This window comes from Vigna umbellata, chromosome 2, assembly GCF_029865625.1.
Source record: "Vigna umbellata cultivar VRB3 chromosome 2, Vumbellata_1.0, whole genome shotgun sequence".
NCBI classification, from domain to species: domain Eukaryota; kingdom Viridiplantae; phylum Streptophyta; class Magnoliopsida; order Fabales; family Fabaceae; genus Vigna; species Vigna umbellata.
Window position 1 is genome coordinate 19,938,826 of NC_142166.1, and position 72,089 is coordinate 20,010,914.

General features: G+C 36.3%; 6 protein-coding genes across 7 annotated transcripts in view; 4 read left to right on the top strand and 2 right to left on the bottom strand.

The window, feature by feature from the left end:
• The window catches only part of LOC124847067 (oxysterol-binding protein-related protein 1A-like), a 6,921-nt gene extending 6,320 nt beyond the window's left edge, over positions 1 to 601 (top strand). For both annotated transcript variants that reach the window (XM_088107882.1, XM_047324464.2), the window contains exon 10: positions 74 to 601. In XM_088107882.1, the coding sequence (XP_087964008.1) occupies positions 74 to 250 (177 nt within the window). In that variant the 3' untranslated portion in view covers positions 251 to 601. The remainder of the gene's footprint in view (positions 1 to 73) is intronic.
• A 19,566-nt stretch (positions 602 to 20,167) lies between these two features.
• On the top strand, positions 20,168 to 22,015 carry LOC148203568 (uncharacterized). The gene has a single exon (XM_088107655.1). It carries the CDS (start codon positions 20,168 to 20,170, stop codon positions 22,013 to 22,015), a length of 1,848 nt encoding a protein of 615 aa, XP_087963781.1.
• A 10,573-nt stretch (positions 22,016 to 32,588) lies between these two features.
• On the top strand, positions 32,589 to 34,057 carry LOC148203569 (protein FAR-RED ELONGATED HYPOCOTYL 3-like). The gene is made up of 2 exons (XM_088107656.1): positions 32,589 to 33,880; positions 33,958 to 34,057. Exons 1-2 carry the CDS (start codon positions 32,589 to 32,591, stop codon positions 34,055 to 34,057), a joined length of 1,392 nt encoding a protein of 463 aa, XP_087963782.1.
• An 8,086-nt stretch (positions 34,058 to 42,143) lies between these two features.
• LOC148203570 (uncharacterized) lies at positions 42,144 to 42,899 on the top strand. Its single transcript, XM_088107657.1, has 3 exons — positions 42,144 to 42,593; positions 42,685 to 42,760; positions 42,877 to 42,899. The coding sequence occupies exons 1-3, from the start codon at positions 42,144 to 42,146 to the stop codon at positions 42,897 to 42,899; spliced, it is 549 nt and encodes a 182-aa protein (XP_087963783.1).
• A 1,467-nt stretch (positions 42,900 to 44,366) lies between these two features.
• On the bottom strand, positions 44,367 to 45,107 carry LOC148203571 (uncharacterized). Its single transcript, XM_088107658.1, has 2 exons — positions 44,706 to 45,107; positions 44,367 to 44,633 (listed from the first exon to the last, which is right to left on the bottom strand). Exons 1-2 carry the CDS (start codon positions 45,105 to 45,107, stop codon positions 44,367 to 44,369), a joined length of 669 nt encoding a protein of 222 aa, XP_087963784.1.
• Positions 45,108 to 55,528: 10,421 nt separating this feature from the next.
• LOC148203572 (uncharacterized) lies at positions 55,529 to 56,552 on the bottom strand. Its single transcript, XM_088107659.1, has 2 exons — positions 55,691 to 56,552; positions 55,529 to 55,626 (listed from the first exon to the last, which is right to left on the bottom strand). The coding sequence occupies exons 1-2, from the start codon at positions 56,550 to 56,552 to the stop codon at positions 55,529 to 55,531; spliced, it is 960 nt and encodes a 319-aa protein (XP_087963785.1).
• Positions 56,553 to 72,089: the final 15,537 nt, after the last annotated feature.

Below are 72,089 nucleotides of genomic sequence, written 5' to 3' on the forward strand. Positions count from 1 at the left end.
TTGAAATGCATGATGTTATGCTGGCTAATGTGCTCTCATTCATTAATAAATAAGAGACTCTCCATAATTGCAGGCACGAAAGATGCAAGAAAAGGGTTGGAAACCAAGGTGGTTTGCTAAGGAAAAAGGCAGCATCTCTTACCGTTATATTGGAGGGTACTGGGAGAGTAGGGAAAAGGGGAATTGGGAATCCTGTCCTGACATTTTTGGTCAATTCTCAACCGATACTGATGTTAACCCAACTCCATAAATTCTCATCCTTTTTTTACCTGAGATTTCTACCTGCTGCCCCTAACACCACACCCTTTTGATCAAAATATACATTTGTAACCATATTTATGATCACAACTTCTTTTAGCATTCAACAAATATGGTTGATTACTGCCTTCGTGTACAGAAACAGTGGTTCTCATTTCTTCTCAACAAGGCAACCTCCAATTTCCCTATTCCAACTTCTTTTCTTGCTGTCAGATGCTTGTTTCAAAGTTGGACTGAGAAGGGATGATGCGGAGCTTTGTATGAAAATCATAGTTGGTATCCTAATCATTTCAGTATCATAACATTCCACTCTGGAATAGAATGAAAACTCATTAAATGAACATGCACCTATTTTAATGCTTACTCTGATAATCCATTCAAACATGTTTAACTGTTTGCACACGTTTATTCCAATTTGGTGCAACTTAAATTTTGTAAGTAGTCCACCACAAGGGACAACAGAAAAATGCTGCGCGTGCATGAGAAAACATAACTGACTAGAATCTTGTATTTATTTATTGTTTTTATTCGATGAAAGATGGGGTTGTTGTGTGAAAGTTCTTGTTGAAAGTATTAAGAAACAAGGGAGAAATAGTGATCTTTTATGTATAGCAGCTGCCAAACGATCAAGCCGCTATGCCTGTGATCCTTGAGATTGTTGTAGATCAGACCATGTCAAAGAAACAAAATGAAATTTTCACAGTACTTTGTTCTGTCAGAACAAAAAACAAGTTAACGGTGGGGGCAAAAAAATTCTATCCACGTGATTTCTTGTTCAGTAGCGTGCTACCAAACCTAGTTCAATCTGTTCATCGTCCAAAATAAACATTTGCAAAGAAAAATATTTCTTCAAACATACGTATCTGACAAAAGACTTTGTGATATATACTATTATGGAAGTTAGGTTAAAAGAAGAGTTTTTCGTTTTTTTTTGTTTTTTTTAAAGCGAAAGTAAAATATATAAAATGATAGAACACTATGGATGCTTTATCCCTACAAAGTCAAAGTATGTAGAGATGGCTAAATCTCATACATAATATTTTTCTCTACCAAAACAGAACAATAGTTGTATAATATGGATATTATTACACCTTATGAATACACAAGTTTCCGGTCACAAGGCAAGTCACCTTATACTTGAGGTTACAATCCAAAAAGAAAAAATGTTTGTGTATGTTATATCTGGATTAAAATACCACTACAATCGTGGTCCTTGCATTAGCATTGACTGCATATCTTGTAATAAAAAAAGAGTGGAACACCTTGATTCCCTTAGCAAATCTTCCTTTATAGTAATCATTCCATATCATTTCACATACTTCTTCACAAGACCTTGTATATAACTTCTCCACACATACTAAAACACTTAAACACAATCCGTACCACATTTTGTAGTCTCTATACTTAGTCCTACCCATGCTCATTCTCTAAACAATCTTTGCACGAGTCCCTTGTTGTACAACCCTCAAGCATGTTACTAAGCTCATACACATTCAAAAAATGTGAAATTAGCCTTATTGTGCCCAACTACTTATCCTCCCTTAGAATTTACTCTATAACCTACTTTACACGCATACACAAGCTTCAAATTAAAATATCACAGTAGACATTAGAGACAAAAGAGATATTCACAAAATGTTGTTCACTTGAAACGGTGTCTAAAAGAAAGTACAACCTACTTCAAGCAAAGTATTGAAAAAACATGTGTACTCTAACAAGTTGAATTTAACCAATGATTATTGTACACGAAGAAAGAGAAGACACAAGAATTAAGGCCAAGAGCTTAGTCTAACATACACTTATCCAAAAGCCTTTAAATAGAATATCATTCAGATGAAGAATCAAGAGGATAACATACAACGAAAATATTCATCTTTTGAAAAACATTCAAAAGAAAAGCATAAAAAGAGATAATATATGAGTTGAAAAAAAGAACAAGAGAAAAGAAGAAAAGCAATACTCTTGAGCTTCAGTTTAATATTTGATTACTTGATTACTGATTGTAAGAAAGAGAAAAAAAGAAAAGAGAGAAACACTTGCGGTGTTTAGACTGCATTGTATTGTAATCACATCCTCTCTGCGAGAGTAATAGTCTGAACGACTTGTAAGCAATCGTTCATTGCAATTCTAAAGAGAATTGAAACACTTTTTGAACTTAGTTGAGTTAAGGAAATCTAAGCAAGGTTGCTTAGTACCAGGAGTGGTGTGCAAATATTCATCTAGTATACTCATCTAGTCTAGAGTAACAAGGGGTTATTCGCTGACTAAGAAGACCAAAAGTGGTGAGAATACTCATCCAATCTAGGGTAACAGAAAGTTATTCGCTAACTGAAGACCATGAGTTAGGCAAATACTCAATTGTAATATTTTTGAAGATTATAGTGGAACCCTCTACAGAGGAGATTAGACGTAGTTCAATTGGAGTGAACTAGTATAAAAATATTTATGCATTTATAATTTTTCTCTTGTCTAAAAGCTTCTCTTATAAAACTTGCAACTGCATATTTATTTCTACATATAAGAACATTTCGCACTAAACATTTATTATTCAACTAAGGAAGTTCTTACAAACAATGTAGTGTACATTCTGAATAACACGTTAAAAGAAACTATATTTTAAGATCATTTATTAAATTGGGCGTCTAAGCACTTATTTGATAAATCCAAAACTCGAAAAATGTGTGATACATTGTTGTTGACTGATAGGCTGTCGTTGAATCTATCAAATTAATACTACTTTTCAAGGCAACTTCAGTATTGCCAAGTAGTATTCAATAAAGTAGATAGGGTTAAAGTAACCCTGAGTCGTCTCCCAACGAACACAGAATTGCTTTCGAATATCTGATTCTTATGAATGCAATGCTTATGAATAAAAGTAATGGTTTAAGAATGTTTAAAGAACAAATAAGAAACTTAAAAACAGTTACGATGAAATAGGCTAATTCCACTGCTTTTCCAAGATAGATTCATCATCGGTTATTCACGGATAATTGTTCAATTGATTATTGTTTAAGTTTCAAATTAATTAAAGTACATTCTTAATTAATTTGAGGGCGATCATGCATTTAACCAAAGTAAATTCTCAATCAAATGCAAAACCTTTCTAGATTATTCACAATAAATTCAACCAAAGTACATTCTCAATCAAATTTTATTGTGTTTAATCATGTCTATTCTTAAATCTCCTAACCAAATTAAAAGCTAATCAATCAAAGTAAATTCTCAATTGATTATAGTTGAAATTATTACTAATCAACCAAAGTACATTCTCAATTGATAGTAAAAACCATTTAATCATATGAAAGTTCCTAAATTAAATCAAAGTAAATTCTCAATTAAACCTAGAAACCCAAGAACTCATATAATCAATATGCATATAGATTCAAACACATTATGATGCAAAAATCTTTGCTTTTAACAAGATAGAGAGATGAAAGACATAGAGAAAGAACAACTTAAATCAATAATCAAAAGAAACAATCGTATTACATCAATCTAACCTCAGAATCCATAATGGAATTACAGCAGAATAGCCCTAGATGCTTAGCTCTCCATGAATGGAGTTGAATACAAGATGAAAGAAAAGTGAGAGGAGTATGAGAGAATGAATTAAGTGAAGTCCCCTCTTTCTGCCTCCCTTGGGTCTCTTTATATAGGCTTGATTGGGCTTGGATTCTGAATAGTTTGTTGGAAGATATTTCTGTTGATATATTATATCTTTCAAATATTCATTAGATTAAATCAGTTTTAAAGAATATTTGATAGATATTAACTCAATTCTCTTATATCCTATATCTTCCAAATAACTAAAAGATTTAGATAATGATAAAATTATTTGAAAGATATTTTCTGTTGATATTCCCAAATTAAATTCAACAATTGAATTTTATCTTTTAGATTTTCTGACTTTCCAAAATTGCACAAATACCCTGAAATTTCCTCCATCTGCACTTTAACCCCTTCTGAATTTTCTAAATAAAATCTGATTTTGGGCCTTGAATTGCCATTTGGACCAATAAAAATTAGAACATTAGAACATCCAAGAATAATTTATGCACTAAAACTCACTTTTTACGTCTCTTTATTTCCCAAACCCAACAATTCCAATCATCACAAATTCACTTAAAATCAACCATTTAAGCACAATTATCCCATCAAAAATTTGAACTTTAAAGCATAAATGTGGGCATAAATATGCACTCATCATTGACGCAATAAAATTAATACTATTAAGCTATAACAACTTCAGTATTGCTAAGATAGTAGCCAACAAAACAGAAAGGGTAAATTCAACCCTAAGTCGTCTCCCAATGAACACGAAATTGATTTCTAACAAATTAGTTCTTATAAAAACTATTCAAAAGAGGCTAGTCAAATAAAATAATAGAAGTAATAATAGAAAATAAAAGATTAAAGATCCAAATAACAAAAGATAGAAAGAAATAAATTTATAAAAAGATTTAAAAGATAAAAAAGCAATGATAAAGAAAATAGGTTGATTTCACTGCTTTTTCAAAATAGGATTCATCATTGGTTATCTAAAGATTATTGTTTAATTAATTACTATCCTAGATTTTCAAATTAATCAATGTAAATTCTCAATTAATTTGTTGGCAGTCTCACTCTTAACCAAAGTACATTCTCAATTAAAAGTATGAACTTTGTAGATTAATCATAGTAAATTTAACCAAAGCACATTCTCAATTAAATATTATTATGCCTAATCATGTCTATTATTTTACCTTTTATATAAAGTAAAAAAATTAACTAAAGTACATTTTTGATTAATTCTTGTTAAAGTTTTTACCAATAATCAAAGTTCATTCTCAAATATTGACAAAAACTCATTCAATGATATGAAAGTTTCTAACTTTAAGTAAAGTAGATTCTCAATTAAAAACCCTTGGACTCATATGATTGGTATGTTATGTAGATTTAACATCATGCTGACTTGCTATAATGTAAAAATCATTACTTTTACTTGATTAAGCAGCAAAAGACATAGATAAAAGTAAATCATAACAAGAATCAAAAGAACAAACAAAATTTATTCATTTAACCTCATAATCCAGTTAAGAAATTACAACATAATCAACCTTAGAGGCTTTGCACTCCATGGAATACTCAAATAACATGAAAATATAAGAAGAGAGGGTAGAGAACATGAGAGAAGAGAGGGGGGGGGGGGGGGGGGGGCGAAATTTGAACCACCCGAAATGGTTCCTAAGCTCCCTTAATGTGTTTCCCTAAGTCTCTTTATATAGAAATGTTTCAGACTTTTCTGTTATTGTAATCTTCTTTATGATAATGTAATCTTCTCCAATTATCTTCTAAATATTCCAATATCTTCAAAATATATTTGAATTTTGTGGAGATCTAAAAATATTTAAGAAAATATTTGCTACATTTAAAAAGATTTGACAAATATTATCTTTTGATATGTATTGATATAGTTAAATAAGATAATTATTTCACTAGTACAAAAATCGCGTACAACGTCGAATATTTTGGGCTTTTGAAAGCGAATTCGTGAACGACGTTATATCAGGAGAGTTTAAATTTATGTCGAATTTAAAAAATTCGACGTTAATCAATTTTTTTGTTTTTTTTAATTAATTGTAATCCTTTATTACAACTCTACGAGACCTGAAAAGCTAAAAAACAACAAATTTCAGTTTTTAGTATTTTATAAAACATGAACTATGAACGTGTAGTGTAGTATCAATCGCAAAGAATAATAACTAACAACAAACAAGTTCAATCAAACAATAACAAACAAGTTCAACTAAACAACAACAACAAACATGTTCAACAAAAAAAAAACAAAAAAGTTCAAATAAACAACAACAACAAACATGTTCAACAAAAAAAAACAACAAACAAGTTCAACAAATAAGTTCTTCAAAATGAAAACGAAAACTAACCTTGAAAAGGTGGGTTCGTCGGAATAAAATTTCGTCACAGTGAGAGAGAAAGGAGAATGCGCCTATGAAGAACAAGAGCATGAAAATAATTGGTTAAAACAAACAAAAATTATACATAAAGTAATTAATTAACATGCATTTGTATCAAATGAAAGAAAGATTACATGTGATAGTCATCAAACTTTGTTCGAGAAAAGTTTGAGAAGAGAAGAGGGTATCGTGCGCTAAGATAAAGTGAATGAATTTTCAATCTCCCGCTCAAATTTTTATTGAATTCACTAACCTTTTGACGTCGAATTTAAAAGTCATTCGACGTTTTATATCCTTTTACGTCGAATTACAATTCTAAACAACGTTTAATAATTACATTTATTTACAAAAATGTCACTGTTCATCTTTAACGTTGGTTATTCAGTGGTTGGACGTTGAATGTGTGACGTTATACGCTGTTTTTGTACTAGTGTTTCACAATATCAAATAAAATATCTTAAGATATATTTTTCCAAATTATCTTTAATCATAAACATTTATTAATTATCAAAGCCCTCTTGGTAGAAAAATAGAGAAAACTCCAAGATCCAATTTTTGTTGCCTATTCCCTTCTCTTGGCTTAGCCAAATTTCTTCACTTTTTTTATGCTATGCTTGGATTGAATTCTTGTGGTCTTGATTATTTGCTATTCTTGGCTTTATCTTTAAGTTGTCATGAAACTTTAACCAATTTATTTACACACACCTCAATGAGATCAACATAGTTGCAACTGCACTAACACAGTCAAAATATCCAAAGAACATTTATGCAACTTAAAAGCTATTTTTAACATGCTTTTTTATCGCATGCTAAATAAATCAAATTATAACAAATGCTAATTAAAATATTTTATTAAAGTACGAAAACCAATTAAAAATCCAATATTAAAGGCTAAATGAGGGCATAAATATGCACTCATCAACGTACTATATTTGATGGATTGTGAAAATAATTTTTCCATTAACATTATTCAAACCCCCTCTTCTAGTGTTTTTCAAGTACTTCAAAACCAAAGCTAGTTCGAAGAACCTTAGAATGTTCTTCACCACTAGAATGTTTTGAACATTTGGCTCACACAAAATAGAGTATCGTTCATAAACTAGAGAATGATAGTTGTAATTGCACTAGCTCCCACTTTTACTCCCTTTAACATTTTCTTTCGTACTACTTGTCTAATCAAAGAAAGCAAATTATATGATCTGATTTCTTTGTTTAGAAATGCTTGCATGTCAAAATATCAAGGTAAAAGAGAGCATACAATATAAATTGATTTCTTTTTTTAGAAAAGCTTGCTTGTATTCTACAGCCCTCTTGATGGAATAGGGTCAACCCATGAAACTCTTACTAGAGGAATGATCAAGAGGATGCAAGAAGAACTAGAGGATGAAGAACCCACGGACAAAGAAGCCTTATACCTCAAGGTAAGTGGGCAACTAAAGGACCACTCAGCAAAAGTAGAAGGTTGGCTACTACAGGACACACACTAGTGCAGTAAGAGGAAATGGCACCGGTTATTATTGCTTATAGGCACCGGTTCACAACCGAGGCATATCTAGGCGAGGTAAAAAGGGGTAAGTTTTATGCCTCGGTTATGAACTGAGGCGTAAAGGGATAGGATTACGCCTCGAGTCATTGTAACTGATTCCATAAGGTTTTGTTTTTTTATTAATACCCTGCTACACTCTCCCACCGTTTCGAAACCAACCACACAAGGATAAACACAACCCTCATTATTTTTGTAACATGTTTCATCCGCAAAGAGACCAAAAACCCACGATTTCTTTTCCTTTGTCGAATGGAAATGGAAGTTCAATTCAGAACAGGGTCAAAGGTGGTTGATGAATCTGGCATGTGTTCCCCTCCTTTTTGGTCCACAAGTCCATCAAAGAGTCCCCGTCACTGAAAAATTGAACAACAAAAATGTCTTTGGATCAAGAACAAAACCAAGAACAAGATTGACAGTGGAGGGTTTTATTTGAAAATGGTGTTTCCAATGTCTCTGGATCCAAAAAGAAGACCAAGAACAAGATCCAAAAAAATTTCACTTACCAAGCCAAGGAGGACCACTGTTGCGATGACTAGGATCGTGGGAGCGATTGCGGCAACATAGACAACACGGCATGGCGGTGCAGCAAGAACCCAGGAAGACCATGCGACGATGGCGGCAATGCGGCGACAACATTGTCTTCAGCACGCGATGGCAAGGCAGCAACGGGGAGGCAGCGACGGTGACGTTGTGGAGCGGATCTGGAGCGAATCTGGAGCGGATCTGGAGCAGTGGATGAAGATAAAGATATAGAGGGGAAGAATGGCGGAGGCAGCAGCGACGGAGGCAGCGGCAAGGCAACAGTGGAGGCTACAACAGCGAGAGAGGGGAAGAATGGGAGAGCACAGAGGGGAAGAATGGGAGAGCACAAATGGGAAGAAGGGAGAGCACGAGAAAGAAGAAGTTGTTGGGCTGTGCAAATGAAAAAATCAGAGGGATGAAACGAGTGTATAGGGAACGGTCGTCTAACAACCTAAGGCAATACGAGTGTATAGGCAGCGGTCGTCTGGCAACCCGAGGCAATAGGGGCTTTTTAAAAAGTTGTCAGACAAAAAGTGTGCTTAGGGCAGAGCTATAGGTCTTGGGTCTTCTTCTAACCGAGGCAATATCATCATTCTGCCTCGGGTCAAGGTGTAACCGAGGTATATAGTCTTTTATGCTTCGAGTTTTGCGTAACCAAAGCGTATATGGCGCGTTAGATTGCACTTTTTTTACTAGTGATGAGGCTGCATAATTTGACTTGTGGACCAACCAACGGCCAACGGAGGCTGACGGGCACCTAGCACCAGCAGATGCTTCTAGATGATGCATGTTTTTCTTGTTTTGTATACATGGTTAGGTTGATGTAAAACACGTTGTACACGTGTCCTGTGATCCTTCTGATACGACTCATAATCAGCCATGGGTGAATCTCGTGCAATGGTGCTGAATCAACTATAAATTCAACACCTCACCCCTTGTAATTCTTCACTTTGGAGTTCTAGTAATGTTGTGTTATTGAGATCACTCCAGGCTTTGCTTGCTTCGAGGGTTACTTTCTCTGAGTCCTCTTCACCCTCTTTTAGCCTCTTTCCTTTGTTAGGTTGGCAGATCTATTGCTAAATTGAATGTTAGAGTTTGATTTCAAGTGCAAGATAAAGTAGCGTTAGAGTTTGATTTCAAATCTATTGCTAAATTGAATGTTAATCAGTTTTTATTTCTAAGTTCATTGCAAGTGCATTCTAGTTTACAGATTCAGTTGCATGTCAGTAGCAAATGCAGGCCATACAAGTAATGAAATGCTTAGGATAACTTGGTTGCAATTTGTGAACACAACAGTAGAACCTGTTTAAGCAATTTTCACCAAGCTATATTTCGTAGAAGTGTCTAATTGTTTGGGTCTTATTTTACTTAGCATTAGTTCATTGCTAAACTTCTTGCATTATCTTTGAGTCATTGCTAAAATTGTTCCTTTGTTTCCATATTGCAGAAATAATATGTTTAAGAAATTGTTACTACTTTAGAAAGTCATAATCAAAATCTAAAATTTGGTTTGGTTGTTATAAAAAGAGGCAAATCTACAAAATAGAAACTCAACATATGAAAATGAGAAAAAGCCAATGTAATGTTTCAATATGACTTCAAACAACAGTAACAAGTGTATTGTGACTTGCTTGGAAGGTTTCCACTAATTATAATGTGCATTAAACTGCATTGAAAAATTGACCATTGCACTAAAAATCTAAAAAGCTAAAATTTAGGTGAAAATAGTAATTACTAGTTTCTGATTATGCATTTATTTGTGTGATTTGTTTAATTCCTTTATTCATCTATTCTAGAGCCCTTCCTAAGTTCCATTTCACTGATTATGTTACTCAATTCCTTTTCTTTATTGCTTGTATCAATTTTTGTCCATCTCAAGTCTCAATTTACGCACCAAAATTGGCTATTTTCCAGTATTCTTTTTTTTTATTTTGTTTGGTGTTTATCATTTCTAGAAAGTGTGGTGTTGTGAAGTCTTTGTGGTGTAGACTTATCTTGAAGGCTTGTCCTAACTAAGGTAGTATCCTAGGAGGTGGAATATGAGGAAGACTTATGGGTTAAAGGTGTTGTCACTACAAGATTTAATTCGTTCTAGCAACATACAATTTGTCCAAGTTTGAGAGTTTCAACCATGGGAGTGGAATGCTTAAAACACCAAAGGCAAAGCATATTGTGAGACTTGTGTGACTGTCGTTGGCCTTCCATTCTTTGACCAAGAGAGAAAGTTTCCATCTTTGAAATTTGCTTCTGCTTACTTTTTGTTTTGTTTAATTTTGGTGTAACAAGGCCTTTTTCAAGTCAAGGGCTTGAAAGAATCCTTGGTGTTCTTCCTTCACTTAGACCATTTTTTTGTAACTTGCAAATTTAAAATTAGACCTTAGACGGTGAATGTGTCTTGAAACCAAAGTTTCAAGCCTCATCGTAGGAGATTCAATCGTGCTTGTGTCTTGTTTACGTGTTAGAGTGATCTAGGCTAAAATAGATTAAACTCTAAGTCGTATCACATTAGGGGTTCAAATTTGACTGTCTAGTTATTTTACTTTTGTTCTTTGATTGTGTTTATCTTCATTTGAGTCACACATTTTAGATTCAAAGGTGATTTTGATTTATAAGGGATAAAATCAGTTGCCTAAGATAACTTTGCTAGGCAAGACTTGATACTTAAGTAGCCTCTTGGCTCACCTCTCTTACTTGGGACTTGTCGTTTGGTGAAGTATTACAACCCTTTTGAGTTAAGAAAATTTGGGAAATCAAAAGATGTCTAGGCGTCATTCTCCAATGATAAGTGACTATGAGGAGCCTGTAACCCTCAAAGACATTTCAAAACAACTTAAGGAACTTAACCTTTGGAGAATGGAGGAAGAGTAAATGAGAAGGAAAGATAAGATTGATAAGGAGTTACAAATTGTTATCCTCCAAGATGACCTAAGATTGCTAAAATAAGAGAACTCCAAAAGAAAGAAAAATCAAGGGAGAGTAGGAGTGGGGAGTCACAATTTGATAAGGAGAGCGTGAGATTAGGAGATCACTATCATCAACCTTCTTCTTCTAGAAGGCAAAGAATAGAACCCCTTCTTCCTAGATAAAAAAAAATGAACTTGCCATAAGAGATAGAGTGGAACTTCTACCTTATCGAGATTTAAATAATTTGGTTCAAATGTGTATTGATGTAGAACAACAAAATTTGAGAAAATCTTCAATGAAATCTCAAGTTCCCTCCACTTATGACAAGAAAAGTTTAAAAAGAGAAGAGCCAGTTAAACCTTCAACCAACATTCCTGAGAAGGGTAAGCAAATAGCCTCAACACACACTTGCATTAGTGACATCAAGTGTTTTAAGTGTCTAAGAACATGACACATAGTTTCTCAATGCCCTACCAAGAGGAAAATTATCATGAGGGGAATTGATTTCTATAGTTGTAAAGAAGAGTCAAAGTATAGTGAGAGTGAAAATGAACATGTAAAAGAGTTAAGTGGAGAGGACGCTTATCATTGTGATGGGAACCTTCTCATGGTGAAAATGGTACTTAGCAACCAACCAAGTGCTGAACACATTTCCGAAAGAGAGAACATCTTTCATACAAGATGCGAAATTCAAGCAGAAGAGTGCATACAACATGAAGAAGGTGATGGTTGTTTCTTTTAGCAACACCATTTTGTTATGGTGTGGAAGGACAAGAACGTTAAGATATAATCCCCTCATTTTGAAGAAAACTATGAAAAGCATTAGACATATATTCTCTTATGGAGTTTGATCTTAAGATTTTATGTGAGTAGAGAATTGAGTCTTAAGAAATGAGATAAAATTGAAAAATAGAGAAAAATTGTGTCTTAGACCGAAGAAAATACACCCAAATAAATCTATTGTAGTCATCTATGAATGTAACAAAATACTTATAACTTGTATGAGAAAGAACATGATAAATCTGCCAAACATCACTATGAATAATGTAAAAATAATGATTTGTGATTAATGCATATTTATTCCCTCCTTTAGCCTTTAATATTGGATTCTTAATTGTGTTTTTTACTTTAATAGAATATTTAAATTAAGACTTGTTATAATTGGGTTTATTTAGCATGAGATACAAAAACATGTTATTTCGTCCTCCCTCTCTTTTATCATGTTCTGCATCGTCTCTTCTTCTATTTTCATGTTTTTTCAACATTACATGAAATGTTAAGCCTCTGGGTTGATTGTGTTGTAATTTCTTAACTGGATTCTAAGGTTAGATGAATAAATTTGTTTGTTTTTATTCTTGTTGTGATTTATTTTTATCTATGTCTTTTACTTCTTAATCAAGTAAAAGTAATGATTTTTACATTATAGTAATTTAGTGTGGTGTCAAATCTACATAACATATCAATCATATGAGTCCAAGGGTTTTTTATTTTAATTAAGAATTTACTTTGATTAAAGTTAGAAACTTTCATATGATTGAATGGGTTTTTGCCAATAATTGAGAATGTACATTGATTAGTGGTAAAAACTTTAACAAGAATTAATCATGAAAGTACTTTGGTTAATTAGCTTTTTATGTGGTATAAGAGGTAAAAGAATAAACATGATTAAACATAGTAATATTTGACTAAGAATGTACTTTGGTTACATTTATTATGATTAATCTACAAAGTTCTTGTTTTCAATTGAGAATATACTTTTGTTAAGAATGAGAACACCAATAAATTAATTGAGAATTTCATTGATTAATTTGAAAATCTAAGATAATAATTAATTCAACAATAATTTTTAGATAACCAATGATGAATCATATTTTGAAAAAGTAGTGAAATCAACCTATTTTCTTTATCATTGTGTTTTTATCTTTTTAAATCTCTTTATAAATTTCTTTCTTTCTATCTTTTTGTTACTTCGTTCTTTAATCTTCTCTTTATCTTTATCTTCTTTATTATTTTACTAACCCTTTTGTATAGTTTTTATAAGAATTAATTTGTTCAAAATCAATTTTGTGTTTGTTGCGAGACAACTTGGGGTAGAATTTACCCTTTCTATTTTGTTGGCTACTATCTTAGCAATACTGAAGTTGTTATAGTTTATTAGTATTAATTTGATTGTGTCAATGATATCATTATTAATTTTGCATGTGATACATTATGGGGAAATGGTAAAGGTTTTCTTTTACCAAGTTTACATGTAGTACAATCATGGATTTTTATTTACTAAGGAACCAATTTAAACTGGGTACTAGGTACATGAAAATTTGGATTTCCTAAAAGATTATTCCACATTTTATTCAACTACGTATCATTTATACCATAGTAAGAGAATTTGATTGAGGTTTTTTAAGCAACTCGCGCAATCGTTGACCTCTTGCTAATTGATTTTGAGTAGCTTTATCTAGATCAGAAGCGAATTGTGCAAAAGCTTCTAATTCTGCGAATTGTGCTAATTCCAATTTTAATTTACCAGCTACTTGTTTCATGGATAGAGAAAGAATATGACAATATGTGGAAAAAGATAAGCATAGCGGAAAGACATAGAAGAATTTTTCATATGATTAGATGTTATAAAATCAAGGTACCAAGGTTGAGAAGAAACGTGAGTGTTACTTGAAAGACTAAAGGCAAAAAAAGCAGGCATAACCATATGTTGTACCACTTTTGAAGTATGTTTGCATGAGGTGTAGGAATAGAAGATGGGCTAGGCAATGCAGTAGAACTCAAAGCACCAACAAAGGCATGATAAGCAGTTCCTTGCTACTTTTCAGGATGAATTGGACAAGTTGTAATGATATGCCCTTGCTATTTGCAATAGTTATAGAACTTTTGTGTGCAAGCCTTCACAATATGACTAAATCCTTTGCACCTGTAGCATTGGACATATCACATATCTCTAGTTTTATTCTTTCATTGTGCTACATAGGCCACATTAATAGGAGGAGTAGAACTGGTGTTATGTTCCATGGTTGTGTGAGTTGTTATACATTGTTCCTTGCAAAGAAGTTCACTCAAGAAAGCATCCAAAGTTGGCACTAGGTTGCAGTCCATCAAATTAGAATGAGTGGCTTCAAAATACGATTGCAACTTGTCATAACTGAAATCACAACGGGGTGGCAAACAAAAAAGGAACGATTTTAAAAAGAGGTTTTAAAGTCACCACCAGAGTTTATTCTAGAAAAACTATGGAAAACCATAAAATAAGACATGGTCTATGACAATTGAATTTTGGGTTTGGGAGTCGATTATGCATAAGGAAGGTTGTTAGCACAAAGATGAATCTTACAAGTTTTGATGATATCTCAAAGTCAAGTCTTAAGTTCTCTTATTGCAAGAAGATCTTCATGAAGACTTGTTTTTATGTTAAAACTTTTGTAATTTCATAGTCTTATGTATAGGAAGTTGATTCCATGTATTGTGTGTTTTTAGTTTGCTTTAAAATTCGTTTGAAATAAAAAAACCTCATTTTTACTTAGAATTATCGATTATCAATTAATGATAATCAATTATCAGTAATCGATTATGACCTGCCATACGATTATCACGAGTGTTAGAAATAATGAGGCTTGTTTCTCAACACTAAGAGGGGTGGTGAATTGGTGTTTTTATAAAAACTTGCACCTTTTAAATATTTTTCGCAAAGTATAATGTTCTTGAAATCTTTCTTGTGCAGTAAGCAAATATGTGTGTAATGAAATAGTAAATGCAAATGTAAAGAGATAAAGGAGAGAAAAACAAACACAATTTTTATCCTGGTTCGGCCTTAATGCCTACATCCAGTCACCCTTCCAATCAACCTTGACGCATTGTTTGAGATAAACTTTGCGTTAAGGTTGATTGGGAGGGTGCCTGGTGATAACAGTTGAAAATACCATTATCTCTTATTCAATTTTGATATTAAACCAACCCTTTTTGACTTAAAGGCTTGCTTGAACTCATGCTTTTAGTATAGTTTTATGAATAAGTGAGTAGAGGGTATTGTTTAACCCTCGGCAAGTGTAACCGAATCATATCAAGTAATAAAACTGGTAAGACCAAGTATCGTTCTCCCAAAGGACTCACGACCTAGACAATTGTGTGATTTATTGATTATCTAAGTCTTGTAAAAACAATTCCTTGAGATTTTTAATGCAAATTACTGAAATGTAAATATGAATGCATGTATTGATCAATGGAAAAGAAGAAGCAAAACACGTGAATTGAAATATATGATGAGTATGTTGTTGGGGTTTATCAATTTCATCCTATCCACTCTCATGTATTCAAGAATTCATCTTTCTTCATTAATGTTAATGCCACTCTCTAAATTACCTTAAACCTGATGTCTCGGCGAAGAAAGTCTAATCATAATCAATAGTTTACAATGTCTTGTCTCCTAGCAATTATTCATGCATTATAAAGCACAGAAGCTTAAAGGCAACCAACCATCATATTCCTATGTCTAGGTTTATACTACTATTGGGAGAGATTCTCCAGATCTAGATTTCTCCGTATGTGTCCATATCGACAAAATCAATTATCATGCTATGAATGAGTTAAACAATGCAAGCATTAAGCAAAGGAGAAAAACCCTAACAATTAATGAAAGAAAGCATATATATTAAAGAACAAATTCAATACACGAGAGTTTCAAAAGGATTACATTGATTCCCCAACAACAAAAGAAGTTTAGTTCACCATATTCATGGTGAAACTAGATGAAATGCAATGAAAGAGTGAAAGATAAAACCCTAGAAAGGTGAGAAAGGAGCTATAGCATCCAAAATCCTCCTCCAAGGGGTGAAAAAATGTGTGTTTGCTTCGTTGCAGCCAAAGATACTAACCCTAGGAAGACTAAAACCTTATATAGACTTCTAAATATTACAGAAAAGTAAGCCCAAGCCCATAAGAATGTTGCTCAGCGGTAAGTGCATGACTTTTATTCTACTCCTCAGCTGCAATTTTGCCCCTCAGCGATGACTGCGGGTCTTCAAAGTGCCGCTCAGCGGTAAATGGCGTTGAGCGGTACTTGCGACTTCTTCCTTTTATGCACTTTTTCTTCCTTTTCTGAATCCAAGTCCTAGCTCCTTTACTTCTTTCACTCAATTCATCTTAAAATCTACAAAAACAAAGAAATCAAGCATAAAACCTGTTCAACTCTCTTATTTCCAAAACTTCAACAAAAACATGATTTCAAGCTAGTTTCTAAGTCATAAAGGTTGTCTTTAAGGTCAAATTTGAGTATAAAAATAACAGTTTTTCAATTGTTATCAGGTATACTTGATGATTTTATCACTAAATTCCCTTGATTTTGTAGGTTATTGGAATGATTTAAAAGAGGAGTTAAAGTACCAAGGAGTTGGAATGTAGAAAAAGAGAAAAAGATGTAGTGCATAAAAGTCAAGCTGGGGCTGAGCGGCAAAAATCAGGGCTGAACGCCAGTTTCATGTATCACACAAAGCTTGAGCGCCCTTTTAGGGGCACTGAGCGCTAATTTTCTCGCAGTTTCGCTTGGGCACCCTAAGTAGGGGCGCTAAGCGTGAGCGACGTTGGCCCATGATCCAATTCAGCTGTATATAAGGACTTGGACGTTTTAGAGGGGGAATCTTTTGACAAAATTGACACAAATTCAGATTTTTTTCCAACTCTTTAAAGGCAGAAGTGGATGCGAAAGCTCTCCTCTTCGGTTTTTAGGGTTTCATCTAGTTTCTCCATGACAAGGGGGAACTAAATTCAATTTGTTGTTGAGGGATGATGTAACCTTGTGAACTCTCATGTATTTGAATTGGTTTTAATTAATATTTGCTTCTTTCACTAATTGTTAGTGTCAACACCCAATTTCGTCCGGGTAAGTAAATATTTAAAAATAATAAAAAAAATAAGATAATAATAATTAATGGTGGGTAAAAAGGGATAAAATAATGACTTTACTACAATATTTTTGAAATGTTAGTTTAATATGGTAAAAATTTGAATTAATATTATGCTAATAATTATAAACAATAAATTAAAATAGTATATTAACATAATTTGTTGCATCAGTTGCTGTTAAAGAGGAAATTATGATTTTCTGACAATAATGATAATCAATGTTTTGAATATTATTTATTTTGTTTTCTGGCAACCATGCAATTTCTTTCCCTGTTTTGTTTTACTGTCAATTAATTCACAATTAAGGCAAGATTTTCATAATATTACAATGTGTGTATATAAATACGCACTCTGCCATAGAGAAAGGGGAAAAAAAAAGAGAGAGAGAGACACTATGAAATAATGGAGATAGAAAAGGGACGAGAGAGTATAGAGAAAAGTAAATTATCACGCTAGAGGAACTCTGCCAACAGAAATTACCAAGGAAGAATTAGAGAGTATTGAAAGCTGAAAAGGTACGTCATCTTCACACCTCTTTTTTTTCTTTTTTGTTGCAATTTGAAGGTTTTTTCTAAAGGTTTTATTTTTTATACACAAATGACGTTCTTTTAAAAATCATGATTTTTGAAGTATAGATACGCGTCGACATATGGTCGGTTTCTTTCCTTTTTTCCCACCGTTCTTAAAAATAAAAAATACAAAATCTTTAAAATAAAAAAAATATCAATCTTGTTAAACCAAATCTTTTTTCGTGTTCACTTTTCAAAAATCCAAATCAATCTATAATATTTTTTTTTAACAAACTCACAAACCATTTTCTAGATAAAGAACTACGTGATCCCTGATTGTCCATTAAATGGATGTACGTAGGACCAAGATCAATTCTTGTCGGGTTCATAAAACAAAAAATATATTTTTGTCTCTCAATAGTTTATTTATATTATTTTTTTAGGGAAAATTAAACATTTAAAAAACCACTTCAATCTTTATACATTTAATTAAAGGTACTGCCTTTGGGCAGGCGCGATAGGGTGCTAACACCTTCCTTACGCGTAACCGATTCCCGAACCTGAAAATCTCTTTTCGCAGACCGTGTCTTATTTTTTGGTTTTCCATAGTTTTTCCATAATAAATTATGGTGGCGACTCCACAAATCTATTTCTCAAACCCGTTTGTTTTTCGGGTCGCCGTCCCGTCGCGATCCCGGTTGCGACAGATGGCGACTCCACTGGGGATGCTAGAGAATCAAGCCTTCTTAATTAAATATGCAAAATTGATGTGGTTTTTTATTTTACTTTATTTTATTTATTTTTCCCTTTATTTATTATATATGTTTGTCTTTATTTATTTTTGTAATTTATTTAACTCATTTTTTTTATTATTATTATTACTTTGCATATCATGAGTGAGACCTTATACCCGGGTCTGAGTGTAACATAGAATTAGAGGGGTTGTGTAGCGGTGTCACGTCTGGACTATTTCCAGTTTGGCTATCGTGAGAACCCCAGCCAGTGTCTGTTCTCTTTACATGCAATTTCACACCTAGTTGCATTTCAACTGTTGTGGAAAAGCTGTGAAAAGGACCATAGCTCTGGTGGCCTCAATTTTAGGTTTAGGAAGCTTTCCCTGTGAGATTGCATATGCAATGCTTAGACTTTAGGACGTCGGACCTGCCTTAAAAACATAAAACATGTTATCTTTTAATCATTATTTTGGCATAGAGATCTTCATGCATCATATGCATTAGCAACATTTTTATCATTTTCCTTCATTTTCTTTATACATAACAATAAATGTGTCTTGTTTTTATTTTAAAAGAAAAACAAGAACAAAAATATCATGCTTTAATGAATAAATTAATAAGGAAAAATAAACACTTTTTAGTCAAATGAATTAATAAAACTTTCATTTTTTTTTGAAGCATTTATTAACATGAAATCGTGAAAATAGTTTTCTTCTTCATCTTTTTCTATCATCCATTTTTATCCATAAAAAAAAATCAGTTTATAAGGGGCACTGTCTCAAAGTGATCGCAAGCAATCTTTTTAGCAAAAAATAAAAAAATAAAAAATGAAAAATGAAGAAAACAGGGGCAACTTATCTAAAGTTAAGATTTTCGAAAATAAGGCGATCATAATTTAATAGGAAGATATATTTCTTCATAAAAAAAATTATCATTTCTTTCTAACCTATGTTGAGTCTTAAAAATAAAAAATAAAAAAATGTTTTTGAACAAGTCAGGTTGACAGCATGTTATTTAAGAAAAAATTGTTTTTTTAAAAAAAATCAAAATTTCAAAACACAAGGGAAAAATGAAAATGAAAACTTAATTTTCATTTCATTGTAACAAGAACTTCTTTTTAAGCCCATTGGGCCCAATTGATAATTTTCTTCAAATTCAATTTCTTGAAAAAAAAACAAGCGAATGTGATAAGAGGAAAATAAAAAAATATTTCTCAAAAAGTTTTATCATTTTCATTTCGCAAAAAAAAAAAATAAACATAGAAAGGGAAATCATTACATTTTTTAGTAATTTATACGTTTTTATATAAACAGTAGCTTTTTCTATTGAGACATGTGTGTGTGCATTGCTTGAAAACACTCATTTTCCAGCCTTCCCCAAAAGAAAAGAGATTGACTCTAACAAACAATAACGCTACCATATACTAGAGCATATTTGTCTTGCCAAAGTTATTCTCGTTTGTGTTATTTGAGAACTCCCTAACTAGTCATGCAAAAGAAAATCAAACCATTTGGAGCAATCCTTTTTCAGTAAACCCTTTCCATACCCGTTCCCTATCATGAGCAAAACCCATGCCTAAAAACTGGGGCAGCTTTGACGTTCATGGGTACATATATATTACACACCAACGTGGCTATCCAGTGTCCTTTAAATCCTTACCACTTTCAACTTTTCTGTGATTTTCGTTTATTTTTAGCATGCATCATTTTTGCATTTTCGCATATTTCGTTTTCATCTAATCCAAGTTAATAAAAACAGTATAAAGTTTAAAACAAAAAAAAAACAACGGCGAAACTTCCACGACATCCTTATAAGACTCGAGCAAACTCCAAAGCTATGGAAGATTGGGAAGAGGAACGTGAAACTATAAAGGCCGATATTAGTCAGCTAAAGGATCAAGTCGGTCAAATTTTAGAAGCGTTGAAAGCCATGAAAACCGCAGGAGAGACTCCGTCTGCAAAGGCTGATGATAATGCTCACACTCCAGTACATGACGCTGTGGGCACACAATTCACATTTCCAATATATGGTTTACCACCAGGTTACACACCGCCAATTGGAGATTATTCAGAGGCAGAGCATACTTCTTTGGCTTTTCCCGTAACCAGCAATGTACTTCCCATTAGTACCCAGGGGCCTATCCATACAACTGAGGCAAATCTGAATGAAACGTCCAAGCTTCCCCACACAATTGTCGCACAAGATATTGCTTTGCAGGCGAACGTAGAAGGAGCGAAGGATAAACTCGAAGTTCTAGAAGGTAGATTGAGAGCCATAGAAGGGTTTGAAAGTTACGGGTTTGGTGACGTGGCAAAGTTGAGTTTGGCTCCAGGAGTGACCATTCCACACAAGTTTAAGGTGCCAGAATTTGAGAAATACAAGGGAAACACATGCCCTAAGAACCATTTGACCATGTATTGTCGAAAAATGGCTGCCTACGCATACGACGATAAACTACTTATTCATTTCTTTCAAGATAGTTTGGCTGAAGCACCGTTGAGTTGGTATACGCATCTGGAATCCTCTCATATTCATTCTTGGACAGATTTGGCAGATGCCTTTGTAAGACAATACAAATACAACATGCATGTCGCGCCAGACAGGTTACAATTGCACCATATGGCAAAGAAAGATGAGGAGTCTTTTAAAGAATACGCACAACGATGGAGAGAGCTGGCAACGCAGGTTGAACCACCTCTATATGACAAGGAGATGGTTGCAATGTTTGTAAGCACACTACAACCACCTTTTTATGAGCATATGATTGGCAACGTGTCTTCCAATTTCGCCGATATCATCATCATAGGCGAAAGAATCGAAATCGGACTGAAAAGTGGGAAAATTATATCTCAAGCCACCACTCCGAAAGAGAAAGAAGGGGGAGTGCATGCAACATCAGCAATACCCATGTGGGGAGGTCATGCACCCACACATAGCTATCAACCAAGCCCGAGTTATCCTCCTTATGTGAACAATACAGTGTCTGGTCCCCAAATGAGACCTCGACAACCAGGATATTATCAACCACAACAGGCTAATGCCAGGGGCACTGGAGCCGGTTTAGGTCCAGATCAGAATGTTGGTCAGAACACTCATCCTAGGAGAGAACCAGAGAAGAATTTCACTCCCATTCCTATGACATACACAGAATTGTTACCTCATCTCTTAAAGAAAGGCATGGCCAGTATTCGTCCCATGAAACCTTTACAACCTCCATACCCTCATAATTATGATCCAAATACAAGATGCAATTTTCATGGGGGAAGCATTGGCCATTCGACTGAAAGGTGCATGGGTCTTAAGTTCAAAGTACAATCGCTAATTGATGCAGGATGGTTGAAGTTCCAGGAAGACAAACCTAGAATTGAGGTCAACCCCCTTGCCGAGCATGGAAACGCCTCAACCAATGCCATCGAGGTTGGACGACACAAACTAGTAAGGAATGTAAGTGAAATTCAAAGCTCCAAAGAGATCATTCTTGATAAATTGGTAAAACTGGGTTTGCTCAGGAGCAAAGGTGACCTTGAGAAGGCATGTGGAGTACATCTAGGATCCGAGCATTCCATTAATGAGTGTACCAAGTTTAGACTCATTCTCCAAGATTTGATCGACAGAAATTTCCTACAAGTATACCACAAGGATAAAGAAGAAGATGTATTTGCAAACCAAAGACCTGAAGGATAAAGAATTTGCCTGTGATGCTTATTGAAATGTAATCATTTTTTAATTAACCTCACTGCTTTGCCCGGAGCCTTGGGGTTCCTATTTTAGGGTTGATTTTTTTTTTTTTTTTTTGCATTTGGTTTAACATTAAATCATGTTTGTTTCGTTTTTTATCATCATCTCGTGTCTTAAATATTTTTTAAATCGAATAACATGGATATGACAATAATGTTTTTCCTAATTTTAAGCACCCTATCAATAACATGGAAGATGATTATGACTGACCCGGAACCCTCTCCAGAGTTAATGATATTTGTGAAGCAAGATTCTAAAGAAATAAAACTCCATCAAGTAAAGGTTGAAGTCTTTAGTGTAAGAGAAGAAAGCGAGAGAAAAAAAGGTAAAAGTCGACACTAGCACGAAGAAAGAGTTCAACATGAGTGTCTTCAGAATCAAAGATGTAGTACAAAAAGCAGTTCGATGTGAGATTTCTAGCTGGGGCAAGATACTCCCAAAAGGTGGCAAGTATCGTGTTGAAGAAGGACTATAATGAGCAAATTCATGTCGACTATCATACTTTAAAGACAATTTCTCATTGCCGCAAACCTGAACAATCAAACTTCCCATCGTCGTCCAAAGATGAATGGGATAGTCAAGGCCGCTAATAAAAATATATCAAGAGGAATATACCTTCAGTTACCTCACATCGGTACGCATATCGACTGGGGCAATACCTTTTTCTTGGGCATATGGAATCGAAGCAGTACTACACTTTGAGGTAGAAATCTCATCCCTACAAGTGTTAGTGGAAACCAGTTAGAAGAAGCAGATGGAGTTCAAAATCGGTTTGATCAGCTCAATCTCATTGAAAAAAGATTGACCACAACATGCCATGGGAAACTATACCAGCAAAGGGAATTCCAAGAAGGTGAATTGGTCCTAAAAAAGATTTTGCCAATACTAAAGGATCATAGGGGCAAGTGGACTGCAAATTATGAAGGTCCGTATGTAGTAAAGAAGACTTTTGGTGGTGGTGCACTTATTCTCACCAGAAAGGATGGAGAGGGGTTACCTTTGCCAGTTAATTCTGGCGCAGTAAAAATTTTCTAATGATTCCATGATAGGGAATGCTTGTAAGGTGGAATTGACAATATTATATTATTCAATAAATTTTTTTTTTTCGTCTCTTTCATAAGGTCGTTCTTAACTTTCAAAATCCCTCCCGAAAATAATAAGCATCACAGGCACATTCACAGGGTGCGAGCTTGTCCTTAAGGGATGTCGTGGATTTAAAACAAAACAGGAAATATAATGCCATCTTTGGGCTCAGCTAATTTTTCACCCATACATGCATGCATTCATCATAGTGTAGGTATCATCATAGGAAAAGCATGGCACACCATTCATCGCCAACAAGAATTTGTAATTTCAATAGAATACAGTTCAAGGAAAATACATCAGTGACAAAATTCAGAATTTTCAAACAAAAAAAGAGACCAGTTTCTATCCTGGTACCTAAGCCCAGTTTCTATCCTGGCACCTAAGACCAGTTTCTATCCTGGCACCTAAGACCAGTTTCTATCCTGGTACCTAAGCCCAGTTTCTTTCCTGGCACCAAAGACCAGTTTCTATCCTGGCACCGAAGACCAGTTTCTATCCTGGCACCAAAGACCAGTTTCTATCCTGGTACCTAAGCCCAGTTTCTATCCTGGCACCAAAGACCAGTTTCTATCCTGGCACCGAAGACCAGTTTCTATCCTGGCACCAAAGACCAGTTTCTATCCTGGCACCTAAGACCAGTTTCTACCCTGGTACCTAAGACCAGTTTCTATCCTGGCACCAGGGACCAGTTTCTATCCTGGCACCAAAGACCAGTTTCTATCCTGGCACCTAAGACCAGTTTCTATCATGGTACCTAAGACCAGTTTCTATCCTGGCACCAAAGACCAGTTTCTATCCTGGCACCTAAGACCAGTTTCTATCCTGGCACCTAAGACCAGTTTCCATCCTGGTACCTAAGCCCAGTTTCTATCCTGGCACCAAAGCCCAGTTTCTATCCTGGCACCAAAGCCCAGTTTTCATCCTGGCACAAAAGGAGTTATACGAATTTTACGAGGTTTCTGCACTCACCATTTAATTTTACGAGGTTCCTGCCCTCATCATTCAAGTTATGCGAGGTTCCTGCCCTCACCATTTAATTTTACGAGGTTCCTGCCCTCACCATTTAATTTTACGAGGTTCCTGCCCTCATCATTCAAGTTATACGAGGTTCCTGCCCTCACCATTTAATTTTACGAGGTTCCTGCCCTCACCATTTAATTTTACGAGGTTCGTGCGCCTCACCATCAAATTTTACGAGGTTCTTGCCCTCACCATTTAATTTTACGAGGTTCGTGCGCCTCACCATCAAGTTTTACGAGGTTCCTGCCCTCACCACTTAATTTTACGAGGTTCCTACGCCTCACCATCAAGTTATACGAACAAAGTTCATAGGGTATGGCACACCCTCCACAAGTGTCACGGCTTTTTCAGCGAGCTCCACAAGGTCGCCACATGCTCTACCAGGTAAGCTTCGAGGTAACCTCTCTCCTTTTCTTTAGACCCGAACGAAATTAGCGTCTTTATCTTTATTTAGCTTTTACTGTGATAACACAAAAACTCTAAGGTTCATGTTATCCAGCAAAATCCAAATAAAGAGGGGCAGCTGTCAACACCCAATTTCGTCCGGGTAAGTAAATGTTTAAAAATAATAAAAAAAAATAAGATAATAATAATTAATGGTGGGTAAAAAGGGATAAAATAATGACTTTACTACAATATTTTTGAAATGTTAGTTTAATATGGTAAAAATTTGAATTAATATTATGCTAATAATTATAAACAATAAATTAAAATAGTATATTAACATAATTTGTTGCATCAGTTGCTGTTAAAGAGGAAATTATGATTTTCTGACAATAATGATAATCAATGTTTTGAATATTATTTATTTTGTTTTCTGGCAACCATGCAATTTCTTTCCCTGTTTTGTTTTACTGTCAATTAATTCACAATTAAGGCAAGATTTTCATAATATTACAATGTGTGTATATAAATACGCACTCTGCCATAGAGAAAGGGGAAAAAAAAAGAGAGAGAGACACTATGAAATAATGGAGATAGAAAAGGGACGAGAGAGTATAGAGAAAAGTAAATTATCACGCTAGAGGAACTCTGCCAACAGAAATTACCAAGGAAGAATTAGAGAGTATTGAAAGCTGAAAAGGTACGTCATCTTCACACCTCTTTTTTTTCTTTTTTGTTGCAATTTGAAGGTTTTTTCTAAAGGTTTTATTTTTTATACACAAATGACGTTCTTTTAAAAATCATGATTTTTGAAGTATAGATACGCGTCGACATATGGTCGGTTTCTTTCCTTTTTTCCCACCGTTCTTAAAAATAAAAAATACAAAATCTTTAAAATAAAAAAAATATCAATCTTGTTAAACCAAATCTTTTTTCGTGTTCACTTTTCAAAAATCCAAATCAATCTATAATATTTTTTTTTAACAAACTCACAAACCTTTTTCTAGATAAAGAACTACGTGATCCCTGATTGTCCATTAAATGGATGTACGTAGGACCAAGATCAATTCTTGTCGGGTTCATAAAACAAAAAATATATTTTTGTCTCTCAATAGTTTATTTATATTATTTTTTTAGGGAAAATTAAACATTTAAAAAACCACTTCAATCTTTATACATTTAATTAAAGGTACTGCCTTTGGGCAGGCGCGATAGGGTGCTAACACCTTCCTTACGCGTAACCGATTCCCGAACCTGAAAATCTCTTTTCGCAGACCGTGTCTTATTTTTTGGTTTTCCATAGTTTTTCCATAATAAATTATGGTGGCGACTCCACAAATCTATTTCTCAAACCCGTTTGTTTTTCGGGTCGCCGTCCCGTCGCGATCCCGGTTGCGACAGTTAGGGTTGTTCTTCTTTGCTCTATGCTTGTTATGTTTAACTCATTCATGACATGATTATTTGTTTTCGTGATATGGACACATGGGAAAACGTAAATCTGGAGAATTTCTCCCAAAAGTAGTATTGCCTAGACATTGGGATATGAGTTTTGGTTATCTTAAGCTTGTAATCGTAATGCAGAATTAATTATTAGGGAAACAAGACATTGTGAACTAGCAATTAAGGATAGGCTATCTTCGCCGAGACATCGGGTTTTAAGTAATTTAGAAAGTGATATTAACATTAATGAAGAAGATGAATTCATATATGCATGAGAGTAAACTAGGTGAAATCTAAACCCCAATAACATATCCATCTCATATTTTCAATATCACCCATTCATCTTTGAGTTTTTCTTCAATTGATCAAAAGTGCATTCATGTTTATTTTTATTGTATTTGCATTCAAAACCCTAAAATTGTTCTTCAAAGTCTTAATTAGTTAAGTAATTACATGAGTGTTTAGTGTCGTGAGTCTCTTGGGAAACGATGCTTGGTCTTACCAATTATCATTACTTGATATGATTCGGTACACTTGCCGAGGTCTTAACAACTAGATGTAGGCATTGAGGTCGAACCAGTATAAAATGAGTTTGATTTTCTCTCCTCTATCTCTTTACAGTTTCATTATCATTGCATATACAAGTACTATTTCATTGGACACATATTTGCGTACTGCACAAGAAAGATTCCAAGAACCTTTTAGTTTGCGAAAAAGATTTAAAAAATGCAAGTTTTTATAAAACACCAATTCAGCCCCTTCTTGGTATTGAGAAACAAAGTGCATCAATTCTAACATATGACCATTATAGTAATTATGACAAGCATGAAATCAATTTTCAAAGCTTAACAGACTTAATTGAATACACAACACATGTAATCGATTAAGCTTAACACTTAAACATATTTTGAAAACTTTTTCTTCCAAAAAACTCATCACAACACATTTGAAAAAGATATTTGCAAACACATGAGTTTCAATCGATTTAACAACTAATGTAATCGATTCAAACTAGTTGTTTTGCCACAATTCAAAACATAAGTTGTCTGATGACCTTAATTGATTACTACAACACTGTAATCGATTATGTCATGTATATATGCTTTTGTGCTTATGGTTTTCAATACACATTAACATATTGTGTGCATACACATATATACTCATATCATACACATAGTCGTATGCATAAATCACATGGTATGTCCAACATATGCATTTGTCATAGAATATACATTTATCACAGTAAGCATGTACAAATTCACATATGTATAACACAACACAGAAACATTTTTCTGTTGTGACATTTACAACATTCATGTGTTGTCTTATTAATGTGTTGTCATCATAAAAAACAACATAACAAGGATTGGGTTCAACTATCACATTGCTCTCGTTATCAACAACGAGCAATTATAAGAATTTTCAAGCAAGTTTTTTACAGTTGTGCATTCATTAAATGCATAATCGATTACCTCATTTAGATAATCGATTATCATACGTTAAATAACTAACAACAGGATTTCAGAGGTATCCATGAGTGAGATCTCTATAAATTAGATTGGGACTCTCATTCTAATATACGAAATATGTGAATTTCGAAAGGCTTATATGTTTTGTTGTATGCTGTGATAAGTGTGTTCTAGGGTTTGTGTAACCCTTGTGCTTGTGGATTAGAGAACTTGGTGTTGGCATATAGTGATAACTTTCACGGGAGTTGTGATTGAGTGTTGTTGTTCTTGCTTAGTTAAAGCCTGTCATCCTTTCTAAAGATTCAAAGGATGTGTTCATCCCTTATTGCTTTCAGGGGAAGTGAGTTTCATCTCTTGGGATAACAAGATAAGTGTTCTAACCTTAAACTTGTTTATTTTCTTTGTGATTGTAACACTATGTTGGTGTGTGATAGTGTATCATTAATTCTCATTTGAGATTAACAACTAGATGTAGGATCTCTATAATCTAAACTAGTATAAAAATCACATGTTGAATTTTCTCTCTTCCTTATTCTCTTATTTGTTTTAATTTATCGTTAAGGAACTTAATTTAAAAGAGAAACTATTTAAAGGCACGATTTGCGATAAGAAACCAATTCAGCCCCGCTCTTGGTTTGTTGTTCACGCTAACCATTATGTTACACCACTCTGACAAAGGTTGTTAAGACAAGATCATCTAAAGAGAATATATTATCTAGCATCTCAAAGTTTTTTAGTTTAACAAATAACATTTAACGAAATATTTATTAAATTTGAATAGCGTCTAGACGTGGTGCACATCAGAACACTCTTACTAAATGCTTATAAGATAGACCATGAAGTGTCAAGTATAAAAGAATTAAACAAACATTTGATAAAAGCGCGTCCAATGAAGGAAGTCATAAATGTTATATCTTATTAGTTGTGACTACTTGAAAACAATCATACTTGCATTAAACCCTTATTATACTAAACATGTTTCAATACTATATCAATGTATAGATCATTAAATGCATGTACATATTGTACCTTGTCTTCTCTGCTTTTTCCTTCTTTATCTGTGTAGATATTGACAACACCATGATAAACTTAAAAGCATTGATGAGGACCAGAAAGACATTGTGAGATAGAAAGGCATTCTTGAAATGTTTCCTAAAGCTTTATCCTACCTTTGTCGTACAAGCTCTAACTATGAAAGCAATGTTCTTACCAAGGCGTAGAAAAGTACATATATTTGTACGAGAAAGCCAACTACTTTCAACAAATTCAACTATCTCTAAGTAACGGTCATCTATAAAAGAAAGCTATAAAAGGAGGACTTGCATAAGAGAAAATAAGAAGTTTTGTTATCATTGTATCGTTATGCTGTTATTCTCGCAATAGGAAAAACGAAAGAACTTCACAAGTTCTCAAAATTCTATGTATTGTATTTATCCTCTCACTAAGAGTTATCAGAATTTGTACTTGTAAACGAACACTGATTGTGTTTAGATATTCTAAAGAGGACTAAAATACTTATATTGTTTAGCTCAGGAGAGTTAAACTTTTTAGAAGAGGAGTACAAAAACTTACTCACCTTTGAAGGAGGTAAGGAGATGTGGGACACTTTGATTGTGACATATGAAGGTTCAAATGAAGTAAAGCAAAACAAGCTAAGCCTGCTTTCAAATATCCAGAGCATGTTTAGCAAATTTTGAACGATCTTAAATGAGTTAAGATCATTAAGTAAGGTTTATTTGAATTTTGATCTTATTGATAAAATCTTACGAAGACTCCTAGGTAGTGGAGACCACTAGATCGCTCTAAGAATCTCAAAGAATCTTGATAGTTTAAGATTAAAGGAGCTTGATGGAATCCTAAAGGTACACGAACTTGAGCTTCAGCAGGATGAAGCGTTAAAGAAAGAGAGGAATATCGCTTTGAAAGCACAAAAACCCACCAAAAGAACACCTATAAAGACATTTAGCTCTGAAAAATCCTTAAAAGAGTCAGATGTTATCCTTAAGAATGATCAATCAATCAAGCAAAGATGTAATCAGAAATTCAAAGAACTACTCCTCACCAAGGAAAGTGTTTCACTCAAGCACTCAAAAGTGTATCACTCAAGCACTCAAAAGTGTATCACTCCACTAAAAGGTGTATAGTGAGGTGTCGGTGTCTTTTTCACTCTGCTATCACAATGTCACACAAATTAACTTTGCCTTTCATTTAACCACAATCAAACATACTCACAAGCAAGTTGTCATCACAAGGGCTTTTCATGGCTTGTAACTTGGCAGGGCTAAGAAGGAAATTGGTTTTTCTGGTCAGCAAAATCCTTGAGTTAAGAGAGACATTTATGATTTCATCATTCAAGTACAAACTCTCTTTCTTTTTCCCAGCTTTCCCTTGCATTGAGCTTTTCTTTTCTTTTCATCTTTCTTTTTCTTTTTCTTTTTATTTTGCTTTTGCTTTTCAAGTACTTACTGCTTAGCTCAATGCTTTTTCTTTTTAATTTTCCCAGTAACCCCAAACTTGAACCTTAATCAATACCTCATCAAGTGTTCTCAACTTAACTCAAGGTAAAGATTTCCACAAAGAGTTTTCAAAACATTCATAAGGCTCAAGGTTCAAAGGTTAAGACAAATTGTTTTCTTTTCAGTGGACAAAAATCATGTGAAGGCTAAAACCATAAGGGGTAACAAAAGGTGACCTTGATCATATGAAGCCTGCAAGCAAGTAGTTTAATCACAGAAAATTTGGGCAAAATCATTCATGCTTCCAAAGTAATATCAATTATTCACAAAAACTCTAAGGCCCAAAACTCACATAGGTAAACTCTCAAGTCCCAAAATTCAGAAAAAAAATCCTCCTCAGTATCTCAATCAAATTTTACCTCAAGCACCTGTTTGATACTTTTTGAGCCATCACCTATATATTATCACATCATGCATCATCTCAACATCAATCAACACACCAGAGCATCACAAAGCACTACTTATCACAAAACACAACAGTTGAACCTAAAGTAGTGTAATTTATCCAAGTAGAGTACAATAACAAAACAAACAATTAAAAAGAAAGGTTTAGAAAGCTGGGTTGCCTCCTAGTAAGCGCTTCTTTAACGTCACTAGCTTGACACCATAAAATCAATGTGGATCAACCAACTCCATAACAGTGGAAAGGCATTGCACCTCACAACCCAAATAATGCTTGAGACGTTGTCCATTGACCATCCAACTTCTTTGTGGGTCTGTAGAGGATGGATCTGTCAACTCAACTGCTCCATGTGGAAGGACATTCTTGACCATAAACGGACCAGACCACTTGGACTTCAACTTTCCAGGGAAAAGTTTTAGTCGGGAATTGAACAGCAACATGCTGTCCTGGATTGAAGATCTTTTTTATCAACTTCCTGTCATGATAAAATTTCACCTTCTCTTTGTAATTCTTATAAGAATCATAGGCATGTAATCGCATTTCCTCAAGTTCAATAATTTGCCTTCTTCTCTTTTCTATAGTGTCACCAGGATCATAATTCAAGAATTTTAAAGCCCACAGAGCTTGATGTTCCATCTCCACCGGAAGGTGACATGCCTTTCCATAGACCATTTGGAAGGGAGATAATCCAATAGTTGTCTTCAATGCAGTCTGATATGCCCAAAGAGCATCCTCTAGCTTTTAAGACTAATCCTTTCTTGATAAAGCAACTGTCTTTTCTAGAATCCTTTTTATTTCCCTATTAGATGGTGGAAAAGGTCCAACAATGTCACTAATATGTATTCATTATTGAAAGATGGTGGAAAAGGTCCAACAAAGTCTATGCCCCAACAATCAAAAACTTCAACCTCTAGGATGCCTTATAGTGGCATTTCATGACGTCTGGAGATAGTACCTGTCCTTTGACACTTGTCACAGTTCCTGTGACACCCCGGCACTGACGAGGGCGGGGAGTGATCGCCGGTGCAAGAGGCACGATGTGCATGGGGCACAAACAAGGAGCGACTCCTGGCAGGCTTCTAGTGGAAGGGACACATGGATGAATCGAGCATACACCGGAATGAGATGGATCTAGAGACTGTATAGGTATGGGACTATACAGTTGAAGGATTGCTTAAAGGGATTGATTTGGCTACTCATATCACCAAATGCATTTGCTTTTCGGTAGCCTAACCCATAAGAACTCCATGGTTAAGCGTGCTTAGCCTGGAGTAATTTAGGGATGGGTGACCTTCTAGGAAGTTTTCCTGGCAGGCTTCTAGTGGAAGGGACATGGTGATGTGTGGGGGCAGTTGATATTTTTTTAACAAATAGCATTCTCTGTTCACTGCTTTTGTTTTTTTTTTTTCACTCCTTTACTGTATTGAGTTGGTGGTTGTCATTCCCTGACTGTGCTGGGAGATCTGGTGGTGTTGTGGCATTGTTGGGCGAGAGGAAGAAGAGAGGTATGATATTCGCGGAATCCTAACCGCACTTCGAAGTGCGTTTCCTAGTGGTCGCACTTCGAAGTGCGTTTTATATGTTTATATCGCACTTTGAAGTGGGTTTCTTATATGTGCACGTTTTTCTTTCATTATGTTTTATGCTACGAATTTTATGAATTTTTATTTTAAATTTGTTGTTTATGGATTATGTTTAGTTAGTAGGCAGTGTATTATTAGTCTGGCAAAAACCTCTTTAATAATATTTAGGTTAGTTAATTTTTAATAATATTTTTTAGTTAATTTTTAATAATATTTAGGTTAGTTAATTTTTAATAATATTTAGGTTAATTAATTTTTAATAATATTTAGGTTAGTTAATTTTTAATAATATTTAGGTTAGTTAATTTTTATGTTTAAAAGATGAATATGGAAGTTAAGATCCCACCAGACTCAATATTATTCTCTTGCCTTATCCAGCAACTCAATATTATTCTCTTGCCTTATCCATCAACTTAATGTCCACTTACGAGAGAAAGATACTCTATCTAGTTCGGGGCTTAATTTGTAGTTCTAAAAATATAAGTTTTCATTAACATTAGGTTAAAGATCTTCTTTATAGTTTCATTTTAATTTTAAAAGTGCTTTTTAATTTTTTTTTGTTATTTAATAAATTTTTAAATTGTAATATTTATTGTAGGTCATATTTAATTATATCAGATGGATAAGTATCCATATTTGGATTCTGAAATAAATTCTGATTTTATATCGGAGTTTTCTTATTTTTTAAAAGAAGTGGGTGAGGGTGATTACGCAGATCAATTTTCCACTAATCAAATATTCCCAACACGCGTCGATTTAGTTGAATGGGTTCGAAAGATTGCATTTGATCTTGGATTTGTTGTCGTCATTATAAGATCTGACACAGCAACTTGTGAAACTGGTAGAAAGACATTTATTTTGTTAGGCTGTGAAAGAAGCGGGAAGTATAGGAAGTATAAGCCAGATGTTCAACCTAGTGTCTCTGGTACAAGAAAATGTGAGTGTCTGTTTAGGTTGAGGGGTAAACCTAAAGGACATGGTTGGGTGCTAAAGGTTATGTGCGGCTATCACAACCATGAATTAGCAGAGACTTTGGTCGGTCATCCTTTCGCGGGTAGGTTAAATGCTGCTGAACAATCAATTCTTGTGGACATGACTAATAGTCAAGTAAAGCCGTCAAATATTCTTTTGACTCTGAAAGAACATAATGAAGATAACGTGACCACGATAAAGCAAATATATAATGCGAGGTACAGGTACAAACGATCTTTGAGAGGGTCTAGAACTGAAATGCAGCAGTTGATGATGTTGTTAGATAGAGACAAATACATCCAGAGAAGTAGATGTTTGGACGATTCTGACGTGGTAAGTGACTTGTTTTGGACACATCCCGATTCAGCGCACTTAGTCAATTCTTTTAATATTGTTTTCTTAATGGATACGACGTACAAGACGAACAAATATCGACTTCCGTTGCTGGAGATTGTGGGAGTCACATCAACTGGTTTGACATTCACAGCCGCCTTTGCATTACTTTCAAGTGAACGCCAAAGTAATTTCACTTGGGCATTGGAAAGGTTCAAAGGATTATTATTGACATCAGAGGGCGGTCCACGCGTTATTATCACTGACAGAGACCTTGCTTTAATAAATGCAATTAATAATGTCTTTCCGGAGACTTATCAGATGCTATGTACATTCCACATTGTGAAAAATGTTAGAGCGAAATGCAAGATGTTAGTGGATAAGGTTGAGTCAGTGGATGTGTTGATGGAAGTGTGGCAGAATGTCATGGATTATGACGACCAGTCCATGTTTAGTGCTTATGGTCATCGTCTTCAGTGTGCCTCTTCTGCATGGCCTCTATTTTTTTATTATGTCAACCGCACTTGGATAATTCCGTACAAGACATACTTTGTCAAGGCGTGGACGAACAAACTTATGCATCTAGGCAACACTACAACAAACAGGTAATTTTTATTTTCATCGGCTTCTGTACTTATGTATTTCATATTTGTGTGTAATGTATTAATGTGATATGTGACAGGATTGAGTCTGCGCACTGGAACCTGAAGAGATTATTGGGATCTAGTATGGGAGACCTATGCTCGTGTTGGGATGCTATGCAGAACGTCATAGTCCTATAACATAACAAGATCAAGGCATCCTTTGAAAAAAGTCTGAACGTAATGAGTGATGCTTACAAAGGTTTAATATATAGAAGACTTGTTGGGCGTGTTTCACGATAGTTCTTGGACTTATTGCTGATGAAATTGAGCGAGTCAATAAAATAGGTATGGACAGTTGATAACAGTTGAAAAACTGTTATTTTCATGCTTAAAAGTGATACTAAAAGCAACCTTTAGACTTAGAAACTAGCTTGAAATCATGCATTTTGTTTATATTTTCAGAAATAAGAGAGCTGGACAGGTTTATGCTTGATTTGAGTGTTTTTGTGCAGGTTTTGAGGTGAATTTGGTGAAAGAAGTGAAGAATGAGAGAGAGGACATTAGAAAAGACAAGAAAGAGTGCAAAAAGAGAAGTCGAAGGCACCGCTCAGCGGCAAACTACCGCTGAGCGGCACTCAAGAGGTGGCGTTGGAACCGCTGAGGGGCAAATGGCCGCTGAGGGGAAGAAAGAAGACGCGTAACCACCGCTGAGCGGTAAATGGCGCTGAGCGGCACTTTTTGGGCTTGGGCTTTTGTAATCTTTTGTAACTCTAGATTAGTATATAAGGGCTTGCACGTCCTTTAGTTAGAGATCTTTGGCAGAAACGAGGCAAACACTCTCTCTTTCACCCCTTTGAAGGAGGATCTTGGATGCTCAGGCTACCTCTTCACCTTTATTGGGTTTATTCTTTCATACTTTCATTGTTATTCATCTAGGTTCACCATGAATATGGTGAACTAAACCTTGTATGTTTGTTGGGGAATCAAAGTAATCTCTTGAAGCTCTCATATATGGATTTGTTGAGTACATCTTTGAATTAAGACATATGCTTTCTTTCATCATTAGTTAGGGTTTTTCCTCTTTGCTCAATGCTTGCATTGTTTAACTCATTCTAATGCATGATTATTGGTTTTGTTGATACGGACACGTACGGGGAAATCTAGATCCGGGGAATTTCTCCCAATATTATACTGACAATATTATATTGGTTGCCTTTAAGCTCCTGCACTCATGAACTAATCATTAGGAATGCTAGGAATTGTATGAACTATTTGATTAGGGAGAAGCCATCTAGAATGGTACATTAGAGAGTGGCATTAACAATGATGATTTGAATGTTGAATTCCTAAAATATATGAGAGTGGATGAGATGAAATTGACCCCCAACAACATATTCATTCATATATTTCCTTGAAAGTGTTTATCTTTTGTCTTTGTCATTGATCAATTCATGCATACATATTTAATTTTCGTCTTTGCATATTAAACTTCAATTATTGTGTTCTTAAGTCTTAGCTAATCAACAAATCACATAACTAAACTAGGCCGTGAGTCCTTTGGGAGAACGATACTTGGTCTTACCAAGTTTATTACTTGAAACGATTCGGTCATACTTGCCGATTGTGAAACAAGTTTGTGACATCATATTTTGGTGCTTACAAATTTGTCCATCAAGTTTTTGGCGCCGTTGCCGGGGATTCGTGGTTTAACTGGTTAATTTGTGTGATTATTGATTACCTTTGACTTTAATTTTGAATTTCTGTTTTTATTTTTTTCTGTTTTTATTTTTTATCTTTTTAGATTTGATTTTATTCTTTTAGGTTAGATTTTATTTTTTTTAGATTAGCTTTTATTTTAATTTCGAATTTTTATTTTATTTTTCTGTTTTCTGTTTTTCTGTTTTCTGTTTTTTTATTTTTCGGTTTTTATTTGATTTTATTTTATCTTTTTAGATTAGATTTTATTTTATTTTATTAGATTTTATTTTTTTTTATCTTTTTAGGTTAGATTTTATTTTATCTTTTTTAGATTAGGTTAGATTTTATTTTATTTTATTTTATTTTATTCTATCTTATTCTATCTTATCTTCTGAATCTTTTATCTTTTGAATCTATATCTTCTTCTCTATCTTTTTGTGCTAACAAATATTTTCTAGAGTTTTGTGCCTAATGTCTGCAGAATGCAATTTGGTCAAGAGTTTAACTATAGGGGCACTCAATTCTACCAAAGTAATCTCAACCAATGGTGGGAACCTCACTCAAGCATGGATCAAAGCCAATTTTGGCAAGCTGCTGGACAATTTGAGAACCAACCACAACAACAATGGCAGCAACAACCCTTTCTATCAGGAAGTTTGGATAGGTTGGAGGACACCCTTCAACGATTTTTGAAAAATTCCGACTCTACTCAGAAAAGCATTGAAGAATCATGTAAAAGAATGGAGATGCAACTTCGTCACATTAGTCAGATATTAAATGATGATGTTAATACTGATGTTAACCTTAAGGAGGAAGGGCAAGTCATTATCACTGAAAGTGACAAGATTCTTGATGAGGAAAAATTAGAGGGAGATGAGGAAAGGGTAGAGAGAAAAGAGAAAGAAGAGTTGAGTGAGAAAGATAAAGATGAAGAAAAAGAAAAAGAATTGGTTGAGAGAAAAGAGAGAAAGAAAATTTGTGTGAAGATAAAGAAGTTGAGGAGAAAAAGAGAAGGGAAGAAAAAAATAAAAGAAGAGAAAAAGAGAAAATTTAGGGAGAGAAAAAGGAAGAAAAAGAAGATGAGAGGAAAGAAGAAGAAATCACATGAAAAATCACATCCTCATCTAAAGAAGAATCATAGGAAGGAAAAGAAATTTAAGTGCTTCATGGAAATCTTCAAGAAATTGGAGATTAAAGTTCCTATGATTGAGACACTGCAACAGGTTCCTGGTTTGATCAAATTTCTGAAGAAGTTCAGTAGGAAGAAGAAGAAAAAGAAGAAGGAACATGAGCTTTACTGGGTCAAGCTAATGACGTTAAAAGAGCGCTTGCTGGGAGGCAACCCAGTGGATTTAAAAACTTTTGATTTGGTTTTGTAACTTTTAAATTGTGGACATTATTCTGTAAATATTTTTGTTGGATCCAGCATCTACTGAAGGATGCTAGGTGGTTAAGCATCTACTGAAGGATGCTAGGTTTGTAACACCTACTGATGGGTGTTGGTGAGAAAATTTTGCACCTACTGATGGGTGCTGGTAAGTTGGAAACACCTACTGATGGGTGCTGGTGGAATTTGGGTCAGGCTCGTGACGTTAAACAAGCGCTACCTGGGAGGCAACCCAGTTGATTGATTGTTTTTGTTTGTTTATTTTAGTTAGGGTTTGCATAAGCATTTTTAACATTGAATTGCAGGGAACCTATGAGGGGTATGCTAGGAAGGCACGTAGGTCAAGAAAAGAAGGAGAAGGGCACATCAAGAAAGTGCCGCTGAGCGGCAATTACCGCTGAGCGGTACTATCGCAGATGGGCTTAAGTTCCCCTTAGCGGAACCCGAGCCCATTGGGGTATTTTTAAACCCTAAGCTGCGCGTTTTTACATTCTTTCAAGCTCTTCTCTGCACTAAGACTCCCACATATCTCCTCTTAGGTTTCCCACATCTTTTTACTCTTCCCTCTTTAGAAAATTTCTCTTCCACTCACTTTTATACTAGTGTGCCATCAAAGTTTGGGGTTGGAAGAGAGCATTCTAGTTTGGAAGCATTCTCATATCATCTAGCATCTCCACCCAAGTAAGTAAAATGCATTTTGTCCATTCTAGGGTTCTTGAATTTGAATGTGATTGTCAAAGCATGAATACTTAGGGGTTTTAGTTTCTATGCATGATTTGATGATATATTTGATGTTTGAACCGATTAAACTGCTTGATTTTGAACTGGAAAACTGAAAATTGCATTTGGGTGGAGTTAGGACTGTTTTAAAAAGAAGATTTGCAAAAATCTGCAGATCACCGCTGAGCGGCATTTACCGCTGAGCGGCACTTTGCCAGATTTGTTTTTTCTGGTTTATTGCGTGTTTGAATGTGGCACTGGTGGCGCTGAGGGGAAATTCTGGCCCTCAGCGGTGGTTTAGCTTCGAAAGGAGTTGTGTTCTGAGTTTACTAATGATGAACATCATGTTCTGTGGTTTTGGATTTGTGTTTGAATGCAGGAATGGCATCCTCTTCAGGAAAGAGATTGAAAACCATGGCAACCAAGAGAAAGGAAAAGGAACCAGAGCAGCCCCATAATGGCAGGTTCCTCTCTAGGAAACATGAGAAGCACTTTAGGGTGGTTCAGGACAGGAGACTTCTAATGGAGAGAAAGGTTGGAATGATACCTAACTTTGCTCCTCAATTTGGAGAGCAAGTGTTAGGGAATGATTGGGGGAAGCTAGCCACCTATCCAGCACCTGCCAACATAGCTGTGGTCAAGGAATTCTACACCAATGCAAAGAAGATTGGTGATCATCCAGCTGAGAATTATTTGGGCTATGTTAGAGGCCATGCTATCAGGTATGATCCTGACTCCATAAATAACTTTCTGGATACTGTGTGGGCTGGTGAGCAATGCCAGTTTGCTCTTAGCATGGAGGAAGGTGCTGATTATGAGGATGTGGAGAGAGTATTGTGTATACCTGGAGGACACTTCCAAAGGAATAGATCTGGCTCAGTGGTTAACATTAGGAGGACAGATTTGACTCCTCTTGCAAAGTATTGGATGGCGTTTTCTCATGCCAACATTCAGCCATGTTCACATGTGTCAGATATTACTCTCAGCAGGGCACTATTCATCTACTGTGTTATCAGAAACTTGAATGTTAATATTGGGCAGGTGATAGCTGATGAGATTAGTGTGTGTGCTAACACCTCAAACAACAAAGCACCACTGGGACATCCTTCTTTGATCACTCACCTTTGCAAGCTAGCTGGGGTGGACACTTCTGTTCCACCATTTGAGAGGCCAAGAAAAGCTATAGATGAGGCCTATTACAGACAGTACTGTGGAGGTGAGGAGGCAGCCCAGCCAGTGCCACCACGCCAGGCTCGTAGAGAGAGAAGGCCAGCACAGGGCAGGACTTCTGCTGATACTCATGAGGCAGAACCATTCCAGATGAGGGACATGTATATGTCTCTTATAGGTGCTCAGTTGCAGTCCATCCACAGAGGGCAGGTGGCCACGGCTGAGATGATAGTGGGGATGTATGATACCCCTCCAGCACACAGGTGGACTATGGATGAATTCCATAATGTGGTAGCTTGGCCAGAAGAACCAGTATATGGAGGAGCTGGAGCAGCTGAAGCTTCAGCCAGAGATATGGAGGAAGATGAAGCAGAGGAGGAGGATGCATTTGATGAAGATGATGATGAAGAGGAAGAGGAAGATACAGAGAGCTTGGACTGATGAGGAGCTGAGATAGCATTTACTGATGAATGCTATCATATGATTATGCTTTTATGGTTTAAGTTTTCTGAACTTATTTGTTTTTGTTTTTAGATTAGGGTTTGATGTACTCTATTGAACACCTGGTTTGTTATGATGGTTTGCTATTAACTGTGATTGTGTGATAAGTAATGCTTGATGATGCTTATTGATTGATTGATGTTGAGATGATGTGCACATTAAAATGCTTATACAGGTGATTCACAAGCTTTGTGAACAAATGCATAATATCATGATTGTGATTGTGAAATTAAGCAGGATGTGCATGTCAAATGTGAATGAGCTTATATGTGAGGTTTTGAGCTCCAGAGTTATTATTGTTGAATGCTATTACTTTGAAAGCATGAATGACTTTGCCCAGGTTTTCTATGATTGAATCAATTTCTTGTTTTGCATCATATGATCAAAGGCCGTGTTTTTGAAACCCTTTTTATTGGCCAAATTCATAAAGTTAGCCTTCTAAAAGAGAACACGTTGTGTTCTATCCTTTGAACCCTTAGCCTTAAATATACACTGAACACCCTTGATTGAAAATCTTTACCTTGAGTTAAGTAGAAGATCTTGTGTGGTATTGTTAAATGTTCAAGTTTGGGGTTATTGGGGAAACATGAAAAAGGAAAAAGCATTGAGCTAACAGCTAAAAAGTAAGAATATGCAAAGAAAAGAAAAGAAAAAGAAGCAAAGCTCAATGCAAATGCAAAAGCAAAGGCAAAAGAAAGTTGGGAATGAATAAGAAGATTGTGTTGTTATGATTCTCTTAACTCAAGGATTTTGTGATCCAGAAAAACCAATTTTCTTGTTAGCCCAGCCACATTATAAGCCATTGAAAAGTCCTTGTGATGATGCATGCTTGTGAATGTTTTTGATTGTGGTAAAATGAAAGGCAAAGTTGATTCATGTGACATTGTGATAGTGGAGTGAATGAGTGAAACACTTTACCTCTTATACACTTGTGTGTTGAGTGAAAAACTTTACCTAGTGAGGAAAGATTCCATAAGCACATGAACATCCATGCTTAATTGATTGATCATTCATGAAAAATAGCATTTGTTGGAACTTAAATGACTTTGTGAACACTAAAGCATGTGCACATCTTGAATTAACTCTTGGTCATAAGTTTGAGTGAAGTTATTACTTATCTTGAAAAGAGGATTTTGAATGAGTGAACCATCATATGAATTGGTTGGAGATGGAGTTACATTTTGTTTGCTTGAGGACAAGCAAAGTTCTAAGTTTGGGGTTGTGATAACAGTTGAAAAACTGTTATTTTCATGCTTAAAAGTGATACTAAAAGCAACCTTTAGACTTAGAAACTAGCTTGAAATCATGCATTTTGTTTATATTTTCAGAAATAAGAGAGCTGGACAGGTTTATGCTTGATTTGAGTGTTTTTGTGCAGGTTTTGAGGTGAATTTGGTGAAAGAAGTGAAGAATGAAAGAGAGGACATTAGAAAAGACAAGAAAGAGTGCAAAAAGAGAAGTCGAAGGCACCGCTCAGCGGCAAACTACCGCTGAGCGGCACTCAAGAGGTGGCGTTGGAACCGCTGAGGGGCAAATGGCCGCTGAGGGGAAGAAAGAAGACGCGTAACCACCGCTGAGCGGTAAATGGCGCTGAGCGGCACTTTTTGGGCTTGGGCTTTTGTAATCTTTTGTAACTCTAGATTAGTATATAAGGGCTTGCACGTCCTTTAGTTAGAGATCTTTGGCAGAAACGAGGCAAACACTCTCTCTTTCACCCCTTTGAAGGAGGATCTTGGATGCTCAGGCTACCTCTTCACCTTTATTGGGTTTATTCTTTCATACTTTCATTGTTATTCATCTAGGTTCACCATGAATATGGTGAACTAAACCTTGTATGTTTGTTGGGGAATCAAAGTAATCTCTTGAAGCTCTCATATATGGATTTGTTGAGTACATCTTTGAATTAAGACATATGCTTTCTTTCATCATTAGTTAGGGTTTTTCCTCTTTGCTCAATGCTTGCATTGTTTAACTCATTCTAATGCATGATTATTGGTTTTGTTGATACGGACACGTACGGGGAAATCTAGATCCGGGGAATTTCTCCCAATATTATACTGACAATATTATATTGGTTGCCTTTAAGCTCCTGCACTCATGAACTAATCATTAGGAATGCTAGGAATTGTATGAACTATTTGATTAGGGAGAAGCCATCTAGAATGGTACATTAGAGAGTGGCATTAACAATGATGATTTGAATGTTGAATTCCTAAAATATATGAGAGTGGATGAGATGAAATTGACCCCCAACAACATATTCATTCATATATTTCCTTGAAAGTGTTTATCTTTTGTCTTTGTCATTGATCAATTCATGCATACATATTTAATTTTCGTCTTTGCATATTAAACTTCAATTATTGTGTTCTTAAGTCTTAGCTAATCAACAAATCACATAACTAAACTAGGCCGTGAGTCCTTTGGGAGAACGATACTTGGTCTTACCAAGTTTATTACTTGAAACGATTCGGTCATACTTGCCGATTGTGAAACAAGTTTGTGACATCATATTTTGGTGCTTACAAATTTGTCCATCAACAGTGGTTGTTGTGGATGCATTTTGAGCTCAACATACGGCCTACCATGTGCTTGTGTATTAGCATGATATCAACCTGGAATAATTCCACTTGGTGAAATTCATGTTATGTGGACCCGTTTAAGCATTTCAAGTATTGTTTCTTATGAATCGCTTCCAGAGTTTAGATTGATCGTGAAGTTGAATTGGTACAAGAAAGATTCAACAAGGTTGACATCGGTGAAAAGGTCAACATAAAGCAGAAGATGATCGAAATTGTTTGCCCAAAGATGACATCTATGGTTGCTCCTTCGCATAAAGTGAAAATAAAGGGTGCACAGAAGTCTAAAGTTGCACGGCATGAGAGGTCTACGAAACATGACCCATCATATTTTGAGCACGTTGACACTTTACATTCGATGACAGAGTCTTCATCACGAAAAACAAAAGTGAAATCGAAGGCCAAAGAAGAAACGCGAAGGACAATACCTATGTTAAATCAATTTCATCCGATTTGTCATCCATACATTGTAGATGTTGTTGATGTTGTTGCCGATGGTCATTGTGGTTATCAATGTATTGCTGCTATGTTGGGCCTAGGTGAAGAGGCATGGCCCGTTATCCGACATGACCTCTACCAAGAATTAACTCAGTTGCGTGATGAATACGCACAATTAGTAGGAAGCTACGATCGATTGGAAGAACTACGACAATCATTGATTGTCCATGATCGATCACAGGTATTTCTTATTTACCTTATAAACATGTAATATATTTATAATTTTGTATTTCTTTTCATAAGTATTTCTTATTTACCTACATGTATTACAGGTTAATGCTAAGAAGTGGATGACCATACCTGACATTGGCTATGCAATTACAAATCGATACAATGTCATCTTAGTATGTTTGTCATATGTTCAGAGTTTTACCATATTTCCACTACGAACTTCACCGCCTACAGATGTCACACAACATCGGATGTTATGCATTGGATTTGTTAATGGATGTCATTTCGTACAGGTAAACCTCCGTATCACAAGTGAAGCGTTACCCATTGGATGTTATGATTTACTTACGAATATTAATTTTTCAGGTTCAATTACAACAGGTTTGTCCCTTACCCATGGTGGACATAATTTCGTCAAACCATTGTTACCCACAAGCGCGAGCATGGTCTACATTTTATACACACAGGATGCAATCATTTATGAATTTAATGACAGTTAATATGACTTATGTAGATCTTAGACTCATACTCCTTAACAGACCTACGAGCTACCTGTAGTGTCTTAGTAGTACGTTGATAAGCTACAGTGCCCTCTGTGACGTCTCGACAGGTTAACATGCCCTGCAACATCCTGATCACACGCCTCATACCCCCCTGAAATTAAGATAACCAAAAAAAATTTATTAAGTAAACAAGAACAAAAATTGATGAAAAAAATCAAAATCAGTTAGTTTCAATACATACCAACAATCCTAGCTCAGCCGACCGTCTACGACGAACTGGAGGCACCAGCCTGTCATCTGGAATGTCTCGCCTCATGCGCGGTGCAAGACTAGGTCGTTCATCGTCGTTGCCTGGAGTGATGTACGGGTGCGACACCCGCCTAAACCACGTTATGTATCCATCAACACACGCATGTGGCTCATGAGCTTCAACGACACTGTAATGGCATACTCTACATACCGCAACCAATTTAGATCAATCGTAGCAATGTCTGGCATCGGAAGACTATCAGGTGATCGTGGTATGATATGCTGAAAACCAAATTGACGCAACACGCGTTCAGGTAGATGTCGATGAATCATGTCGCCTAATCGGATCCATCCCGAGTACATAATTATGGCAATGAATGGGCATGTACGTCTGTGCAAAACATATGGATTCCAAATAACTACATCGTAAGTGAAGGCATCCAGAAATGTTCGGCCCTCTGTCAAACTCCAACCCACCCTCGGGGGTATGTATCGTGAAGCACGTGGATCAAGTTCTGTGTACCTCTCAAACACTTGCCTCCTTCCCATTGCAGGAAAGTGCTCATATATCCAACTCTACAAAAAACATTACTTCAATTGTTTGATTCATTGTCAAACAATATTAAAATAAACTTAGAAGATGGTAATGTACCTGTAGAAGAGTGGAATATCCAGCTATCTGTCTGACCTCACTGAAGCTAGCATCTCCTAGCTGCTCATATGTATGTGCAAGTGCTGTTGCTCCCCAAGCATATCTCGAACAAGCATTCAAGTCTCGCAAGAGAAGGAGATACGATACTCGAATTAGAGTCGCACTCTTATTCGTAAAATTGCATCCAAGCAGATGCAACAAGTATGCCCGAGCAACACACTCCCAATGCTTCTGCTCGATGCACTCCTGGTAGACCTCGCGTAGCCAGCTGAGCCTAACTTTTGGACCACGTGACTGTTTCATCTCAGCTAAAGCTCTAGCGCGGTCCACGCCAAGCAGCTCCATGATATGAGATCGAGCCTCATCATACTCTAACTCCTCAACCTCCCATGATGGGTAGGTGGAGCAAATTCATAACGTCAACTAATGTGACACTCATCTCACCTATCGGTAGGTGGAAAGTATTAGTCTCTAGGTGCCACCTCTCTGAAAGGGCAACGATCAATCCATGATCGGCATACTCGTATGATAGGTTCACTAAACAACCCAACCCCGACATGGAGATATAAGGCTCAATGGTCTCATGATACATTCCAAAATGCTTCAATTTTTTGCCATGGATGACAACCTTTATCCCTCTTCGATCCTAAATAAAAACATAATTATATAAAAAAATGTAACATTTATTAAACAATTAAAATTTAGGTTGATGACTAACCCGGCCTTGCCATATGGCAAATGCAACATGCTGGGTATAGTGGGTAAGTAAGGAGGTGTCATGTGGACCTCCTGGGAATCCACCATCTTCACCTTCAGCTTCATCTTCATCTTCATCTTCATCTTCATCTTCATCTTCACCTTCACCTTCATGTTCTTCCTGACTAGAGTCATGCTGCTGCTGAATATCCTCCTCTTCAACGTAATCATCTTGACCATGTCCATGTTGTAATAACTCCTCCTGCTCCTCATAATCATGCTCATCAACGCGATATTCTTCTACTCGTCTTCTACGAGCAAATGCCGTAGGTTGTCTTCTTTCACCATGTGATGAAGATGATGGCTCACCACGAGAGGATGAAGCCTTACCATGATAAGATGATGCACCTCTAGTTTTAACCATATCTATTAACCAATTATATTATTAATATATTATATATAAAAAAGTAATTAATTATATAATAAAAATATTCAAACAAATAATAAGTAATCAAAGAATATAAAATTTCAAAAAAATACATATATAATAATTAAATAATTACAAATAAATCCAAAATAATATTTAACAAAATTTACAGATGATAATTATTATTTAATTCAATAAAAAATGTAATAATTATTTCAATTTCATAAAAAATTAAAAAAATTAAATAAAATTAAATACATAATAAATAATATATTACGAAAATAATAATATGTTAAAAAATAACAAATTCAACAAAATTTAACAAACAAATAAAATAAATAAAAATATATTAAGAAAACATTTTATTTATCAACTAACAAAAAAAATTAAATTTATTATACTAACCTAATAAAAAATAAACCTAATTAAAAAATAAACATAATAAAATAAATATATACTAACCTAATAAAAAATTAACCTAATAAAATAAATATATACTAACCTAATAAAAAAAATAAAAAAAACCTAGAAATCAAACCTAAACGCTATTCGAAATGCGGCGACAAGTAACGCACATGGATGTGCGGTTAGTGTGAGCCGCCTGGGAAGCCCTCCGCATATCGATATGCGGTTTCCCTACTTTCCGCACTTCTAACTGCGGAAGTCTGCGACCACTAGCGTTTAAGCAGCTGCTCTCCGGCGACCAACACCAACCCCCAGCGAACTCAAAAAGCACATGCATATATTTGTATGATAGCAAATACCTACATTTTATCAAGATACTAACCTGGATGCCAGAAAGCACCTGAGATTTGTAAGAAATCAAGCACGGAGGAGAAACGCAAACAGCTTGGCACAGGAGGGAGGAGAAAAGAGGGGCAGAGGAGACCGGAGAGAACAATGGGAGAGGAGGGAGGGCGGAGGAGGGAGGAGTGATTAGAAGGGGGTGTAGGGTTTGAGGGTGAGATGCGACAGAGTTCAAGTTTCAAAATTAGTCAGCCTTTTAAAAATTCAAAATATTCTTGTTGACTGTGCTGAGGGGTATACTTTGGAATTAAAATATATTTTGGAGGTGCAGGACGAAGGTAGTGAGGTGTAGGGAGAATGTCTCTCGCGGCTTGGAATCCGGCTTGGTTAGCAAGTACTTTATGGTTGCATGGTCAGTGTAGATAATCACTTTAGACCCAATGAGGTAAGGTCTAAATTTTTCCAAGGCATACACAATAGCAAGCAATTATTTCTCTGTAGTGGCATAATTCAACTGGGCTTCATTTAAAACCTTGCTTGCATAGTAAATAGTGTGAAATACCTTCTCTCTTCTCTGGCCAAGAACAACTCCTATGGCATAATTACTGGCATCACCCCTCAGCTCAAAAATCTTGGTTCTAATCAGGAGCTACAATAACTAGGGCAGAAATCAATTTTTTTTTAAAACATCAAATGCCTTAAGGCACTCTTCATCTAGGTTGCTTAAGGGTTTGGCAATTTTTGAAAAATATTTGATGAATCTTCTGTAAAACCTAGCATGTCCCAAAAAACTTATGATTCCCTTCACATTGGTTGGTGGTGGAAGTTTTTCAATAACCTCCACTTTGGCTCTGTCAACCTCAATTCCCTTGGAGGAAAATTTATGACCCAAGACAATGCCTTCCTTTACCATAAAGTGACATTTTTCCCAATTAAGAACAAGATTGGATTTGGTGCATCTTTTAAGTACAACATCCAGGTTAGACAAACACTCATGAAAGGAACTACCAAACACTGAAAAATCATCCATAAAGACTTCAATGCATTTTTCTATCAAATCTGCAAAGATTGCCTGCATACATCTCTGAAAAGTGGTTAGAGCATTACATAACCCAAACGGCATTTTTCTGTATGCAAAGACCCCAAGTGGGCAAGTGAAAGCCGTCTTTTCTTGGTCTTTTGGATCCACCACAATTTGATTATTTCCAGAATATCCATCCAGAAAACAATAGAAAGTCTGACCTGTCAATCTCTCCAGCATCTGATCCATGAAAGGAAGGGGAAAGTGATCCTTCCTAGTAGCATTGTTCAACTTTCTGTAGTCGATACACATCCTCCATCCAGTAACAGTCCTTGTGGGTATGAGCTCATTTTTTTCATTATAAATAACTGTCATCCCACCTTTCTTTAGTACCACCTGTACTGAACTTACCCATGCACTATCAGAAATAGGGTAAATAATGCCAGCCTCAAGTAACTTTAGCACTTCCTTTCTCACCTCTTCCTTCATTATTGGGTTTAACCTTCTCTATGGTTGAGCAACTGGTTTGTAGTCATCTTCCATGAATATTTTCTGCATGCAATATGTTGGACTTATGCCTTTGAGATATGAATTTGATCATCCAATAGCTCCTTTGTTGGCTTTGAGTATTTCTACCAACTTTTCTTCTTCTTTGGAAGAGAGAGAGTTGCTGACGATGACTGGTTTGTGATACAAGAAGGTCTAACACCATAGGACCCATCACAAGAGGAATGGCCAAAAAGCTCCAAGATGAATATTCTCCTCAAGGTCAAGTACTATTTGCTATCTTTGGATGGAAAATTGGAGAACAAGAAGATATGCCAAATCTGCCAAAACATGGAGAAGGGTAAAAAGGACATTTCTATACAAAAGGGGTGTACTTATCCTTCTATGGGGCTGCATGAGTAATTGTTTTTCTTCACATAAAACTTGATTTTCACGTGTTTTAGACGCTATACATGTAGCACATGGGTTCAGATCTGCCACGTGAAAGTTGAGTGCTTAAAGCCTTGAGATTAATCTATAAAATCTCATAGGAAAAGCTTGTAAATCACTTTTGGATTGTAGTAAAGAATTTCTGCTGAAATGCATAGCAAATTCCTTCTCCAAGAGTCACTTCTTAGCTTGATTTCCATTGCAACTTCCTTCCACTCTAGGAAGCCTTCTGAGTTGTGAATCACCTCTCCAAGCTAACCTCCATATCCATTCATCTTAAATTCCAAACATCCGCTGCTTCACATCCAAAACTCTTCATCAATCTGCTCACAAAACTCCAAGTCTGCAGCTGCCCATGCTACTGTGCCATTGGTTTCAGCAAGCTGTTCAAGCCTCCCTGCACCTCCAATCTCACGGATCTGCTTCTCCACATCTCCTAGGATGTATCAAGTGGTATCAGAGCCAGGTTCTAACTAGAACCGTGAGATAAGTCCAGATTTTCTTCCATTTATCTGCTGTCAAAAAATTTCCTGGTTGTCTTGCTGTTTTCTGAAAAACTTCTGCAATGTTTCATCAATCATTGCTTTGTTTAGGATCTACTCTTAATTTCATTGGCTACTAGCTGTCGTTGTTTGAGTTTTCCTTCATTTTATTCGGCTGTTATTAATTGTTTGAGTCTATTTTACCATTTAAACATCATTTCTGTTTTTGTCTTAAGTCTTGTTAGTTACTTTGCTGTTTTGTTATCAAATCTGGTTTTTCAACCAAGTTTTACCAAAAATCTTAGTTGTTTGAATGTGGCTGCACCAAGTAAGAGCAATGAATACTTCAGAAATGAGCTCAGGTGTTTAGATTTACCATTCAAACTCAAAATCTGTGCAGGTTTGTATTTAAAAATCTGACAGCATTTCAGTTCTGTTTTTGTGCTGTATTGCCATGGTTTTAGGGTCATTTACTGTTCTATTGAATAGCAGCTGGTTGATCCATTGTCTGAACCATTTGGAAGATGAAATGAGTTGATTCCAAATAGTTTGTCATGTGGCAAGAGTGTCCAAGCATTTGGCCGAGATGCATGTGTTTCATTGAAGTCAATTCTGCTTAATTGTGTGTGGTTAGTATTAGACCATTGCTAACCATCATCAACACTGAATTTCTGCATTTGTGCAACTTTCAAATACCATTTCTAACTCCTCTTTGCTGTTTTCAAATCAGAATTACTTTTGAATCAAAATTTGACCATGCTAGTTGTTGAATTTAGGAGAAATCTGGTACTGCAGTAGTGATTTTCTGTTTTATATAGTTTTGATGCATCCAATTAGTTCCAACAAGTCATCATTCATCATCAAAACATGTTTGAATCATTGGAAAACAATTAGGTGCAGTACTGTTCATTTGGTCTATTTTTTTGCATTGAAAAATTGACTCTGCTGCCAAAACTGTGCTGGTTTTTTTTGTCAAATTCTGCACTACATTACTTTGCTTGATTTATCATTTTTAGATGCAGTAAAAGCCATGGTCCATTAAAAATATTAAGATAACAATTCAAAAGAGATATTACATATGTTAAAAGGCACTTAGGACCATTGCATCATCAGTTTCGAAAGTTTGAAGTGTATAAAAATCTGGTGCAGAAATCTGGTTCAGGAATTTCATCAAACAGTTTTGTCAATTTTCAATGCATAACCAATTTGTGTGTGATTCTGATTTAAAGTCTTTTCTTGTGTTTTAAATCTGATCTAGAACCATTCTTAGGATCTATTTGAGGTACCACCGTGTTTGAAAACCCTGTCATTGATTGATTTTCGATTTTTTTCTACATTTTGCACACCATCTGTTTGACAAAAGTCTTGGTGTTGCTGTCACTTGGATGTGATTTTGCTGGCAATTGTGGTGGTAGTTTCTGTGATTAATTGGTTTGTTGGATAGGTGAACTATAACTCAAATGGCTCACTGCAAGTGGAAGCATCAAAGGAAGTTCAATTGGTGAAGAAAAGTGAATGAAGTTGAGCCTTGAAGAAGAAAAAAAAAACCGAGACTTGCAGCAGCATTCTATACTGCAGAAAATTAATTCTTGGTTTCGGCACTTTGCAGCTGAGAGAATTGTTTAGAATCCAGTAGATTCAAGTTCTTTGAGAGCAACCAAAGCTGCACACATTGATTCCTTAGCCTATTTTAACTTTTCCTTTCCAACTTACTAAATTTCTTTGTAATTTCCATTGGTTTTTTTTTCTTTGGTTGTAAGTTCCAAACCCAAGCAAGTGAGGTGCTAGAGTTCACAAGTGCTCTTCCCTCATTTGTAACTAGACTCAAAAGAAGTCTCACAATCTAAAATTGAGTAGTCGGTGAGTGTGTCTTAGATCCAAAGTCTAAGCCTCACCTAAGAGACCTCACTTTAATGGTTTTTTCCAATTTTCGACTAGATAACATATATCTTGTGCGAATAGGAAGCTCTCTTAGGGGTCCGAATTTAGAGTTAGGTTGTGTTATTTCTTTGCTTTGTGTTTTCTTTATTGTCTTTAAGACTTAAGTGGATTTAAGAGTGATTTTGATCTAAGGACTCTAGTAAGTAGCAAGAAGCATATTTGGCAAGGAAAAGGCTTGGTACTTAAGCATTCCTAGTGAATCACCTCCCTTACCTGGAATATTGCTTCAAGTGAAAATCTCTAGTCTTTACTTCAAGAATAACATTTAAGTCCATCATAATGTCTAGAAGGCATTCTCCTAGGATTAGTGATAGTGAAAAAGAACATTTTTCTCTTCAAACTTTAGTTAATGAATTCAAGGAAATAAGAAGAGAAATGAATGAAGAGAAAGTCAATAGAGAGCTTCAAAATGCTGTTATTCAAGATGAGTTGAGAATGATAAGGAAAAGTAAGTCTAGGGGAAGTCAGAGTGAAAACTCTCAAGAGGGAGGGATGTCTATGAGTCTGGGTGATTATTACCCTCATCAGCCTTCTACTTCTAGAAGGCATAGGAGAAATTCTCATGCACCCCCACCCCCTAAAGAAGTCAATGTGGTGTTGCCTCACTTCCATGGGAAGGACAATGTAGAGGCTTATCTTGATTGGGAGATGAAGGTAGAACAATTGTTTGAATGCCATCAAGTGAGTGAAGAGAGGAAGGTCTCTCTAGCTACCCTAAGTTTTCAAGGGTATGCAATGTATTGGTGGACTGCCTTGGTCCAAGAGAGGCTTAGACATCAAGCCCCTCCCATCCACTATTGGAATGATCTCAAGTCTGCCCTTAGGAGGAGACACATTCCCTCCTACTACAATAGAGAACTCATGGATAAACTCCAAAGGTTACAACAAAGGTCTATGACAGTTGAGGAATATAGACAAAAGATGGAGTTGTATATGATGAGGGCAGGCATAGTAGAAGGTCCAGAAACTACTTTAGCTAGATTTTTAAGTGGGCTCAATTTTGACATAAGAGATAGGGTTGAACTTCTACCTTATAGAGATTTGAATGATCTTGTTCAAATGTGTATAAAGGTAGAACAACAAAACTTGAGAAAATCTTCTTCTAAAAGAATTCAAGTTCAACCTACTTGTGAAAAGAAAATTTTTAAAGAAAAAGAGCCATTTAAACCTCTAGCCAAAATAGAAGAGAGACCCAAGAAAGAGACACCCTCACACACAAGAACAAGTGAAATCAAATGCTTCAAATGTCTAGGAAGGGGTCATGTAGCTACTCAATGTCCTACAAAAAGAAACATTATTTTGAAAGGCAAGGACATTTATAGTAGTGAAAGTGACACCCCAACTAGTACAAGTGAGAGTGAGGAAGAAGAGAGGGAAGAGGAAATATATGCTGATGATGGACAACTTCTCATGGTGAGAAGGATACTTAGCAACCAACCAAGTCTTGAACATATATCACAAAGAGAGAACATCTTTCACACAAGATGTAAAATTCAAGAAAATCATTGTTCTCTCATTGTTGATAGTGGGTCTTGTTGCAATTGTTGTAGCACAAGGTTGGTTGAGAAGTTGAAACTTGATATTATACCTCATCCAAAACCTTATAAACTTCATTGGCTAAATGAAGATGGGGATATAATAGTCAAGAATCAAGTGAAGTTGGCATTTTCCATTGGGAACTTCAAAGATGAAGTTTTATGTGATATAGTTCCCATGGAAGCATGTCATGTGTTATTGGGGAGACCATGGCAATTTGATCATCAAACTATCCATCATGGTCTAACCAATACCATCACTATCCATCAAAAGGACAAGAAGTTTGTGCTTCATCCTTTGACTCCTACCCAAGTGGCTAAGGATCAAGCACAAATGAAGATTTTAAGAAAGCAAGAACATGATCAAAAGAAAAAGTCAAAAAGAAAGGGAGGTATAGAAACAAGTGTGCCACCTAAGGTCACTCAACATGAAGTCCTCTTAAACAAAAAGACTTTAATCAATACACTTCAAGTTGAGCAACCTTCATATCTTCTTCTTTGTCAAGGGACACTTACATGCACATCTAGTGATTCAAAGACTTCAACTCCTTCTCCATCCATTCAAAAACTTTTGAAAGAATTTGATGATCTATTCCCACAAGAAATTCCAAAAGGGCTTCCACCCATAAGAGGAATTGAACATCAAATTGATTTCATTCCAGGGGCAGTTCTTCCTAATAGGCCAGCCTATAGGACAAATCCCCAAGAAACTAAGGAGATTGAGACACAAGTCCAAGAGTTGCTAGATAAAGGCTTAGTTCAAAAGAGTCTAAGTCCCTGTGCTGTACCAGTGTTACTTGTACCAAAAAAAGATGGGAAGTGGCGCATGTGTTGTGATTGTAGAGCTATCAACAACATCACAATCAAGTATAGACATCCCATTCCTAGGCTTGATGATATGTTGGATGAATTGCATGGAGCACAAATATTTTCAAAGGTAGATTTAAAAAGTGGCTATCACCAAATAAGAATTAAGGAAGGTGATGAATGGAAAACTGCCTTTAAGACCAAGTTTGGATTATATGAATGGCTAGTTATGCCTTTTGGTCTTACAAATGCTCCAAGCACATTCATGAGACTTATGAATCATGTCCTTAGGGATTGCATTGGGAAGTTTGTAGTTGTTTACTTTGATGACATCTTGGTATATAGTCAAAATTTGCAAACTCATGAAAAACATTTGAGAGTTGTTTTAACAATTCTTAGAACACACAAATTGTTTGCAAACTTTGACAAGTGTACCTTTTGTGTTGATAGTGTCATATTTCTTGGATTTGTGGTCACCAAAAATGGGGTTCATGTGGACCCAGAAAAAATAAAGGCCATCCAAGATTGGCCTCCTCCAAAGAATGTAGGAGAAGTAAGGAGCTTCCATGGGTTGGCAAGCTTTTACAGAAGATTTGTTCCTAACTTCTCTAGTCTTGCTTCACCCCTCAATGAGTTGGTGAAAAAAGATGTTACCTTCCATTGGGGGGATAAACAACAAAAAGCTTTTGAGCTACTCAAAGAGAAGCTCACACAAGCACCCATTCTAGCTTTGCCAAATTTTTCCAAAACTTTTGAGCTAGAATGTGATGCTTCAGGATTTGGCATAGGTGCAGTATTATTACAAGAAGGACACCCAATTGCATACTTTAGTGAAAAACTTCATGGTGCCTCTTGTAATTATCCCACCTATGACAAAGAACTCTATGCACTTGTGAGGGCTCTTCAAACTTGGGAACATTACCTTGTTGCCAAGGAGTTTATCATTCATAGTGATCATGAATCACTTAAGTATTTGAAGAGTCAACACAAGTTACAAAAGAGGCATGCTAAGTGGTTGGAATTCATTGAACAATTCACTTATGTTATTAAATACAAGAAAGGAAAATCCAATGTGGTGGCTGATGCTTTGTCAAGAAAAATTAATCTATTAGCTACATTGGGAGCTCAAATTCTTGGATTTAATAACATTCTTGAATTATATTCACAAGATCTTGATTTTGCTCATATCTATGAGGAATGTCTCAATAAGCCTCAAGGAGGATTCTATGTGAAAGAGGGGTATCTTTTTAAAGAAGGAAAAATTTGCATTCCCCAAGGTTCACATAGAAAACTCCTTGTTAAAGAGACACATGAGGGAGGATTAATGGGACATTTTGGGGTAGAAAAGACCCTTGGCATGTTGAAAGAAAAATTCTTTTGGCCTCACATGAGAAGGGATGTTCACAGGCATTGCTTTAAGTGTATAACTTGTTTAGAAGCTAAATCTAAATCAATGCCTCATGGACTTTATACTCCTTTGAATGTTGCTTCCACCCCTTGGGAAGAGATAAGTATGGATTTTGTGTTAGGTCTTCCCAAAACTTCTAGGGGTTTTGATTCTATCTTTGTGGTGGTAGATAGGTTTAGCAAAATGGCTCATTTTATACCTTGCCACAAAGTAGATGATGCAAGCAACATTGCAAAGTTATTCTTTAGAGATGTGGTTAAACTTCATGGTCTACCTAAGGTAATAGTTTCGGATAGAGATACAAAATTTCTTAGTCACTTTTGGAGGACCTTATGGTCTAGATTAGGGACTAAGTTATCTTTTTCTACTACTTGCCATCCTCAAACAGATGGTCAAACTGAGGTAGTAAATAGATCTCTTTCCACTTTACTAAGGGTAGTTCTAAAAGGTAATCACAAATCTTGGGATGAGTATCTTCCTCATGTTGAGTTTGCCTACAATAGAGTAGTTCATGGAACTACTAAATTGTCTCCTTTTGAAGTTGTTTATGGTTTTAATCCTTTGACACCCATGGATTTAATACCCCTTCCAAATTCTATTGATTTTGTTCATCAAGATGGGGTATCTAAATCTAAATTTATTAAAGATTTACATCAAAGGGTTAAAATTCAAATTCAACAACAAAATGAGAAATATGCCAAGAAACATAATAAGGGCAAGAAAGATTTAATCTTCAATGAAGGAGATTTAGTTTGGATTCATCTTAGAAAGGAAAGATTCCTCAACTAAGAAAGTCCAAACTCAATCCTAGAGGAGATGGACCCTTTAGAGTGATCAGGAGGATTAATAACAATGCATATCAACTTGATCTTCCTCCTGAATATGGTGTTCATGCTACCTTCAATGTATCTGATCTTAAACCTTTTGCAGGATTTGATAGTGAAGATGAAGATCTTTTGGATTTGAGGGCAAATCCTTCTCAAGAGGGAGGGGATGATACAAGAAGGTCTAACACCATAGGACCCATCACAAGAGGAATGGCCAAAAAGCTCCAAGATGAATATTCTCCTCAAGGTCAAGTACTATTTGCTATCTTTGGATGGAAAATTGGAGAACAAGAAGATATGCCAAATCTGCCAAAACATGGAGAAGGGTAAAAAGGACATTTCTATACAAAAGGGGTGTACTTATCCTTTTATGGGGCTGCATGAGTAATTGTTTTTCTTCACATAAAACTTGATTTTCACGTGTTTTAGACGCTATACATGTAGCACATGGGTTCAGATCTACCACGTGAAAGTTGAGTGCTTAAAGCCTTGAGATTAATCTATAAAATCTCATAGGAAAAGCTTGTAAATCACTTTTGGATTGTAGTAAAGAATTTCTGCTGAAATGCATAGCAAATTCCTTCTCCAAGAGTCACTTCTTAGCTTGATTTCCATTGCAACTTCCTTCCACTCTAGGAAGCCTTCTGAGTTGTGAATCACCTCTCCAAGCTAACCTCCATATCCATTCATCTTAAATTCCAAACATCCACTGCTTCACATCCAAAACTCTTCATCAATCTGCTCACAAAACTCCAAGTCTGCAGTTGCCCATGCTACTGTGCCATTGGTTTCAGCAAGCTGTTCAAGCCTCCCTGCACCTCCAATCTCACGGATCTGCTTCTCCACATCTCCTAGGATGTATCAGTTTGTTTCCACCTTCTTCTAGAAATACATACTTCAAGTGCGACGGTAGCATCTTTAGCTCCACTTTACTTCCCTTGACTTTTTCTTCTGTGTTTTGCAAAGGACTCTTTTGTAATTCTTCCAAATGAGTCAAGTTCCCATCAATTAGTTCTTTTTCTTTTTCATTTAACTCTTCATAATTGTCAACTAGTATCTCCTCCAAAGAAAGAGTATTACTTGCGTTATTTTCTTGTATCATGCAAATTTCATCAAGAGAATCCAGATGAAAACATTCCTTATAATCTTTTAGGTGAGACATAGCTTTAAAGACATCAAAATTTACTTCTTCATCTTGTACTCTCACTTTTAGTTTGCCATTTTCCACATCAATCAAAACTCGTGCTGTTTTCATAAAAGGTCTCCCAAGAATAAGAGCTACATTCACATCCTCCTCCATCTCCATGATGACAAAGTCCACAGGAAAAAGAAATTTATCTACCTTCACAAGCACATATTCAACTACCCCATAAGGATATTTTAGGGATCTGTTTGCAAGTTGAAGAGTCATCCGAGTAGGCTTGAGTTCCAACCCTGCAATCATTTCAAACATGGAGAGCGACATGAGATTAATACTAGCTCCCAAATCAATAAGTGCTTTCCGAACAGAGATATTCCCTATAGTGCAAGGAATAGTGAAGCTTCCTGGATCTTTATACTTGGAGGGTAAGAGCTTTTGTATGATAGCACTGCAGTTTCCTTGAACTTCAATGGTTTCTTCTTCAATGTACTTTCTTTTCTTTATGAGGAGCTCCTTCAGAAATTTAGCGTATGAAGGCATTTGTTGCAGAGCCTCAGAGAAGGGTATATTAATCTCCAATTTCTTGAAAATTTCCATGAACGCTCAAACTGTTTTTCTTTTTCCTTTTTGGAATAATTCTTTGGGTAAGAAAGGTGTTTTTCATAAGATTCTTTCTTTCTTCTCTCATCTTTTTCCCCTCTTTTTTTCTTTTCTTCTCTCTCTTTTTCTTTTTCCTTCTCATTTTCATCTCTTTGTTTTTCACTCAACCTCTCTTTTTCTTCTCTTTCTATTTTTCTCTCATCTAAAACTTTGCCACTTCTAGTAACAGTAGCTTTGCATTCCTCTTTGGAGTTAGTTTTCAAGTTACTCCCCAGGCCATCCAACTTCTGAATCATGTGACAGAGTTGCTTCTCTATCCTCTTGAATGATGCTTGATTGCTTTTATGATGAGAATCAAACACCTGCATGAACTGTTGAAGGGTGTCATCCATCTTCGCCATTCTTTCTGAGAAGGATGGTTATTGTTGCCATTGTCCAAATTGATCTGATCCCATGTTAGAATGAGATCTCCACTGGTGGTACAAATCAATTTGTCCGTATTGCATCCTACAAACTGGACACAAAACTCTAAAAAATTCGTTAGTACACAAAAAACAAAAATACTTAACACAAAACAACTTAAGAATAAAAATTAAAAACAAAAATAAAAATAAAGTCAAAATTAATCAAGAATCACACAAATAGAATAGTTTAAACCGTGAGACCCCGGCAACGGCGCCAAAAACTTGTTGATGGATTGGCAAGCATACTAAATCGCACAAGTAATATAAAATGGTAAGACCAAGTATCGTATCCCAGAAGACTCTCGACACTAAACAGTTGTGTGATGACTCAATTAATTAAGACTTAAATAAAATTAGATCATTGGTTTAAGATGCAAAGACAGAAAATTAAATATAGTAGAGTAACACAAAGATGAACGAATGTTGTTTAATATGAGATGAATATGTTGTTAGGGTTTGATTTCACCAAGTTTACTCTCATGTATATAAGAATTCTTCTTTTTACATTAATGTTAACGTCACTCACTAAATTACTTAGAACTCGATCCCTCGGCGCAAGCCTGCCTTAATTCCTAGTTCATGCAATTCCTAGCGTTCCTAGAAAATTAAGTCTGAAGATCAAGAGCTTAAGACAACCAAGTACTCATAGCCTCATCCTTGAGAAATATTACCCTTGGGAGAATTCAACAAGAATCTGAATTGTAAGGAACCTCTCCGCACTCATGCAATTCATAAATCATGCTACTAAATGAGTTAAATAGAGCAAACATTAAAACAGATGAATTCCCTAACAATTAATGAAAAAGCATATAAGTTAAGAATCAATTCAAATACATGAGAGTTCACAAGGTTACATCATCCCCCAACAACAAATAGAGTTTAGTTCCCCATAGACATGGAGAAACTAGATGAATAATGGAAAAGCATGAGATAGTGAAACCCTAAAAGTAGAAAAGAAAGCTCCCACCTCCAGATCCGCCTTTAGAGAGTACAAGAGTGTGTTGTTGTGTTGCTCTACCCAGAGATACCAAACCTAGGACGCTCAAGCCTGAGTCGCCGGCGCTCAAGCACCCCAATTAAGGCGCCTGGGCGGCGGGCAGTGGTCTTCCACGCTCAAGCCTCGAAGAGGTCGCCCAAGCCTTCTACATCTGGCACTCAAGCGCCCCTAAACGTTGTGCCCGAGCGGTGAGCGGCACTTCCTACGCTTAAGCCTTCCAGAGTACGCCTAAGCTTTCTTCATCCGGCGCTCAAGCGCCCCAAAAAGGGGCGCCCGAATGGAAAGTGGCACTTCCTGCGCTTAAGCTTTCCAGAGTACGCCCAAGCCTTCTTCATCTGGTTCTCAAGCGCCCCAAAAAGGGGTGCCCGGGCGGTGAGCGGCACTTCCTGCGCTTAAGCCTAAAAAAGGGCGCCCAAGCCTCGAGCTTCTTTCCTTCTGGTGCTCTTTCTAGACCTTTCTGAGTTCTATCTCCTTAGCTCTTTATCCCTGCTTTCCATATTAACTCATTTTCTATCAAAACAAAGGAAATTAGTCATAAAATCATCAAATTCAACCTCGACTCGCTTATTCACATAACTTAACAGAAAAACATGATTCCATGCAAGTTTCTAAGCAAAAAAGGGTGCATTTAGTATTAAAATTACATGACAGATAACAGTATTTTCAACCGTTATCATTATTCAACAGGAAGGATAAAAAAGGTCCTCATAATCACTTAGGAGGACCTAGACGCCTATTAATTTAAGGAAGAAAAGGAAGTAAATCTTTGCCTTATGGCAGATAGCGTTGCATACTCATTAGATGACTGTGACGAAGAGGTAGACTTCTCTAACATTCACTCTATTATTCAAGTATATCATGAGTTATTGTCAAACTCATCAAGGCTATCAAAAGCCTATCAACTATTACGAAAACAAAACAAAAGGTTTTCAAAATATCCAAAGAACATTTATGCAACTAAAAATATATTTTTATCATGTTTTTGTATCACATGCTCAATAAACTCAATTATAATAAATCCTAATTGAAATATTCTTTTAATGTACAAAAACCAATTAAAAATCCAAGATTAAAGGCTAAATAAGGGCATAAATATGCACTAATCAGGTAGATAATTGCCTTAGCCATGGTCTCGTAGTTAGAGCGTGTGGTTAAGGTCTTCCAACCGACCATTTAAGAGACTTGCAGGGTGTCCCAGATGAGAGGGTCGCACCTCCCAACAAAAGTTGTGCATAAAAGAATGCAGTATAAACTAGGAAGTGACTCCTAGGTCGTCTCTCAAGGACCAAATGTGGTTCGGGTCTCAGATCAAACACGTAGTGGGGGGGGTTGTGAAAGATTTGGTGAATGCAAATCGCGAAATTAAAAATAAGAATTAAACACAACTGAATACAATTGGAAACATTAAAGTGAATGAAAACATTAAACTGAAAACTAAAACAAATAAGTGTCCAAACAGAGTTCAAGCTATAAAAAAAAAAGCAACGTTTAAGCTAAAACATTAAAACACTTGCGAGAATTTAAAAGAAAATATACCAAAAAAAATGCTTGAACCAAATTAAAGTAGCGAGAACTAACTTCAAGAAAACTCATTAGGTTTCAACTTTTGAGCTGGAAGTAAAATGTCATTTTGCAGCAATCCACAATGTCACATTCGGCAACTATGCAAAGACAAGAAACATAAGAAAGTTGTGAACAGTAAAGGAACCAGAACGTGGCAGCAAATAAAAAATAACTAAGCACCTAAGCTACTCTAAGCTGGAATAAAAAAATTAAAGCATCCAAAGCAAAATGAAAGTGTGCTTCTCTTCCAAGCCATGACCAAGCTGCCTGCTCTATCAAAATCATCCGTAACCTTCCATATCTCAATCTCCGTTACTTCCTTTATTTCCAAACCAAAATCCTACTTCTTAGGTGGCATTCATTCTCTTCATACGCGTGTTTTTAAAATGAAAGATCTTCCTCACACTTTCGGTGGCAGCCCTCTTACCATGCTTCCAAAATGAAATATACTTCTATTACTCTCAGCAAACATTAAGCAAATATTCAATGCAACAGTGAACTTCTGTGATGATGAGCTTTGAAAGACAAAAATGAAGAATCAACAAAGATAAGAAAAATGCTTCTAAGTGGGTGGCAGCTGTGAACGTTCTTCAGATTAAAAAGTGCATGAACCAAAGAAATAAAAAAAAAAAGCATGTGTAATCAGCAAAATAGAAAGTGAAGCTTTTTATCCATCTCAGTAACAACGTTCCACCAAACAAAAACGTTCCTAGCTAAGAGAAAAGAAAACTGAATGAGTGTGGTGGCTGGTTCCAGGCCGTGTGTCTCCCGCGTGCTCTCAGCTCCAGGCCAAGACACCTCCTTCCAGCACACTCTCCCTCTAGCCGTAACCCTCCATGTGCGTGGCTTTCTCTAAGTGAAAGATGATGCCCTCATTCAAGGTGACGGCTCTTCTTTTTTACCCCCTCCAGCTCTCTCCCGTAACCACCTCTTCTGCTTGCTGGACCGTGGGCGTGTTGAAGCTGGGCTCGTGAAGTGATTCTGCTGGACCGTGGACTCCAAATCTCATCCTCCTTGCTTTGGACGTGCTGGACTGCACCTCTTCTTCGTGCACCTCCAAACTCAAGACCGTGAAGGAACTGGATCTGCTCTACCTCCTATTAACTGGGCTTCGCTGCTGCTGTCCATTGAAGCCTCCCTCTTTGTGCCAAGCTGCTGGACCGCTTCTGGATGTAGAATGGATGAGCTGCTTCACGTGCTGGAGCGTTGCTGGATGCTTCAAGTTAATTTGTCCGTGGGCCCCTTGTGTAGAGTGCTGCTGCCCTGGACGTGTGTGTGGAGTGTGCTGGGCCGTGTTGCAGCTGTTGCGTGTCCAGGCCGTGCACCACTTCTCCCCAGGACGTCACCAAGCAGCTTCAATTCCCTTCACGTGTTGCTTTCTTCCCTTGATGGACTAGGCCGTGATGTCCAGCCTTTTCCAATGCTCTAGCGCCACTCTTTTAAAAACCCAAGAATTCCTTTGTCCATTGTGGGCCGTGGCTTCACTCTCTGATGATTGCTAAAATAAATTTTCCATGGGCCCAAGCCATGTGTAACCTGCTGCTGGTTCCGTGTGTCCATCATACAATTTTCAATTGGAAATTCAATATTTTGCTGACTTCTTTCCTTGTGCAAAGTGAAAATAAATTTTCATTTTGTTTCTCATTTTAGTTTAAATTGAAATTGATGAGAAATTTCTCTTTCAGTCCCAAAATATTATCCAACAATTTCCCTACAATTAATAATGCAAATAATTAGTCTCAGATAATTCAAATTAATTAAAATACGAATTTCTGATCAAATTGAGCACAATTAGGAAAAATGGGAAAATACTGGACATTTAAGCACAATTCCCCGATTAATTCTAGCACAATAAACTAAGTGAAGTGAACAAAATATCGACTCATCAAAATAGACCACACTTAGTCTTTTGCACTCCTGGGCAAAATCAAGACGCAAATCAAGGAATAGTTCAGAGGACATCCAGGGAGATGACACAACTCAGCAAACACAAAACAAAGACTAACAATGACAGAAACAGAATTACACAGTTCTCAAGGAGTCTGGACCAAGAAAGGAAGTAGAAAATATCCAACACAAAATCAAAGATAGCAGATACTCATGAAATCATCCAAGCAATTCAAAACATGGTAAAATGATCAATCAGTTCAAGAGGTGAATCAAAAGTAACAAAACCTCACAGATGCACTATCAGTGTTTCTCTCAAGTGTTTAAGGTAAATCCATGTCACTCAATGCACTCAAGAAAGCAATCACAAATAGACTTGGCAAGCCTCTAATATCAACACTCAAGCACATACGCATGTTCAAATCAAAAGGTCTTTTCATGGTTGTAATGGGGCCAAGGAGAAGGGAGGATATATCTGGATAAGAAGCTACAAACCATAAGGAACAAAGGAGCAATGGGGAACAAGTGTAAACACAATCAAATCACACCCAGACCTCTAATTCAATCCTCTTCTTGACTCCATTATTCACAAAATATTTTTTTTTTAATTTTTTTTTTATTTTTCTCATTTTTTTCTATTTTTTTTTTCATCTTGTCTCTTTCCTTTTCTCTCTGTTTAGCACACGACTATAAGAGACAAGATATAAATCATATTTCCAAAAACAAAACAAGAAGAGGAACCAACTAGCCAATTCATCAGAAACCCCCAAGAGACCACACTTGTTCCCAAAACACTTCCAAAGCTCCAAAATTCCCTAAGGTTAAGGTAATCATGGTTTTTCACTTAGGGCTAGTGTATGAGCATTCAAAACAAAGAAATGGGGGAAAGTATAGGCTCAAAAATGGTTTTCAAAGGATCAGAGCAAGGTAAGCTTATTTGGCTAGAGAGGCTCAAAAACAAAACTGCCTTTATCACTTCCAAACATGCATATCAATCAAGAGTTATCAACAAGAGTCAAGCCAAGGCATATGTGCAAGCAATCAAGAGACATATCACACACAAGAAAGAACATAAAGTGGCTCAAATCTCACACAGGATAATTGTCACAATCAATTCAACCTCTCAAACATCATAATCATCTTCCCAAGCAAAGAAAAGCAAGGGATTTCAAACCAATAAGTATCAATAAAGTGAAGTGAAAGATGAGTCTACAACTTTAACACAGTCCAGAAATGAAGAGAATCATGCAAAATTGTATACAAGATAAAACAAAACTACCTAGAAAAGAAAAAAAAATTTAACACGAAAAACAAAAACTAACAAAGAAAAATAAAAATCTCCCCCAATAGACCACACTTAAAATACACAGTGTCCTCAATGTGTCACAATCAGCAGATCAAACAATCAGAACAGTCATCAGATATCGACAAAGTGCAATAAAAGTGAGGAAAAGGGGAGAAGAGAGAAAGAAAACTCCCCTGATCATGGTGGCAGTTGCCAATTTTGGACTTGTAGGGAGATGTCTTCCACCATTGGATCCAGCCAGGAAGTTTTGAGGACGAACTGCTTCATCCTCCAGATTTGATCTAGCAGGAGATATCATCCACAGCTGGATCTAAGAAGTGATTGTTGATGAGCGGGTTCAGCTGGTGCTTATTGATGTTGAAACTGTTGTGTATGTAAGCACCTTTTTCTTCCCACTGTGGGTGGCATGTTGGTCAAATTCATGTGTACCTCCTGCAACATGGTTAGTGCAATGTGGCTCCAAAGAAAATGACATGTAGAGGTACAACACCCAATCCCAATTTATCAGACTGAACCTCAGATACATCCTCAGAACATGAATCAATTTCAAAATCACAAGCAATATCAACTACAGACTCAGATTCATGTTCAATGCATGGAGAATAAACATTCGGATGCGATAGCAAAAATTGTTTCTCATCATGCATATAGGGAAATTAAAATCAGACTCAACAACAATACAATCATCAACATAATCTCAACAACATAATCCTCAACATAATCAATTGAGGTATGTTTACCTCCTCTTCCTTGAAGATTGCTAAAGTGTGGGAAGATGAAGGTGGTCTACCTGGTTCAGGGTTACTGCTTATTTCTGCCTGCTCCTCAAAATACTCATCACTCTCCTCAGGTGCAAGAGTAGGGACATAGGATGATGGGAAAGTAGATGGCACAATAGTAAGTTCATGACTCTTCTCCCCATCTTCTATGTTGATGCCACTATCATCATCATCTGGAATCTGAACAGTCTGAAATGGTAACTTTGAATCTTGAGACTGTTCCTCAGTGAGTTGAGTGGCCATCTGCCCTATCTGATCAGTCATACTCTGAATGGCAGCTCCTATTTCTTGCTGGAACTGCATGTTCTCTTGCCTAAACTGAAGGTTCTGCATGGTCATCTGCTCCAACAACTCCTGCAATGTAGGCTCAGAAGTAGAAGGCTTTGGAGCTGTTTCGGCAGAAGCATCATAATTGCTGACTCTGATATTGCTGGACTGGTGGAGGCATGAAGGTACTCTGAAATGGTGGTTCTTGATATTGATGTTGTGGAGCATTGTACCATCCCAAGGTAGGGTCATTCCATCCAAGACCGTTGTCGTATCCATCTTGCACATGGGAGAATTTACTCAGAAATTTATGCTCAAGATCTTCCCATCTGGTAATGGATCCTGGAGGAAGAGAGTCTTTTCCAATCTTTTGGTGCTCTTTCTAATGAGTGCGGGAATGCTCTTAAGAAAACTAGATCGTCCGGGACATTTGGAAGTTTCATTAAAGAGCAAATTCGATAAAACCTATCCAAATGTTCATGTGGGCATTCACCTGCAAGACCATAAAACTTGGGCAACAAATTCATCAGTCCAGTGGTGAGAACTAAATGATCACCATCCTCATTAGGTGGAACCGGCTCCCAAAGAGAGCTCTCAGAAATTTGAGGATGAGCCACATTGTTCTCAGCATAAAAATCAGCAGAATTACAATCAGAGTAACATGCAGAAGGAGAATCATGATCAGAGGCACTGGCAGAATAAGCACTATTCACATAACCAAAATAGGTAGACATGGAAAAAGAAAAATACTAAAAATTACGAAACAAATAAAACACAACACATTTATACATGCACCACACACACCAAACAGAACATCACATCACAACACAAGACAAAACACAACACACACTGACACAACAAAAAGACCTAAGACCGAACCATTGGTCCCCGGCAACGGCGCCATTTTGATGAGAGGGTCGCACCTCCCAACAAAAGTTGTGCATAAAAGAATGCAGTATAAACTAGGAAGTGACTCCTAGGTCGTCTCTCAAGGACCAAATGTGGTTCGGGTCTCAGATCAAACACGTAGTGGGGGGGGGGGGTTGTGAAAGATTTGGTGAATGCAAATCGCGAAATTAAAAATAAGAATTAAACACAACTGAATACAATTGGAAACATTAAAGTGAATGAAAACATTAAACTGAAAACTAAAACAAATAAGTGTCCAAACAGAGTTCAAGCTATAAAAAAAAAAGCAACGTTTAAGCTAAAACATTAAAACACTTGCGAGAATTTAAAAGAAAATATACCAAAAAAAATGCTTGAACCAAATTAAAGTAGCGAGAACTAACTTCAAGAAAACTCATTAGGTTTCAACTTTTGAGCTGGAAGTAAAATGTCATTTTGCAGCAATCCACAATGTCACATTCGGCAACTATGCAAAGACAAGAAACATAAGAAAGTTGTGAACAGTAAAGGAACCAGAACGTGGCAGCAAATAAAAAAATAACTAAGCACCTAAGCTACTCTAAGCTGGAATAAAAAAATTAAAGCATCCAAAGCAAAATGAAAGTGTGCTTCTCTTCCAAGCCATGACCAAGCTGCCTGCTCTATCAAAATCATCCGTAACCTTCCATATCTCAATCTCCGTTACTTCCTTTATTTCCAAACCAAAATCCTACTTCTTAGGTGGCATTCATTCTCTTCATACGCGTGTTTTTAAAATGAAAGATCTTCCTCACACTTCTCGGTGGCAGCCCTCTTACCATGCTTCCAAAATGAAATATACTTCTATTACTCTCAGCAAACATTAAGCAAATATTCAATGCAACAGTGAACTTCTGTGATGATGAGCTTTGAAAGACAAAAATGAAGAATCAACAAAGATAAGAAAAATGCTTCTAAGTGGGTGGCAGCTGTGAACGTTCTTCAGATTAAAAAGTGCATGAACCAAAGAAATAAAAAAAAAAGCATGTGTAATCAGCAAAATAGAAAGTGAAGCTTTTTATCCATCTCAGTAACAACGTTCCACCAAACAAAAACGTTCCTAGCTAAGAGAAAAGAAAACTGAATGAGTGTGGTGGCTGGTTCCAGGCCGTGTGTCTCCCGCGTGCTCTCAGCTCCAGGCCAAGACACCTCCTTCCAACACACTCTCCCTCTAGCCGTAACCCTCCATGTGCGTGGCTTTCTCTAAGTGAAAGATGATGCCCTCATTCAAGGTGACGGCTCTTCTTTTTTACCCCCTCCAGCTCTCTCCCGTAACCACCTCTTCTGCTTGCTGGACCGTGGGCGTGTTGAAGCTGGGCTCGTGAAGTGATTCTGCTGGACCGTGGACTCCAAATCTCATCCTCCTTGCTTTGGACGTGCTGGACTGCACCTCTTCTTCGTGCACCTCCAAACTCAAGACCGTGAAGGAACTGGATCTGCTCTACCTCCTATTAACTGGGCTTCGCTGCTGCTGTCCATTGAAGCCTCCCTCTTTGTGCCAAGCTGCTGGACCGCTTCTGGATGTAGAATGGATGAGCTGCTTCACGTGCTGGAGCGTTGCTGGATGCTTCAAGTTAATTTGTCCGTGGGCCCCTTGTGTAGAGTGCTGCTGCCCTGGACGTGTGTGTGGAGTGTGCTGGGCCGTGTTGCAGCTGTTGCGTGTCCAGGCCGTGCACCACTTCTCCCCAGGACGTCACCAAGCAGCTTCAATTCCCTTCACGTGTTGCTTTCTTCCCTTGATGGACTAGGCCGTGATGTCCAGCCTTTTCCAATGCTCTAGCGCCACTCTTTTAAAAACCCAAGAATTCCTTTGTCCATTGTGGGCCGTGGCTTCACTCTCTGATGATTGCTAAAATAAATTTTCCATGGGCCCAAGCCATGTGTAACCTGCTGCTGGTTCCGTGTGTCCATCATACAATTTTCAATTGGAAATTCAATATTTTGCTGACTTCTTTCCTTGTGCAAAGTGAAAATAAATTTTCATTTTTGTTTCTCATTTTAGTTTAAATTGAAATTGGTGAGAAATTTCTCTTTCAGTCCCAAAATATTATCCAACAATTTCCCTACAATTAATAATGTAAATAATTAGTCTCAGATAATTCAAATTAATTAAAATACGAATTTCTGATCAAATTGAGCACAATTAGGAAAAATGGGAAAATACTGGACATTTAAGCACAATTCCCCGATTAATTCTAGCACAATAAACTAAGTGAAGTGAACAAAATATCGACTCATCAGTCCCGACCATTCGACATATTGGTCAACCACCCTTCGAAGCGTTTGAAAATATCATCGTTGGAGGGAAGCACGTAGCACTTCAAATTTTGTGCTTGTTAGAAATGTAGAGTCAGATGATCTCAACCATTGGATTCATCTTGATTTGATAATTGAGGACGGTACACAGAGAGGTTTATGCGATTATAGATAACGGGTGAGCCTTCCCTATCATTTTCAAATTTACTCTTTTGCTTTCTCCTATAGATAGTTCATTCACCAAATATAGGTAATAATGTTGATTGTTCAATTATCTTTGTCCGAGGAGTCTTTTGGAGGGAGTGGCAAAGGGTATGTAGATGATGCTTCTTCGTCATCAGTGTCATTGTCAATCACTCACCTATTTTAAGATCAACTAAGTGGGACGAGGATTCAGTCGATAGTGTGGCCATTGTAGATACAAATTAGGCCACCAGCTCCGACGACACTAAGGTTGGTGTTGAGTTAGATGTCAACACAACCAATGAGAGGGATGAGCCCACTTGTTCTCTCCTAATCGTCCTGGGTTATGACTAGGCCTCTAGCGATGTTGAGGAATACATAACTTATTTTTGTTAGGGACATGTGTTGATGGATTGGGTTAGGAGGACAAACCTTGTTGAGGTCGATCAAAGTGCCAAGATGTTCAGCCAAATCATTTACAAGGGGAATGAATGGGTATTTCATGGGAAGTAGAGTTGTCCTATGCACTTCTTCTAATGGAAAACTCCTAGCCAAGGGTCCAATCACCAAGAAGCATGACCAAGAAAATCCAAGAAGAGTCATCCATGGAAGGTGAAGTCAAGCTCTTCTTCTCTTGGGCCATCATAAAGTAGAATAATTTTGGGCTTTGTATTATAGGACTAGTAGTGTAGGATTTATTTTTGGGCCAAGTAGAATACGGTTTTTGACCACTTAAGTCAGCAAATGTTGACCCAAGTGGACGTCCAAGCTTGTTTGACCAATGGGTTCAACATTTTCGAGCTAGCTTGGTGAGCAAGGGAGTAGGCGTCCCACCTATGTCTTAGAGGCCATGTGTCACTCTCACATTGGAGAGGATTTCCCATAGGTAGTGGCCACATGTCTTCCTCCAAATGGAGAGGATTTTGGCCACATGTCCTCTTTCTGCTGGAGAATATTTTCACCTTGCTCTCCAACCTAACCAAGTTTGAGTTTTTGGGTTTTGCTTTTATAAATTGGAGACACTCTTAACCTATAAATAGAGGTGTCTCACACTCTTGTAATTAACTTTGGGTTTGAGTGATGGTATGTTGTCCTTTTTGAGACATACTACTGATCTTAGGTCATCCAAGGCTAGAGCATCCCAATTGGTCTCCTCTAGTCACCTTTGTCATAGAGTTGGCCTAACCTCTCTTTGAGCATCATCAAACACCACTCCTTTCCACCTTATATCACCTTTAGCCGAGAGCATTAGCCTTTTCCCTCACCAAATTTCGCACCTCATCACTATTTCAACCATCTTCATGGCATTTCTTTTAGTTTTGGCCTAACCTAGTTAGAAGGAGTGTTATCATCTTCTACATGATGTCTCTCTCTTTCAATATTTACTAACTTGTCTTCCTTTCAATGAATTCCAGATGGGCATACTACAAGAGCTAAATGTGGCACTCACGTAGCTGCACTCGAACAATTGAGCTTGGATATAGGCCTTTAGGGTGCTCTACTCGACCCCCAACATCACTCAAACTCCCCTCATCTTTCTACATTACTTTTGTACCCACCTAAATCCCAAGAAGGGTTGGGTCTCTTTGATATTCAGAAAGGGGAGGTGGTTATTTTCTTTGTACATCACCTCCTTCAAAGGGTTCAAGACCGGGTACTTCAAAGTGGGAATAATAGAGACGAGTGAACTTATGTTTTTTTTATGAGGCTAATCGACCTAAGTTTTGTTTGTACTGCACTCTAAGTCCTAAAAGAATAACCTCTTGACACAAGTCCATAATGACACCAAACGAAGTGACTGTAGTGGAAATGATCGATTAGTTTCTTCCTTGGCCCCTTCCCGAAGACTAGTCATGTACCACGAATCTGTAACTTTATGTAACAAAGTGTTTGGTAAGCTATCTTCTTTATCTAATTGTGTAGTTCTAATTATGGGCATATTATTAATGAGAAGTATAAATAAATAATAAATTAACATTTTGTTGGATGAATTTAATATAGTATATGTTATTTTAAAAAAATTTGTTGAATAATTATTTTTAAAAGAGTTAAAGAAATAATTAATTTCTAAAATTCGAGATTGATTCTTTATAGAAAAAATGTTATGAAACTCCTTATAAGAGACAAATTATTTGTAAACATTCAATATCATCATGTTAGTGTGTACCATATTAAGAATATTATGATGTTATGCATCTTCAATTTCAAAAAATTCAAAATACATTACCAAAATAAGAAAGACATATATGAGATTAAATATGGGTTGACTTTAAGTAAATAAGCTTTTTTTCTTTAACTAACATTAACAAAAATATTTAGAAGATTTAATCATTTCGGAGGTACCTATTTGTACATAATTGTCTCAAATAAGTTTTCGTATTTTTTTATCTCAATTAGGTCCCTATTCTTGTAAAATTGAGTCAATTGGAACCTTGTCGTCAATTTCAGTAAACGACGTTAAATTTGTTGTGTCATGGCATGCTCATTATGCATTGTTATACATGTGGCACACTTAGAATATTAATGATAGGGGGTTTGTAATTTTTAAATAAAAGAAATTTGGGATTTGATTGAAACCATGACAACCTCTTCTCATCGTTGTTAAATTGTAAAGGAGAAAACAAAAATTTTTGTTTAAGAAATAAATAGCAAAAATAATGATGTAGGAACAGGATTCATAAGAGAAGAAACTTGTTCGAAGATGGTGGTTTTGGAACAACATGCCTAATTCCACCAGGGAAGAATTTCACTTACATTCTTCAAATTCTTCAAGTGAAGGATCAAATTGGAAGCTTTTATTACTTTCCATCTCTTGCGTTTCACAAAGCTACCGGTGGTTTTGGAGGCATCAGGATTCTAAGCAGAACAAGGATTCCGGTGCCATTTCCCGATCCTGCCATTGTCCCTGTTCCACAATAGCATCGCCGTTAGCCTTGCGGCTCCACTTCCGACCACAAGAACTAGACGGCACAACAAGCTGATGACGCTTGTGTCCATCCAATGTATGCATGTCTTCAACAGAGCCAAAATAGTCATCCTCATCCACATACGTCATTGCCATTGCGACTTTGAGATTAAGGTTTTTTTGGGAATTTTGGGGGTTTTGGAATCTGTTCATGCAATTTTGGGTTTTTTGAGTTTTTTTGCGATTAGGGTTGGTTCTTGTTTCTCTTTTTGTGTCTCGTGATGTTGGGTGAGACCGTGGGAGAAAGGGTTTCCAATTTTGACAGTCATTGATGTTGGTGAACTCTAGTCCAATTCTGGCAATGTTGGGATGCGAATGATATCACGGTGGTTGCAATGGCAGGCAACCTGTTTCGTGTGGTGGTTGGCAACGGAGTTGCTCCATTCTGACCCTGGTGGAGTCCTTGTGGGCTTGGTTTGGATTGACAGAAGTTTGGTTTGTATTGGGCTGTGCTGTTTGTTGTCGGGAGGATGCACGACTCCGAGACCTTCGTTGGCGTTGACGGGGATATGTATCACGATGTGTGGCTCTCAGACAGGAAGCACATGTTCGGGGAGAAGTGATATGGAACAACAACGTGTACGAGGGTTGGTGGCGATGCAACCTATAGGAGGGGGAGGGAATGAGTATGTCCGGAAGTGGAAGAATGGCGCCATCTTCAGGAAATAAATTTAACTTATTTAAATGTTAAAATAAATAAATTCCACCTAATGCGAACTCAGGTTGCCACATGACAAATAATTATGCAGTCAGCATGCGGCACAACAAATTTAACGTCGTTTACTGAAATTGACGGCAAGATTCCAATTAACTCAATTTTACAAAAACAGGAATCTAATTGAGATAAAAAATAATACGATAACCTATTTGAGACGATTATGCACAAATAAAGACCTCCAAAATTAGAAAGAGAAGTTAGACTTGTATAATAATAAGTAATTTTGTATAACTACTTTTGGTTTTATTTTTAATTAAATGATTTTGCCTTGCATTAAATTAAATAAGTTGTATTATTTGATAAAATACATACGTTAGAGTCTCTCACCTAAAAGTCATCACATACTCTAAAATAAAAAATTGTTTATAAACAAAACATAGAATATTGTTCAATAATCGATTAATGGATAAAAAGTGAAGCAATGGTGGAATACATTTAAGAAGACATGCTATGTCGTCAACTGTCCCCTCCAATCCAAGTATTGATTAAGCAAAAATGTGCTTAGTTGATGACATTATTTTATTTCCAAAGTAAAAGCGCAATGCATATTCCATTAGGTCATGTTTGGTTGATATCATAATTCGTTTTCTTGAGTTTGAGGCCACCTTGTGTTGTGGCCCAGAAATCATTGCAACAAATATGGAAGATCTCAGATATGTTTTGTTATAATTTCTTAAAATCAAACCAACACACAACTTTTTCCTATTTCTCTAATAACTCAATATGCTTCACTTCACATAATAATAAATATCAAAACGCACATTTATAAGTTGTTACTAGCATGAAAACAAGTGTAATAACATTCTTTCACATTTCACACTTTTCAAAAGGATACACATAATACCCACGTAGGTCATGAAAATGCATGTCATTTGGTGTGATGCAGAACCTAGCTAAGAATCACATTGTTTGTTCATAAAATAGTAAATGCTGCATATGATATAGGGATGGTAACATGACGCAAAGTCACGTAACATATGCTACTTTCGTATTTCATTCATTCTATCGCTTTCACCAGCCCCACCACTTGGTGCTTCTCCTAATTTCATCGTGCCACCATTTTTTTACATCAAAGTTCACAAAAACATGGTTAAGGTAAGGGTGGGTGGGATTATTATGCGTGACGCCAACTATTTCAGTGTTTCTAATTCAAACAGTTAACTATTGTTATTAATAATGTTATATTAACACTGAGATTTGTTCACAATGTTTCTCAAATTGG

Excerpts from the sequence above, each read along its gene's own strand:
- LOC148203572 (XM_088107659.1), bottom strand. The coding sequence starts at position 56,552 with ATGGAAATTTTCAAGAAATTGGAGATTAATATACCCTTCTCTGAGGCT. Across the intron at positions 55,627-55,690 it reads GTATGTATTTCTAGAAGAAG|GGAGGCTTGAACAGCTTGCT; the intron begins GTGGAAACAAAC and ends TTGGAGGTGCAG.
- LOC148203570 (XM_088107657.1), top strand. The coding sequence starts at position 42,144 with ATGACATCTATGGTTGCTCCTTCGCATAAAGTGAAAATAAAGGGTGCA. Across the intron at positions 42,594-42,684 it reads TTGTCCATGATCGATCACAG|GTTAATGCTAAGAAGTGGAT; the intron begins GTATTTCTTATT and ends CATGTATTACAG. Across the intron at positions 42,761-42,876 it reads ATACAATGTCATCTTAGTAT|GTAAACCTCCGTATCACAAG; the intron begins GTTTGTCATATG and ends CATTTCGTACAG.
- LOC148203569 (XM_088107656.1), top strand. The coding sequence starts at position 32,589 with ATGGATAAGTATCCATATTTGGATTCTGAAATAAATTCTGATTTTATA. Across the intron at positions 33,881-33,957 it reads GGCAACACTACAACAAACAG|GATTGAGTCTGCGCACTGGA; the intron begins GTAATTTTTATT and ends GATATGTGACAG.
- LOC148203568 (XM_088107655.1), top strand. The coding sequence starts at position 20,168 with ATGGAAGATTGGGAAGAGGAACGTGAAACTATAAAGGCCGATATTAGT.
- LOC148203571 (XM_088107658.1), bottom strand. The coding sequence starts at position 45,107 with ATGGTTAAAACTAGAGGTGCATCATCTTATCATGGTAAGGCTTCATCC. Across the intron at positions 44,634-44,705 it reads TTGCCATATGGCAAGGCCGG|GATCGAAGAGGGATAAAGGT; the intron begins GTTAGTCATCAA and ends GTTTTTATTTAG.